This window comes from Hyposmocoma kahamanoa, unplaced genomic scaffold (assembly GCF_003589595.1).
Source record: "Hyposmocoma kahamanoa isolate Upper Pololo Valley unplaced genomic scaffold, ASM358959v1 232, whole genome shotgun sequence".
Lineage (NCBI taxonomy): Eukaryota > Metazoa > Arthropoda > Insecta > Lepidoptera > Cosmopterigidae > Hyposmocoma > Hyposmocoma kahamanoa.
This window is the reverse complement of record NW_020653750.1, coordinates 361,257-433,345: the sequence shown is the minus strand read 5'-3', so window position 1 is coordinate 433,345 and position 72,089 is coordinate 361,257. Positions and strand designations below refer to the sequence as shown.

The following is a 72,089-nucleotide window of genomic DNA, read 5'->3' as shown; positions in this document are numbered from 1 at the left end:
CTAACACATGAAGTTTGGTCCAGTGTTCAAGGGAAAAGTCCTGGACCCTGCCAGCAATGATACTCATGTTGCCGTTTTCGGAAAGGACGCACATGAAGGATTGTATATACATACATGATTTTTTAAGCGTTGTTGGTGATCTATTAATGCTGTAAGTGAGAGAAGTAAAGGATCTTAAGTGCATATAATGGAATTCAGATGTTTTTACAAACAATGTTTTCGGATGCTAAAAATCATTTAATGTCTTTTACCGTTGTGTGTAAAAGACATTAAATCCTATCGTCGTTTGTGTTTCTATTTAACGTACTATATTTCACCTTATGATGATTTTAAATGCCTAATTGAGAGCTTATATATATATATAATTATCTTTAAAACGCTCTGTACCAAAAATTACTATTTGGCACTTATGGTTCTTTACATCTCAACTACAGAATGGACAATAAATGAGTGTTGGTTATATTATTTTTATTAAATAGTTCTAAAGCAAAAACCGCCCTTTTTCAACTTGAGCAGTGTTGTTTATGTTTGGGATTTCAAAATAGAATTGTGGCGTTCAAAATGTATAAAATAAGTAGTATAGTTTCCCGAACTGGTAAACGTAGTGAATAAGAATATGAGTCACAAAATTCTCAACATTGAACCTTAAATATATTTGTTGTAACCGCCATAAATCGGACGATTTAGTCGTAAGAACTATGGAAATAATTGATATAAGTAAATATTTGAATGAATAATTCATGTTGTGACGTTGATTTGTGTTTCATTTTTTTCCCATTGGTCTATCGTCTGTTGGTTTCGCATGGATGTTGCAAGTAATTAAGTAATATCTCATTATTTTACGTATCAAAAAATATTCTAAAGGACGCAATCAGTAGGTATATTCAAACTGCTTGAATTCTATAATCAAATTTGTAGTTTATATCAGGTCGTTTATTCATGGTTTTAAATTGATATTTTCTAAAAACAATAATTTGATACGGTATAGGTAAATACGTATACTTATCCACGTAAATACACGGTAATGTGAAACAAAAAGTATTGTGTATAATCATTTATCTTCATGTAAATCGGTGTTGGCTCAACTAAAAGCTATATGATGTCTTTTGGTATATGGTTTATTGAAATTTGTGCTAAACGGAGTTGGTGCTTTTGTGGTGTCCTATTTATAAGATTAAGAAGGTAAGTACTGAATTGACTATTCAATTTAATGTGGATATTATTTTTGCTCTCGTGAAGCGTTCACTTTCTGTAATCGTTATAATATCTTTTGCGCATAATTATGTAGCTAAGTATTTATTTACCTTGGTCGTAGCTACAATTTTTACAGTTGCAGAAAAGTTGTTGTAAAATCGTATTTCTACGAGTACTGTTTCTTATTGTTTAAGTAGTTATTCCTGAGTAGGTATAATTACTTCTTGCGAACTGACGATGTTCGCCCGGACGAAATGACTCTCATCCCTTGGAGTATGGGCCGGGCACTGGTGTGGGACGCCACGTGTGCCGTCACACTTGCTCCATTCCATCTCCAGCGCACCAGCAAGAGGGCTGGCTCCGCAGCTGAGCTGGCGGAAAGAATAAAAAGTAATAAGTATTAGGACCTCGGCACCGACTACATATTTACAGCCTTTGGGACCCCAAACTCTTGGCCCGTGGGGTCCCGCTACCCTTCATCTGCACGAAAATTTTGTCTAAAAAATTAATAGACTGTCTGGAAAACCCAAGTAGCTCAGCGTATTAGCGTAGCCATAGAAATGGGGAACGCTGCCAACATCTTGGGCATCTTGTCGCGGGGACCCAATTTTTGTTCATATAATTTAAGCCTAGTTTTAGTTTCTAGTATTTAAGTTTTTATTGTACCTTACTTGCATATTTCAACTTAATGTCTAATAAAAACTTCTTGTTGCCTCAGTACTGTGGCTGAAAAAGATATATCAAAGAGTACAGGAAACATTTGTTTGATTTAAATAAAAAATTTCAGGTTACATGGCAATTGGTTCTCAAATTGGTTCTCAAATCGGTTCGTCGGCACCAGATGAAGACGTTATGTTCCGGAACCTCAGTAGTCCGGCGGCGACTGATAGCGTCCCGGTATCTCCTCTGATACGATTGTCGGACCGATTAGTCGCCGACGCCATCCGACGTGCCAGTCTAACACATCGGCCTTCCATAGTAAAGTACCCGTCCGGATTCTTCAATACTCACGAAGAACCTTCTTCTTCATCTAGTGAAGACGAAAAACAAAAGAAGAAAAGTAAAAGAAATTCAAAGAAATTTGATTCTTAAACTTTATTGGAAATTCTTTAGTTTTAGTTTTCTTAGCTTTTACTTATCTTTTTATTAGGTGTCTACATAATAACTATAATGCGTAATAATTTTCCCACGAAGAGTAAACGTAACTTACACATTATCGCCATCTAGTATCAAGTAGTTGAACTAATTTGTGCAGTTAGATCACTAGGTATTTATTTACTTCTAGTATAATCATCTTATAATTTTTTATTTAATATCATTTGCTTATCTTCTCTAAATAAAAAAAATGTGATACCTACGGTTATTTTGTACGTTAATAATTTAGAATACAATCGAATATTTGACTATTCCATTTTATTAGTACATATTGCTGTTCGCACAGGGCTGTCGTGTCGCGTGATAGTTATACAAAACGATTACATATCAGTAATAGATATTTTAATAAATATTATTGGGCTAAATTGTGAACAGGCTACTGTGCTAATTGATATAACAATATTAATTTATTGTTATTATATATACTATGTATTAAACTTGGAAGAAATACATTTAATTCCATTTTTAAATAATGTTTCACTTACCCTACTTAAAAGGTTTCTAGTACAGGAAAACAGCTAATGTTTTATCCAATAGTATATTACGTAAATATTACAAGATACTTTATTACAGAGTATTATTACAGGCTGAGAAGCCGGAAGAGTTTCGTCAAATGTGTCTATCCTCTGAGCGTTGAGTCAGCTCAGACGAGGTGCAACCTTTGTCTGGCCATCTGAGAGTCTTCCTCCTGGACACGGATTGTCATGGCCAATCTGGTTGTCTTTAAAAAAGGCTTCAGATTCAGGTGGGACGGAGTAAAGATATTTATTCAGGTGGGGATTTACGGATGATTCTAATCTGGATTGTTTGTGCTGTGCGATTCAAACGATGCACCTGCACGTTTGAGGATAAAATGAAAACTTCTAGTGACGCGGAATTCAAGGCCACAATAGTATAGTCACTATACTATACATCGAATCATGCATGTGGCACGCACTATAGTATAGTGCATGCCATCGATACGATAAGAAGAAGACGTAGCACTTGCCGTTACTAATATTTATGCATCACATATTTTCTTAAACTTACACTCAGATTTACAATGTGTAGTTTTAACCGTTGCTATTATAAGTGATATAGAGTCGAATACTAATAAAAATATTTTTTCTGAACATTCTACATGTATTCCGTCTTGAAATAATAATAACGTTAATTACAACAAGTTAATGCCTTCAAATGTCTAATAGGTTTTTATTTAATTTTAATTTGCAACAATTTTAATTGCAGAGATCTGAGGTGACCCTGAAACATAAGTTAACAAGTCCCTTGTGCCTGTAATTTCACCAGCACCCTTACCCTTCAAAACCGAAACGCAGTAATGGTCACATTACTGCTTGACGGCAGAAGTAGGTAAGGTGGCAGTATTTCCTTGGACGAACTCTTTCACAAGTAGCTCTACTGCTACTAAAATCTTATGATTGCACTAAAAATCTAATACGGCATTTATATACAAACACATTACTTGTTGTCAAAAACGTATTCTCCAAGAATGTGACCTTCGTTTCAAAATGATCGAGAGCATCAAATTAGGAGCTGAAGAATAACATTAGCGGGCAATTCGCGGCCGTTCAAATTAGCCTTCTGTTCGGTGAATCGGGGTGGCCGCCATTATAAATATACTGGCTGTACATAAAACTTTTTTATAATATGGTGGGCTTTCAATTTGTTCTTCGGCCTTATCGTATCTATTCTATGGATACAATAGTATTTGCAAAACAGTTATCACAATTTATTGGAGTTATTTAAATTCAATTTTAAGATTCAATAAAGTGGAAATAGATATTAAAAAAGTGCATTACGGGCATTACAATAACCATATTGTAATGCCCGTAATAAAAAAGTTAAAAAAGATTGGTGTATATTTCTAAAACATGTTTTACGAAACAGCAAAATATTGTGCTTGTATTTTTTTTTTGTGTTCAAACCGAAAAAGTTAACAGTTGCGTTGCTGGCAGTAAAAGTTAATGAATATTAACGACAAGGAACGATAATCAGCCGTGACCATGAGACCTGTACAGGGTCGGAAACTTGCGATTGAGAGCCGAAAAAATAGTTTTATTTACCACGAACTAATTTCAAAAGTATTATAATAGAGATTTATTATAACAGAGACACGTTTCCATGCAACCTGTATGCGAATACTCATAAGCACTAACTAAAATTCATTTTTCGTGGCGAGTTGATTCTCGCGATACAATTATACAATATTTAGTAAGTATTTGTCTCGGGCTGAGCACAGAGAATAGTCGTGATCACACCATTACCGCAAGTGGTGCTTCAGGAGTTTTACGACTCGCAGTGGATGCCGATCAGATGCTCCGCTGAGTAAGCAGCATACGCACGCCGCTGACCACCAGATCTGCACTATGCGCACCGACCCCGAGTCACCCGCCTGCCCAGAGGAAGCCCAGCCCCTTCATGATGACTGGCCTAAAACCAAAATTGTCACCACAAACGACAACCTCTTCACAGACGTGTACCGCCCCACTGTTACGAACAAAGGATACGAGCCCCAAAATCGCGTGTCATCCATCGTCAAATCCAAAGCGTACTGTGTTACTTTTGTTCATAATTTGTCTAACTTTGTTTGTTCCATATTCTAATAGAAAATAATTTACGTACAGCTATTTCTTATGAGTGGTTCACATTAACCACGTTATGAATGTTGACGAACGCAGCATACTGACACTGCACGATTTCAAATCTGTCGGACATGACGCGCTAACTTATTTCGTATACTTCATTGCAGGAATTTCTCAAACCGATATGGCGACACACGAAGAAACACGAGACGAGCTGTTCTTAAAAATGGCGAGTGTAATATTCTACAATCGAAAATACGTCTACATCGACTAAGATTCCTACAGGACATCTTCACAACTCTCGTAGACTGCCAGTGGCGGTGGAACTTATTGATATTCACACTTTCTTTTGCCTTGTCCTGGTTGGGATTTGCTCTTATCTGGTTGCTAATAGCATTTAAACACGGTGATTTTGAAGAAGATCATCTGCCACCCATGCAGGAGAGCTCAGGGTGGAATCCATGCGTCTTGGGTATATACGATTATACATCCTGTTTTTTGTTTAGTATAGAAACACAACATACAATTGGTTATGGTGCACGCACAACCACAGAAGAATGTCCGGAAGCTATCTTTATAATGTGCCTTCAGAGCATAGTTGGTGTATTGATTCAAGGTTTTTTCGGAGGTGTAGTGGTCGCCAAGATAACCCGACCTAGACAAAGGACACAGACTCTGCTCTTTTCGAAACACGCTGTAGTGTGTCAAAGGGACAGTGAACTATGTTTAATGTTCAGAGTTGGTGACATGCAGAAGTCAAATATTATTGGTGCCTCTGTGAGAGCTCTCGTGATCAGATCCAGAACGACCAAGGAAGGAGAATTATTGCCGCATTACCAAACTGAGCTAGAATTAAACGCCGACGGCTGTGACAGCAATCTCTTCTTTATCTGGCCCTTCACGATGGTACATACAATAAATACCGAAAGTCCCTTCTACGGTATGTCTGCTGCTGATATGTTACAAGAAACTTTTGAGATCGTGGTCGTCTTGGATGGAACAGTAGAATCTACTGCACAAACAATACAAGCGCGCTCGAGTTACACTAATAGTGAGGTAATATGGGGATATAGGTTTGTTCCGGTAGTAACATTCAATCGTGAGCGCCGAGGATATGAAGTGGATTACTCGAAGTTTGAAGAGACGAAGAAGGTGGACACACCATTGTGCTCTGCCAAAGAACTAATTAACTACTACAGTGACAAGTGCGATCGTAGGCCTATCGGTAAGTTTTTTTTTTGCTTTAAAGTTGGTGGCGGTTGGTTGTTCTGTAGAATCAAAACTAACAATACTTTCCATTCTATTTTTTCATTAGTAGTGGTCGGATAATCGGACACATAATTACCTACTATTCGGTGTCTCGTTAATATTGAATGTGCTTTTGTACTGAAAATATCCCTCGAAAACGGGATTGACGTAATTATTGAGTAAAATTGAAAGAAAATAAACGTTAATAAAATTTTATTTGTAATTTTATGTATTATTTCAATATTTTTTATTATATGTACATAGAAAATAAAAAATGGAAAGACTTCGGATATTAAGAAAACATTTAGTAATTTTAATATTAATCGAGTTCTTAGGTTTTCGCGATTGTTACACACAGGAAATGAAACTATTTTTCCGAGTTTAAATCGCGGTTTAAATAAAATTTGTTTTTACAAATAAACCAACATTTCGGGTCCTTTACAGATCCCATGGTCACGGTTGACTGAGGTGGTACAGTCATCAACCAGTTATGTCTAATTAATTTTAATATTTTTTTACAGAAATCATCATGCCATTATTGCAGTTTAAATTTTACACTTTTAGTTGTCATATCCCTGGTTATTATCAGATCTTTGAGATTTACAGTGAGTTAAAATGTTATGTACTTATTTCAAATATAAAAATCGTAAAAAATATATTCAAGTAGGTAACCGCTTCCATATTTCGAGAGCAATTCGTGGGAAAAAGTGAAGTTTAGATATAAAAGCATCCGAAAATCTGACCACTAGAGTTATCACAATGATCAGGACGTCACAATAAAATTCTTGGTGACAATTTCATAATATAAAACAACAATAAAGTAACAGTTTATGGTTTATAATATGTTGAGCGATGATAGCCCCGTGGGAAAACGGTTGCTTCTCGTTTGACAAGTCTGTGTCCCTACGTTACGTACATTTCGCTCCCTCGGGAACTAAAGCCATATATGCAAAATGACAACTTTTCAGGAGAGCAGCTTAAAGTTTCTGCGAATGAAATTAGTTGGTAACATTTTTATGCTTTACTAGTAGAGTTATAAAATTCCACATTATACATAATTTGGTTTAATAATGTAGTTTGTAGTATTGTTATGACTTCCAAGTGATAAAACGTTTTATTATAGAATACGATTTGTCGATGTTTGGTAAAAATACATCGCGCTAACAGAACAGCTCTTGGAAACATGTGTAGTCCTGGAGATACTTTGGACTAAACATAATGGGTTGTTGATGAATCTGTACGGAAGTTATTCACAGGCGGAAAGAACTGTGCTACTGTTAATTTTGCTATCGTAGATGCTATAGAGATCAGTAATCAGTGTAAAGCCTGCCTTGCTTGCACACTATACTTATAATATAAAACAATGTAATATGAAATTATAAGTTGTGATAACAACTATTTCACAGATGTCGTAGTAAGTACTCACCTTAATCTTTCGTTTAGCTAGAATTTGTTGGGTGAACGTCCGGTTTTGTAAAAATCTTTAAATAAATATCGATATCAATAACAAACAACGGTTTGTGGCAATGCGATTTGGGGAATGATAATATTGTTATCGAGTTATAGATAATTGTAGGCACAAGGTTTGTGACGGTCAATGTCTATTTTAAATTAAAATATCATGGAAAATGCTCGGCAATATTGTTTTTGTTTATATCCAAGTTTCGTGAAGTAGGTACCGGGTTACAGTCATTTGATAAAAACTGTTTTTATGATTTATGATTTTTTCGACAGTAAATATTTAGCTTTTCGTTTAAACTGCGATATACATAAAGTGGAAATATTAATTATAACTAAGTATATACTTATCATTTCATTGTTCCTAACCAACTCCTTGTTACAATTTTTTTTTATAACATCAAGTGACGGGACGAACAAGTCGTGCGCGTGATGGTAAGCTACACGCCTGTCCATAACAGTTCCAGTGCCACTCAGTGCTTTAAATTGCAAAGATCTAAGGTGCACTACCACTGCGCCCGTTACCCTAAGACATAAGTTGAAAAATCTCTTCTGCCTGTAATTTCACTAGCACCCTTACCCTTCAAAACCAGAACACAGTAATGCTGACATTACTGCTTGGCGGTAGAAATAGGTAAGGTGGCAGTACTACCCTCGACGAACTCTTTCACAAGGAGCACTAATGCTACTAAAAAAAAATTTGTTTCAAATTGTCGTGTATGTTATTTTTACTTGTAATAGAATAAAAATGAGCGTAGCCACTATTAAAATATTGATTCCTTTAGCTGTTTCCTCGTTATGCATTTTATTTTATGTATTGTGACGTATGTGTATCTGTGTTGTAATGTATTGTAGAGAGCGGCGAGCGTCCGCAGACGAAGATTCCGAGTCGTCCTCCTACCTCAGAACCTAAAGTCGATCACAGAAATGGAGACTGCACTGTTACTCTATAGACAGAATATTCTAGAAACTATACTGCTTATGACAAGACACGACCGAAACAATAGAATCAACTTACTTGAAGGAAGATCATCACTATAAAATTTCACTGACAATGTTCATGAAATTGCATAATACAGTCCACTGAATACTTTGTATAGGTAAGAAATAATTTTAAAATGACTTTTTAGAACTTCTTAAATGTCTTGAGAAACATAGACATTGTTAAAGGAAAAACATAGAAGATAAAGATAATCATAGTACTTAGTACGTACTTACATATTTTAGCACTTTTATTTTTACGAACAAGACAAAAGAACAATAAATCTACTTTTTAAAAAGAGTGATTGATAAATCTCGATTTGCTAGTTTCTCAAATTCTAATGTTAATTTAAAAAAAATAACTTAACCGTTATCAATTTAGTAGATTGTCAACAAAAATAGTTACTTGTTATGCAAGGCTGCAAAGATGAAAAAATAGGATCCTGTGCGTAGGAAGGTTTTCACGGCACAAGACGCAAGACAACTACGCTGCCCAGCGAAACACACAACTTTTTACGGCATTAGTGAGGAAAATGGTAGATGAAAGAAAAGCAGTTGAACTATAACAAATCAGTTTTAATCTTAGAGGATGGAAAAGAAAAAGGAATGGAGCTGCCCTAAGTACAGAATGAACATGCATATCTAAACAAAAATGTAACGCTTCAAATCTGCCCTCCTCACTAAGAGTGCAATAACTTAGTCAAACCTGTTTTCGATAAAAACGTGGTTAAAGAAAATAATTTAAAATTTACTCTAGCTTCAAAACTACGCAAGTTACAGCGACATGGCATATATCAATAGAAAGGTAAAAGAATGAAGAATTGTAAGGTGACATATTTATATGTATGTTAAGGTTATGTATGATAATATTTCAAAAATATAATTATGTTTACAAAAATATAATTAGTAACTCTTCTAGTAACACAACTGATCCTCCTAACCATAACGGCAGTAAGTACCCTAGATACTGCACTTATTATTAGTTAAATATCGTACTGCTAATTAATCTAGAAACTACAAATTCAAAAACAAATTGATAATAAAATATATAATAAATAACTGCAGCATCGATTACGTTACTGCAGTTTTTGCGAAAAATACACTTCATATTGATGCTATTTTCTAATGTTTTATACAGTCGAAACTCACAATTTGTTAGTATTTTCCTCTTTTCTCGCTTCCTTCCCTTCTGTAGTGTTAGCAACGACTGAGTAATGCCACTGGTATTACAAGCGTACACGATAGGCTACGGTAAGAGTTCGAGTCCCACTGTTTATTGTATACACAACTGCTTATTCAAGCAATAAATGATTTCTATTTCTATTTCCCAAGTCGAACAAAGTGTCAATTGGATTGGGAATGTAAAGAGATGATAAAATATAGTATTTTATATAGACGTACATTTATAAAATTAGAATGAAACAAAGAAAATTTATGTATTATTTATTTGTTCAAATCGCAGATATATTATTCCCTGATATATATACTCTTAATCACATTTCGATTCACTATAAACAATAGAAATAAAATCAAACCTTGCCTTATATTGAAGTTAGTTAAGGTTCTTCTTCTCGTTCTCCTTATTACAATAACTTAGTCGAGGAACTATAATTTGAGATCACGCTTGTTTATTAATGCTATGACAACTGCTATGACATTCAGTCTTCTCTGATTAATTATTTTACTTGAGATTAACTTTATATGTTAAAAATAACACTTTTTCACAAGTATTTATAAATATTACGCATTACACACAGGAAGCGTACGACGCCCAAATTAATTGCAAAAAATATAATGTTAATGGGATTCGTCGTCATAAGACCCATCGTCATCGTCATTACACCTAAGTTGATGTTGCGTCCGATGCTTCCGGCAACGGAAGTTTCTATGTCTCACTGGAGAAAAAATTACTTTTTTTTCTGTGGCATTAGCATTGTACTGCTCAAAAAAGGATCAGAATTTAACAAAAGTCTGTGTAAAATGTACCTGCGTCACTTTTTTATTTAAAAACTTTATCAAGAATAACTAAGTTTTAACTTACACACAAAATCATAAGTCTAGGCTTCATTGATATACATAACCTTGTGCGAATATAGTGATTACAAAAAAAACCTTATTTTTTATTGTGAAATGTATACGGTAAGAAATATCACTTTATCAAGTGCAATCCGAAAAATATAATTTTAAATTAAAGTGCGTACCTTCCTTTTCTATATTCATTAATAGGTACTACAAAACTTTCACCACACATAAACACATCATTGGGTTGAGAGATTACGTTTAAACAGGAGCGCTGAAATTCCCGTTTAGTGGTGTAACGGTTATTAAGCTTTAACGATACACGTTTTGTAGATGAATTTAACAAAATTTTTGAAATTGACTTCTGATCGATGTTTGCTTAGAAATACACCTCTGTGCTTATGACTGATTGCCACTAGCTTAGAGACATCTTCTCACCAATTATAACTGCAGTATCTATACGAGTTATTACAGTTTTGTTAGAATTGCATCTACAAAATGTTATAGATTTCCTTATAATAACTGCAGTATCTAATAGATACTGCAGTTATTATAAGCTTTAAGATGGTAGATTTTGTAAAACATAAATAAAATTAGTACAGTAACTGTCAGATACTGCAGTTATCATTGGCTCAGGGATGGTAGATTTTTGTAAAACATAAATAAAAAAAGTGCAGCAACTATTAGATACTGCGTTTATTGCTAGAATTCCATCGCCATTGACTCAAATTTGACTCAAAAATCATATAGTAACTAATCTTACTGCACTTTAAATTAGCAAATGTTACATATTGTACTAAGTTACTGCAGTTTCACTTCGTTTATTACAAGGTTCCCATGGGAATTTTGATACGTGAGTAAGAGCCAAATATAGATCTTGTTTTGGTGTTAACGTTTATTTATTTCCTTCAATTTCGTCAAAAATGCTAGTTACTGCACTTTCCATTAGAACGGCAGAAATGGCGGCTTTCTTTAGTGTTGTACCATAGTCTATCGATAAGTCATTATCGACATGCAAATGTATGGCTTGAATGTTGAAACTGTTTTTTTTTTTGTTTCTTTAGTTTACTGTAATCAAAGTATGATTAAAACGTATGAAAAAATCGGAAACCAGTGGATAATTTTGTTTTCAGGAACTGAGAATACCTAGTAAATGAGTCTTGTTGAATCTAAATTAAATATGAAATTATTTACCAATAAACCTAATGATGGAATTGCATTATCATGTAATCTAGTTATATTCAAAGTTCTGTTAAAATTTGACTCTTCAAAATGAAACGAACAAATGAAGACGGTCTTTGGTCCAACGTTTATATTCGGCAGTCCTTTGATTTCCAACCATTCTTTTTTCTTTTTTTATTTGTAGGTCAACTTGAACTAGTAAAAAAAATAAATAATAAAAACCTAGTGAATTGTTTTAATAACAGAATATCGATAATATGTACGCTTACAAGAACAACACTATCACAAAACAAGCATTAACAACAATCATCAAAATATACAAACAAGTAGGCACTTTGAAATAACCAAAGCAAAATTTGGCAAGATTTATGAATAAATTACTTAAATAAGTCTAATTACATGAGATAATTGGGTTATTGTGTGATTTAGAGACACAAAAATAACCATCCCTGTGCAATGTGACATTCGGTTGAATTTCTAATGCCACATCCCTTAATGCTGCAGCGACGCATTTTTATTAATACCTAATTGTTCTCACTGTCAATATTTTTGTCCATTTTATTACTATCCATGCAAATAATTCAATAAAACACTTGGAAAAACATTTGTTTTGATATTTGATGTACTTCCCTTTGACAACCGTATCATGTACCTCATGTACTGCGAAATGAACACAGTTGGCATTTAAGATGACGTTGCGTATTTTCGATTCCAGGGTTTGGCACAGATCAATATAATGCTATTTCTTTTGGCTTACGACGGCACGCAGTAATTAGACAAAGATAATAACATGTTTATGTTTTCAGTGTCGAGATGAATCATATACATATAACGTCTGATTTATATATGTATGTCAACATAAAGGTTTTTACAAACAAAATTAGACATAGTTGTCAATTTAATGTCAACAATAATAAGAATAAAATGTACCAATGGATTTATATTACATAAATAATGTACGACATATCGCGTACCTAGTGTCATTATGTTTTTTTTATATCGAAAGAAAAAGTGAGGCGCACCACAGTCCATCGTCAAGTTCGAATTTCAAAAACCTTTTCCACCCCAGCGTGAAAAAAACGCTTTTGCGCGTAGATTCCCAACGCGCCGGGTTCACGAGTCTTTCACTTGCGTTTCTCGCTTGCTTACATTGGCTGGGTACACGGCGGCGTAGAAATCTGCGTTCCACTTAAAGGCGTTCACGAGTCTTCCGCTTTGCGTTGCGGAGAGACTTGCGCGCATGTGCGGCGCCTTGCCTTTGTTTGGGTTGTCGGCACTCTCGAACCCGCTGCTGCTCTGTGATTGGCCAGTGGTGCTGTCCTCCGCACACGTTCCTTGTTGTAATATGAAACTCACGCAACGCAAAGAAATCCAACGCAAAGCAAGCACAGAACAGTTCTGGCTGCGCGTACGCGACGGATCTTTGCGTATGCGCGAAGTGAGTTACGCAAGCAAGCGAAAAACGTAAGTGAAAGACTCGTGAACCCGGCATAATGAGAAGGAAAGCCTTTCCGAGCTAGTGAGGTGAAAAAAATATTGTCATTCCGAAAGGTTATGGAAAGTACAGTATACATAAATTTTATTATACATTGCAATGACTGGATTATGAAAATACCGAAAAAAGGAATATTTCACCGTTTTTTTTTGCAAATTTTCTCTTCTGGATTCTTTACATTTTTTCTTTTTTCTGTTAATCGTGTCGAACATAACCTATATTTCTCGAAAGACAGTTCCCTAAATATTGTTAATTAGAATCACATCTTTATCGTCAGATATTATTTTTATTGTATAAAGTACTTTTTGCTGACTAACAGTTGTCCAATGGATAAAAATGTGTCATCATGTTACTGCATTACATTACATTACAAATTGTATGAATACAAATCGCTAATTAATTGAGTTTTAAACTATATACGTAGTTATAACCGCCATGAAGTTGGTGATTTACTCGTAAAAACTAAACACAATTAATTTATATATTTGAATGAAAATGTCGTTGTGTCGTTGATTTGTTGTTTCATTTCTCCTATTAGTCAATTGTTAAATTGGATTCACTTTATATTATTTTATATATAGGAAATCAAACTGGATCTAAATTGTCATGGTCACCACTTTAGGAAAGTTCATTTTCTAAATTGGTCCCACCGGGAATCGGACCCGAAATCTTCTCATGCAGTGCCGACCGTGCAAACCGTTGGACCATCGAGGTCATCCTATTTGTACAATTATATATTATAAGCATATAAAATATACAAATTGCTTAAAGACGACCACCCATTTGTAAAGCAGATTTCTCTGAGAAGAAAATAATATTCACTTTATTTAGTAACATGAAGTTCTATCTATACCTATGGCATTGCTATTCCCAAAGTTCGCGCTAAGCAGCCCGATATCGTTCAGCCCATGTCGCCTTTTAAAGAAATATACCTTGTTGTTGAGAAGCCTAATTACACTTTGTATTGCTCGTGCGCGAGCGACCCTCTTCTGCGCTGGCTGATGCAGCGTGACGCAGCGCAGCTTTACGCTTTTGTTTAAAGAAATATTAGGGGTTAAAGTATGAAATTGCCGTTTTATTGCAATAGGTTCTTTGAATTTTCATAGAATCTTCATGGTTTGAGGTTTTCGAATGAAACTTTTTTCAAATGGTTTCTGTGATTTTTTTTTTTTAATTTGAAACATTTGAATATCGACTTTCAATTGTTTTTGTTATTCAATTTAGACAAGAAAGATGGATACTGCGAAAATTCGAGTGATTTTTGAATACGAGTTCCGACGCGGAACTAACGCGGCAGAAACAGCCCGCAATATCAATGCTGCGTTTGGAGAGGGGTCTACTAATGAACGCACCGTGCGATTTTGGTTTAAACGCTTTCGTGATGGAAATTTCGACTTAAAGAACGAGCCACGAGGAAGACCGCCCACACAGGTGAATAACGATGAATTAAGAGAGATAGTGGAAGCCGATCCTAGTCAAACTACCCAGGAATTAGCGGCATGGTTTAACGTTACCTTACCCACAATATTGACTCACTTGCGTCAAATCAATAAAATAAAAAATACGAAAAATGGGTGCCTCATGATTTGACTGATCTGCAGAAAGAAACGCGTGTTGAAACTTGTGTTGCCTTGTTGAACCGGTACAGAAATGAAGGAATATTGGATCGAATTGTAACATGTGATGAAAAGTGGATTCTTTATGATAACCGGAAAAGAAAAATGCAATGGCTGACCCCAGGTCAAATGCCACAACAGTGTCCTAAAGCAAAACTTACCAATAAAAAGGTAATGGTAACTGTTTGGTGGTCTCAGCATGGTGTTATTCACTATAGTTTTCTCCGATCTGGTCAAGCAATAACGGCAGATGTCTATTGTGCCGAACTCCGAACCATGTTGACAAAACTAGCAGTAAAACAGCCCCGACTCATGAATCGATCTTCACCATTATTGCTCCACGACAACGCGAGACCTCACACAGCACGAGAAACCATTTTGACCCTTCAGGAACTGCAGTTAGAAACCATTCGTCATCCTCCGTATTCACCAGACCTTGCTCCAACGGACTACCATTTTTTTCGTGATTTGGACAATTATCTACGTGACAAGAAGTTTTCTTCCCAGGAGGCAGTACAAAATGCTTTCACACAGTTTGTGCAGTCTAGATCGTCGGAGTTCTATCGCAAAGGCATTAATAACCTTCCCATTAGATGGCAGCAATGTATAGATAATAATGGCAACTATTTTGATTAAATAAATTTGTTAAAAATTTAAAAAATAAACAATTTAGATTTTCAGTACAAATCGGAAATTTCATACTTTAACCCCTATTATATACTAAATTTAGTAGAGACTATGTTCTATAGTATATTGCATTTTATAAAGTGCGCATGCCGCGCCAACCGCCTGAACCCGCCGTAGCCCGCCACCGAATACTGCAGCTTCATTTTCGTTTTATGTTCAATGAAATATTGCCTTATCTTTTAGAGAATAAAATTTATGTTGCATTTTCTCGTTTTAACGCAGCCCAATTCAACCCATTCGTGAGAGTTTTAACTTTTATTACTTTTAAAACTATCACATATTATTTAAGTATATCTGCTTGTGCGTATATAATAAATTATAGTATTTTTCAGCAAACGTTATTACCTTGTAGAATTTATGTTTACTTATCTTTGTGTTAAGTGTAAATTTGCGACGAAGGGCGTGAGGATATTTTTAAAAACGCACCATCGCCATCTAGCATCGCGTAGCTGAACTAACAAATGAATGAAAGCTATTTATTTGTTAAGTGTAAGTAATAGTTAACGTATAGTTTATTTTTATATTATTATTATTATAATATGTAATATGCTATTATTTAGTCATACTAACGGCCCAAACTCCTTAAAAAAGTATCCACAAAAACAAGTGTGAGTGAAAATATTGACCCTTAACTGTCATTATATTCAAAAAGGAGTGTTGTCCGTTTTCACCCTCTCTCTGTGTAAATAGAAACTAGATTTGTGAATTTTATTGTAATTGAGAATAAAAAAAGATTACGATGGATATCAGAGGCCTCATTTATTCCGACAGGTAATAGCTAACAGAACCGCTATAGCAAAGTAATAGAGGGGAGCGCAAGAGATGTGCCAGTGACGTAGCAAGTGGAGGTCCACTGTGCCTACCCCAATGGTATACAGGCGTGATAATATAGCGTGCATGTCTATTGCAAATTGTTCTTTGTTATTTTTACTGTAAACAGAAGTGTATTTAAGGACAATGTACTAAAGGTTAAATGAAAGTCATATGAAAATTTTATAAATATATTTAATACCTCTATAACTGATATTGCTATCAAGAGTACAGAGTTTTTATTCAATTTGATTGGACTAATTCTTAAGAGGCGCCCGCGCCGCTTTAGGCCCCTGTAATTTAACATACTTATAGTTATTGAAAATATTCAATTTAAATTGCAAACAACGTATGTTATTTATGCAAGTTCTCATAAAATAAAAGATAATTCATTTAACATTTCACTGGAATACGTACAATTAAGTTACATTTCCACTTTTTATTTGTGTCAAAATGTTTTTGTTTGACAAGGCTCATTTGCACAATACAGTAACAGAATTACTTTCCTAATGCATTAAGTAAGAAGCGGTAAACTTTCCAAGTACGTTACAAGTATATCACATTTTTTCTTGTTGTACGTACGTAACAATTTTCCATTAATATTTTACAATTTTTTCTAAGTAAGATAATTCATCATAGATTTACTATTATAAAATATCTATACATAATTTCATTTCTATTTTAAATTTTGAGTTTTAAAATTTGGCATTAATAGAAACATTTACTTATAAAGTAAGCAATAGGCACTTTATAAAGCTACTTGAACATCACAACGAACTTACGTAGCTTGATTGCAGACTTTTAATAACAGTTTTTTTTCACTTAGCAATAAACAATTTTACGATTCACTAATGAACAACTTTGGGTTTCAGACAAAATAAGCGCAAACATTTATAGCCAATAATTTTTTGTTATACCTAGTTAATTATAAATTGAAACTTCGATCTCATAATATTCAATTATTTAAAAAATCGATTTATTTAACTGTATTTAATAACAGGGGCCGGTTTGTAAAAGAAACGTTTATGTAATCTTACGTCAAAAAATCTTTGATTCTAATTCTATCGTTAGTTTGACTGCCGACAGAAAAATTGTTTAAATTTACTAATCGCCTTACACATGACAGCGCAGAAACACTAAATACTACAATAGGATTTAAAGCTTCATAATCAAAAGTTAATTTATATTAAGCTGGGGTCTCCAAGTCTAACTTGACACTAAATACAACCCTGTGTGGTACATCGATGTTCCTAGTAGACAAAAGTAGAAAAAACATTTTTTTCCATAGGTTTCTTTGAGATGTATTATAATAAAGTATTCACTTATTAAGGACACAATTGTAAGATCTTAAGAAACTGTAATTTTTGCAACTCTACATTAGTAAATTGAGTAAATTTTCGAAAATTATTGTACACAACTTACGTATTCAGATGTTGATTGTATCCTAAAAGTTTTAGTTATCTTTTATGTAACACAAAAATACAATATTAAATACAAGTGTTTATAGACATGTGCAACCTTAAGCATATACATTATGTATGTCTGTATAGAATACGCTTAATAAGTTTTTTTTTATATATTGTATAAAATATTTGTTAAGGAATATATGTATAAAACTACTTACTTAAGTAGATTAATTCAGTATAGCCGTTTCGAAAATGTAACAAATTAATTATCTATATAAAATAGTAGGAATTACTAAAATCTTTTATAATTTTCTACTTAGTACTACTACTTATGCCAATTGCTTTCCATCGTATTATCCCTATCATAAATAAACGTAAATTACAATTTTAACGGAAGATGTAATAATTTTTTTTAAACACTTGACTTGCTCTTGACCATTATATAGCCGTGGAAGAAAGATAGGGTCTACGATGGAACGAACTCGCCCAGAAGAGTTACTTGCGGAAGGGTTCGTCCAAGGAAGTGCTCCCACCTAACCTATTTTTACCGCCAAGAGGTAATGTGAGCATTGTTCAAGGGTAAGAGAGCTAGTGAAATTACAGGCACAGGGAACTTGGCAACTTATATCTCTGGGTGACGGGCGCAGTGGCAGTGCTCCTCCTATCTTTTCGATATGAAGCTCTGAGTGGCACTGAAACTATTATGGACCGGTGTGTCGCTTATCACCAGGCGCACGACTTGTTCGTACCGTCATTTGGTATCATAAAAAAGATGCCTATTCAGTCGCAAATTAAAGATACTCGGGTTGTAACTATAACGCGACTATGTGAAAAAATATATTTTTTTGAGATATCATAAAAAACCGTAACCCAGTAGATTATTGAAATTGTTCAATGACATTTTAGCTCTGGACCAATAGGGTAAGTTCCTATACGTCGGACACCTTAATTAAATTTAATTAGAGAATTTTGAGCTTTGTTTTATGCTAGTTAAAACGGATATTTAACCACTTGTCACATAGCTGCGTTTTAATTAGTGGGCGGTAGACAATAAAAGATGACGAAAAGCGCATAATACGCTTGAAGGAAATATCGGCCAAGTACGAATGATTATCCTGCTGGACATCTGGAAATCCAATGGTTATTATCATAGTTCAAGTCAGAATTTCTTGTTCTATGTTGTGATATAAATAAATTAGTCCTTGTTAAAATTGCTTGGTACGTCTACTAGTAAGTGGGACAATGTATCAAATAAATTCTTCTAACTAGTTCTGATTGACAAAACTTAGGAGAATGCTTTCTTCGAAGATAATAGCAAAGTAATTTGTACACTATCATAACTCAAAATTATGGAATTGAGATAATACGATTTGAAAATTAAAAAAATTACTAAATGAAACCAATAAATATATCGTCGGTGTTTTGTAGAAAGGGCGAAAGCGCCATTTCGAAAAATTTTTCAGGGGTTCATGGTTTTAACGGTTGTAGAAATGGCGAAAAGATTTTCAGGGAAGCATATTTTAGTTTTTCACGACTGTTTTAAAATATTTACGTTACGTTTTAAAATTCAATTATGGTTTTAATTAAGTTGTATAGTTTTAATTAAAACTGAATTTAAAACAGGACGTACATATTTTAAAATAGTCGTGAAAAACTAAAATATGCTCCCCAGAAAATCTTTTCGCCGTTTCTATAAAACACCGACGACATATTCTCGTTTATGTATTGATAACTAAATATTATGTATATATAAAAATTATCCATTCAGTACTTTTTTATGTTTTTTAAATTTATAACATAACGCTATTCCAAAATAGCCATTCAGGCTTCACAAACATCTAGTAACACGCTGTAGTCGTCAAATTAATTTCACAACTTAACAACTAGTTCAACTAAATGAATCAGTCAGACATAATTGCGGAATCCCTTAAATACTATAACTATAAATCGTACTCTTGATTATAATAACGCCACATCATACGTGAATAGTAAGTTCGTCACATGAAAGTCATAAAAATAATACGAACTACGTAAAACAAATCAATACCTCCAATGAACGCTTATTTTTGGTCTATTTCTGTAAAGAAATGCCATATTTGTCTATTAATAATAACATTTCCCCGCATTTCATGAAAAAAATATAAAGAAAAAGAACAAAATCGGAAAAAAAACATAAAACTAATTTTATGAAAAAAAAAAATAATAAAGAAACAAAAAACTAAATTAGTAGGCGTAATGTTCATTGGAGGTATCGAAACCATGTATATGTGAAATTTTATGTCTATACTTAAGAATAAAAAGTTAACGACTAATTTCGTTCGTACAAACTTTTAAAACTCTCTCTCTTGAAAAGTTGTTATTTTGCAGATGTGGCCTTATTACACATAGCGTGCGAAATTTGGCCAATTATCCATTTTGGAAGACTTGTGTCACACCATCATTTACACTATACATTCAAGAACTTCGGAGGTCTAATAAGACCGGCTTAGCAGAAAAATTCTCCAAAGTTTATGCCACAGACTACGAAATACGGAGTCTCAGAAAACAACAATTTTGTTCATCTAACGCTGCAAAGACACACTATCATTTAGTACACTGCTTGTATTACCTAATCTACAAATCGAAAGTGAACATGGGCTCCCTTTGAGTTTTTGGAACTCACGTACCAGCAACAGGTTATAGCATCGCAAAAGGCGTCAGGCGGGCTCGGGATCGGCAGACGTCACCAGGATGGGGATCACTGGCGACTTCTCCTCGATGAACGTTTCGCTTGGAGATCTGAAAGTATTTCATAGAAACTTCTTCAATAAAGATTCTGATACTTATGTATCTTGGTATTGTTCGTTTTTTCTCAAAACTAATTATACTCAAGTATAGCGCAATTCTAGTTTTATGTAGAAACATTTGACATTTTTGACACAGCAACAGTCGTTATATGTCCTCTCGACCTTTCGTCTTGCTTGCTTGCTATTCAAGAGAAACAGTTTTTTTAAGATAAGGAAATAACGCAAAGAAGGAAAATTCATTTGCACTAACGAGAAGCCAAGGCTTAAATCATCTTAGTACGTGAGCACCTGTTTATGACAACAAATTGGCCTTGAATAAATTGTGTTACCCACTGCAGTTCTTTGAAAGTTCAGTTTCCTCAAGGGGAAGTTTTATCAGAGAATTATTTCAATTGTGTGTCAGTGACCTTAAAGAACCCTAAGGAAAATAATATTTGTTATTTTATAATGATTTATGTCGACGCCGCAAAGTACAAAATAGGTACCTACTTACTTTTTAATTTTACTATGTTCATAATCATGGTGGTGACCATTCACGATGTGACCAACTCCGTTGGGGATCAATCCATGCGCTTTCTTCATATTCGCGTGACTATTGCTTCTGTGCATGTGATGTCCTTCTTTCCCGTGATGATCCTTTCCATGATGGCCGTGATAAGCCTGATGACTTTCTTTTGTTTCTAAACTCTTTTCAATATGATTCTTAGGAAGTAGTTCTTGTGCGTTTTCTACCGTCAAATGTGTGTGGCTTGCGTTTCTAGATTTTTCATTAATGTGTTGTACAAAGTTGTTTTGTGCCAATTGCCTGTTTTCCCTTGCTCTAGCTTCAGGGATCTTGATTTCGATGTGCTCATCTAAGGACATGGAGTCCACGGAACTTAGGTCTAATGTATCATTAGAGAATGTTTTCGGAAGGCCTAACATGCGATCTGGAAAAGAATAATTACAAAATTCATGTAAAAAAATTTAGTGCATGATTTTCTTAGCTGAACATTTCAACTTTAGAAGTAAATTTGAAATCCTTGAATATGTTAGAACTTACCAAGTTTCTGGGAAGTAGAAACAGTAGCTCGTAGCTCATCAAGTTGCTTAGCAGAGCAAAGAGGAGTATCGACCTCATAAGTGTTGTTGAATCGCGTGTAGTCGACCTGAAATGATAAGACGATTTCTCTATAAATAATAAGCTCTTGCTTATTTAATTTAAAAGTTACTTGATGCGATGTCCCTCGTTTATTTATGGTGTAAGTAAATGAGAAGGAAAAACCCAACTTCAATATATCTTTCTATGTCTCATACTTATTTATTTTGCCATCAATGGCGTAATTATTTGCTGAAAATGTAAGTGTACATATCTTGTTGAGATTATGGCTAATAAAACTAAATAGTCCTTTTCTTCAATATCTGTTCATCAGCCAGGGGGTGGAGACCTGGTTACCTGGGAAACAGGTTTTCCTGGTTTAGGGACCAGCCTCCACGACCTGATAATATATTTCGATATTATGTAGTGTTTATTTTTACATGTAGGCAATGCTTGAGGAGACAATACATTTTTATTTATATATTGTTAGGAGAGAGTTATAAGAGATTTTAATGTATATTTTTAGTGTTGAATATTCTTCTACGTTATCCAGGGATGTTATTGTCATAATTATAGGTACTGTCATCGATATTTTTACCGTCTTTACAAACGAATGATTAATAGCAAAGATTCGAAAAACATGCTATATGTCAATGTTGAAATATGATAAACAGTTCGCGGTGGACTAATTGGTTTGTAGTGCTAATGGATTTTCCTTATTTTACTGCATTACAGTCTCTGAGCGAAACTGAACAATTTCGACTGTAATACTCGTAAATATTTTACGTTTTTATTTTTATTTTATTTTATTAATTGTTAATATACTTTGATGGTTATATGTATATGGAAAAAATGAGACGCCATTGGCAATTTTGTAAATCTGTTATTATTCTCTTAGTTCCACTTTTGTTCTAACAAAGTTCCTTCTGTAGGTATGTACGTAACTTTTAATCATCTTATTGCAACATACATATACAGGGTGTAACAGCAAGGTGTAGTCATATTTGAAGGTCGGATTCAGTTAATGGTATGAAACTATTTAGCAAAGTTGTTTTAGTACAAACTACGTTATTTATGGAAATTTCGCCATGAACAGTTTCGATCAGCTGATGTCATTTAACGAAAATAAATAGTCACATCACATCTCTATTGAGTATCATAATACAACCAAATTACGTAACTTGAAAAAATTGTGAAATTCAGGCATGTTGTTGTAAATGATAAAGTACTTAATGCCATATTCTTATTACTATGTTATAATTTACTAAATTTATTATTATTTTATTCATGTAATATGCGTGTGAACATTTAATGAAAAATAAATATTATCGATTACTTTGCCAAAATACACTAGTTCATAATAAAACTATTATTTAAAACTTAGTACATAATAACGTAATATGGTTTCGTTAACTTCATATCTTCAAACATACAAAATACACAAATTTCCATTTAATATCCATTAATAAAACTAATGTCCTCTAAAAAACACATATTTAAAGTTATCTCGGTTTCTTTTTACCATACGCATTCATCTATTGTATTTTAATGAATGAAATTTGTCTCTTTCTATCCGTCGGTACTGTTCTAACGCATGGCGGCGTCGGTATGTTTCTTCTAACGCATGACGCAATATGACGCAATTATCCGACTAATACTTCGCACCCTTACAGTGAAAGCGACCCAAATCAAAAAATTAAAAAATGAGTTTATACCGTAAAACCATCTTAAAAAAATATTTTGTTACATTAGTCACACTGTGGTGAAGATGAAATTGTGCAATTAAAGCTCGAATAGCACTGATTCATAAAGGTCCCTTTCATTTTGTTCTTTCAGTTTAAAAATTCTACTCCCGCGTCGAAATATTAACGCCGCATTTATTGTTGAATCTGCATTTGCAAAGACAACACGCTGCCACTGACGGATTAGCATTTGAGCCATTTTCGTTCCGAAAATCATATTCAAAAATCACTAGTAGCAGTAGAGCTCCTTGTGAGTTCGTCCAGGGTAGTACTGCCACATTACCGTGTTACAGTTTTGAAGGGTAAGGGTGCTGGTGAAATTACAGGCACATGGGACTTGTCAACTATGTCTCAGAGAGATGGACGCCGTAGCAGTAGCCTTCGAGCGGCAGTGCTATGTTATGGACAGGCGTGACGCTTTCCACCGGGTACACGACTTGTTCGACCCGTCGCTTAATATTTTAAAAAAAAAAATTTTTTAGTAACTTACTTTTTAAAGGGACTTACTTTTTTGTTTCGTGGACTTTCTTCTTTTTTAATTGTGAAACAGGGACCACAAAACAATATCAAGGGTTATGACATCTTGCTTAGCTGATGAACATTAAAAAGACTTAATTCTTAATACGTTAAATGATAACAAAAAATCGTTAAAAAAAAGACCTATTGGCGACTAGTTTTTGTAAATTATGTTTTTAAATTGTTGAACATTAAAATGATCAGAAACAATTTTCAGTTGTAAAGTTCCATTTTTCCTCATTATTTTCAAAGACTAATAAGGCCATCACCTTTAGTACTTCAAGAGTAGGTAATAAATAAAATAATATGAAAATATGAAAAAACTTGAAATCTTATTTTCTTTTGAATTCCCAAAAAGTTGAAATTTTGTATTGGGACACTTTCATCGTAAAGGTGCAACCTGAAGGTCGGTAAACGTCAAGAAATTAGTTTTGATCGTTGACCACGAATTAATTATTGTAATTTTAATTTAATTTAATTTTTTTTTTATGATTGATTTAGTGTCTGTTTAAGTATATCTAAATGTTTTAAAATGAATGTTGAGCACAGTAATAATTGGGCACAGATATGCCTGTTGTATTAATTTTTAACTGTTTTTATTTTCCTCACTTTCTGTATCTGATGTCTGTACATTGTGCCATAAATAAAAAATAAAAAATAAAAATAAAATAAATTTTCATCACTTGCTTGGAAATGAAAATATCGTGAGAAAACTTGGATTTCGGAGATAATTGCCGAAATCTTCAAAGATGCGAGAATGTCAAGTTTCCAACCAGTACTTACTATGCAAGTGCAGTGGACTAAACCTTGTGCAAAAAATAGTACTTTACTAACTTACATACGTCTATTGCTGAGCGCACGTTTCTAACAACAGGCTTACGCTTAATTTGACTTATCTACACACGACAACTTTCTGGGTATGGGTTTATTACATGGTGAAATTGAAATAATTAATATCCGTTGAACCTATTAAGGTTCTTACTTCCTAATAATATCTACTCATCTAAAGAAATATTTTAGAATAGTTTAAATTAGCAATAGTGTAAAACCATAAAAAATCTTACCTAAATAAACAAAGTATCAAGATTAGTCGCCTTGCGTACGCGATACGTAATCGTAGCGAAGTCGCAAGCCTTTGGCGGCAACTTTGGCGGCAAAAATATCACCTTTGATTTTCGCCGCCAGCATTTGATTTTATACATGGTGATGTGGATTAGTGGTTAATGTTAGACTCGTTTCGGAGGTCGTGGATTCGATTCTCATAGTTGACTGGCTCTATGGGGTAGTTGTTAGAGTGTTAGGTTTTCTTTGCGGATGTCGTAGATTTGATTCCCATAGTCGACTGCCTCCATAGTCTAGTGGTTAGAGCGTTAGGCTTTCTTTTCGGAAGTCGTGGATTTGATTCCCATAGTCGACTGCCTCTATGGTGTAGTGGTTAGAGTGTTAGGCTTTCGTTTCGGCGGTTGTGGATTTGATTCCCATAGTCGACTGCCTCCATGGTGTAGTGGTTAGTGTTAGGCTTTGTTTTCGGAGGTCGTGGATTTGATTCCTATAGTCGACTGCCTCCATGGTGTAGTGGTTAGAGTGTTAGGCTTTCGTTTCGGAGGTCGTGGATTTGATTCCTATAGTCGACTGCCTCCATGGTGTAGTGGTTAGTGTGTTAGGCTTTCGTTTCGGACGTCGTGAGTTTCCGATGGGTGACTGCCTCCTTAGTGCAGTATATCCGTAATCACTCAGTCAGTTCTTGCATTATGTGGAAGTGGTACGGGTGATGGTCAGAGCTTGTTTACAAACAAAGGCGTATGCAGTGCAACGTTGAAGGTCGTAGACGTAGGATATAGGTATTCGTTTAATGTGTATGTAATGATGTAATTTGTATCAGGAGAAGGGTCTTATTTCAAAAGGATGGTAATAATTTTAATTTCACCCTGTAGGTACATTATGAAAACGTTACCCTATATTCCAAAATTTGCGTTTCAGTCGGCGTCCTTTGATGTGCCGCCGCTGAGGCAGAGGTGCTATTTTTTTATTTTTTGTAACAGTCTGTAATTGCCGTTTGCGTTGTGAGGACTAAATAGGTGTCATCGTTTTGTTTGTGTCTTGTTTTTGTGTTTATTTAAACTATGTCACGCTTAAGCAATAGTGATTACTAAGAGATGATGTTGTGCGTAGGCGCAGCCGATGGGAGCTTGCGCCAGCCTCGCCAAATTTATTGGGCAAAGTTTATTGATGGCGTCCCAGAAAATCGACGTCGACCATTTCCTGCTGTGGAATGCTTCAGGAAGATGGTTATGAGACTTCATAATAGTGGATCGTTCCGTGGTTCCAGTTCTGAAGGCCGGCCGAGTTCACGAGACCCAGAATTCGAGGCAGATGTTTTGGAACATTTTCTCGGCAATCCAAAGACAAGTACTCGTCGTGCTGCGGCAGCCTTTGGTGGTGTGAACCATATGAGTGTGTGGCGTGTGCTACGGGATGATGGCCAGCACCCATACCATTTTCAAAGAACGCAGGAGCTGTTACAAGCGGACTATGATCCACGTTCCGTTACGTTTACGACCGCGACCAGATTGGGAGGTCTCCCGACTTCGCTTCGTCGGTACTGTGGACAGACGAGGCGTCATTTACGCGTGCGGGCATTATCAATATGCATAATGAACATTTTTGGACTCATTTGAATCCCCGCGTATCAAGGGAATCAAATTTTCAACACCAGTGGCGGATTAACGTGTGGGCTGGTATAATAGGTTGTGCCGTCATCGGTCCAGTGTTTTTGCCGGCAAGTCTGAATGGGGCCAATTATTTAAGATTCCTAACAGAAGACTTGGGTGACGTTCTGATGGCCCTGCCAGTGACACAATACGTGAGACTCGTGATGGAACATGGGATGACTTTCTAGCACGATGGAGCACCCGCACATTTTGCTCGAAATGTACGTTCCCATCTGAACGACCGTCTCCCGCAGTGGATTGGGCGGGGAGGTCCTGTACCCTGGCCAGCGTGGTCCCCAGACTTGACACCGCTCGATTTTTTTTGTGGGGTCATATAAAAATATTGTTTATGCGGAGTCCTGTGAAAGCGCAGAAGAAATGAGGCAGCGGATCGAAATGGCGTTTAGTCAAATCACTCGGCAGATGCTTCAAAGAGTAGAGCAGTCTCTGTACCGACGCACGGAAATATGCATATTGTATGGAGGTCGGCATTTTGAACCTTACCTGTAAATGTGTGAAATGTGCCAGCAGTGCGTGTAGTGATTGTACTTATTATTCAAAATTATCGTAAACAAGTCAATATTTCGTACATTGTACAACAGTGAATTACAATTCGTAGGAAATTCATTAAAACGTGTATGAATTGCACAGTAGGTAAGTACCAATTAAAAAAGTATCCACTATTGTAAAATTGTCGTAAATAAATGTATTAATACAAAATTATGTAGAATGTGTATACGATGAAGGCGTGCGTAACTACGGGCTTAATAAGTAAATAAATATCCTTTAAATTGTATGTAAATAAGTACGTACCTAGGTATGGTATAAAATAATATTGTTAGAAATAATTCGATTTTTCTAGGTATTTAAAGATTTTGTTACTTAATATTAACGTGTTATCAACATATTCAAATCATGTTTTTACAGTGGCATTTCAATTGTAGTCAGCTGTTCTTTCGCCGCTCCGCCCAGGTTTCATGAATGAATTTGTGAAGTCGTAGTAACGTAACTAGCAATAGAGTTGTGACGCAGTGGTTGTTTCGGACAATCACTATTTATACAAACATAATTAAAGTTATATCAACATTAAAAGTCATTTATTTTTATTTGATATTTTGCACAGAGGGTCTAGATCAAGTATAGGTTTGGCTCCTTTAATATGACTACACCTTGCGGTTACACCCTGTATAGAGGTACCATGGCCCATAACAGTTACCGGCAGTTATATAAATACTTATGCTAATTACAATGTCAGAGTCAATAGACTGTAAGGCTTAATGGATAGCTGTTGAACATTCGCAAGATGATAATTTTGTTTTCCTTATTTATCTCGTCAAATTCACGTCAATGGAAAATTTATTCCATGTAAATACGAAACGCCTGTATTTATTTCATTATGTAAAGTGTATAATATATTATACAATCTACCTCTTGTTGATAATTCTTCGTGACGTACTTTGTGATTTATGTGTATGACGTACCAATACTAAATTACGGCTAAAAGGTATAAGGCGCAATTCAAGTTACTGCGGAACGGAATGGAAGCGAATTTTTGTAACCATAGCAAAATTAATTTTATGTCAATTGTGTAACGTACAAACTAGATATGAGTAAAAAAACAGGTCGCGCGTTTACCGGAGAATTCTTGAACAATTTCAGAAATTCTCGTAGCTACCGTATCGAATCTATGTGCATTACATAATTGACATAAACTATGGTTACCAAAATTAGCTTTCATTCTGCTCCACAGTAACGTGAATTGAGCCTAAATCAATACAATAGTCTAAAGAACATGATTATTATAGGTACATATTCTTTATTATTTTTATCACACAAGTTAATAAATTCTTCTACAAACATTTCACATATTCACATTGTTTTAGAAAAAATTATCAATGTGGAAAATCATATTATCACATATTCCTTTAAAGTTATAGAGTTTCTACAGTTACAAACCTCATATTCGCCAGTATCCTTTCTGAAGGTCACCATGGTCTCAAAGCGGTGTCCCCATAGCACCTCAGATGGCAAGAAGCTACTGCGAGCTTGCGTCGTCATCCCCGTCGACTCGATTACTCCTTCTGCAATTTACAAAGAAAAACCAAAATTATTTTTTGTTCGTTACGATCATTATTATCCTGCGTAGAGCGTCACTGGAAACAATTTTGCCTTTCCCAAAGTACCTATTGCAGTATTCAGCCTTTCGAAGTTCCTGTGCAAGTCACTTCCAGCCACACTTCTCAAGCCTCTAGTCTCTAATTAGCACTAACAGATAAAGGGCCTTTAAATCAAATAATAAATTTAACTCATTACCTATATATTAAGCATCATAAAAGGTGAATTTGATTACCTTGACTTATTGGGAGATATTTCGTTTAATATGACAGCGCATTCTATGACACTCTAAAGTCCTGTCGCAGTTCCTCTAGCGGCGACTAAGTATTGAAAAAACGGTTTTCTTTGTAGAATCAGAAGAGTTGTGGGGTTCTGGATGAGAATTTGGATGTTCAATAGTAATGTGCAAAGCTAAAGCGTAAACTTATAGACATATTTTTATTTAATTATATTGAATAATTAATTAACTCTAGTGACGTAGGTAATACGTATTGAATTGTTTTCATAAAGAAAACAATTCAATACTAGTGCTTTGTTGCACGTGTTTATTGTTTGCCTGTTGTTTGATTTTTCTAGAACTTGTTGACTGTATGGTTTTATCGATATTTTTAAATTGTTTCAAGGGTTTTTATTTTTTATTAATAGATATCTAACTTCATCACTGTAAACATTAAATTTAATTGATGAAAATATTTGATTCGTACATTACTTTAATGTGCTGCGAACTGTTGGGAAGTAGAAAACAGCAAAGTCACAAGCGAAACCATGTAAAGAGTAATAAAGTTATAAATACAACAAGAGCCATTAACGCAGAGTTCAGGGCAAACTAATAACTATAATAACGCACACATTCAACATAGCCCCGCACTAGGGAAAGCCTGTGCCGCGGGTGCCATGGACACACACAAAGACAACCACAAATTACACCCAAACTCACTAGAGAAATAAATGTAGGCCATATAAATATTTCTCTCGGCCCGGGAATCGAACCCGGGACCTCTGCGTGGCAGTCCGGCATGGTAACCGTTCGGCCACAGAGGCAGTTTATACCAACATTATGTAACTTTGCACTTGCATTTTATGATTTAGATCAGAGGTTCCTTGACTTTTTTTCTCATAGACCACTTTCAAAATTTAGCTAGTTCCGGTGGACCCCCTGCGGCTACATTTGTACCATATTCCATACCCATATTATTTTATGTCACGCCAATGTAGACCCTCGTCGAGTCTCCCGTGGGCCCCTGGGGGTCCACCTGGACCACTTTGGGAACTGAGGATTTAGATATATAATGAGTAAGTTGCAAAACATACTCGAATGAAGTTTGATTCCTATATGTAGAACCTGTATACGGAAGATTTCGTGATGGATTCAGGTTTTGATTTTTTTATGATACCAAGTGACGGGACGAACTAGTCGCGCGTCTGGTGTTAAGCGACACGTCTGTCTATAGGCAATTGCAGCCACTCAGAACTTTAAATCGCAAAGATTGAGGGTTACTGTCTGTCTGCCTGTTCCCCTAAGGGAAAAGTTGACAAATCCCATGTGCCTGTAATTTCACCGGCACCCTTGCCCTTCAAAACCGGAACGTAGTATTGCTCACATTACTGTCTAGCGGCAGAAACAGGTAACGTGGCAGTCCCTGGATGAATTCTTTCACAAGGAGCGCTATTGCTGCTTTTACCTACCTACTACTTTTTACTACCTTTTATTGTATATGATATATTGCTTATTCATTGCAATTTAATCAGAATTTCACAACTTGTCTGTGACTTGTCTAAGATAAAGTTGCCTTTCCTGATAATAACAAGGTACCTAATCATAAATGTGTCACTTGGAATCTCCTGAACCAGTCACAATGTGTAAATATTGTTTACACGTTCATGTATGGCTCATAACCTTTTATGTTTGTATAATATATTACGAGCGTGAAATTCGTGAAAATTGTAAATTGTTATCAACTATTTAAATCTTCGTAAAAAATATCGAAATTGTCTTCAGAATTAGTCTGAATTTTATGTAAGTTAGAAGCCTTCAAATACTACGCTAATCTAACCTAAAACAACTAAAACTATTCTAACCACGAAACCACGAAACTGTTACAATACTTCAATTGTTACAATTTTAACTTGTCTATTTATTAATACATTCGGAGCTAAATGACGCAACTGTGTTAGTTTACGATGTTTTCAATCACTCCTAAACCCATTTATTGTTGAACTTTATGGATATTGAGAAATGTGCGCCATAGTTCCATAGTTCTGCTACACATACATATAGTCAGGATGCATATTTAACCTTAATACTAGAAAGTCACTACATCGACAAAATTGAACGCCTCGCGTTGCGTAATTATCAGAAAATATCTTTCATTTCCTTGTAAAGTAAATGACAGAAATTTTTTGATAAATATATAAATGTGAAATAAGAAACTAGAGTTCCAGGTCAGTCATATAATTTTTTTATGATACTAAGTGATGGGACGAACGAGTCGTACGCCTGATGGTAAACGACACGCCTGTCCATAGCAATTGCAGTGCCACCCCGAGCTTTAAATCGCAAAGATCTGAGGTGCATTGCCTCTGCGCTCATAACCCTGAGACATAAGTTGAAAAGTCTCATGTGCCTGTAATTTCACCACCACCCTTACCCTTCAAAATCGGAACGCAGTGATGCTCACATTACTGCTTGGCGGCAGAAATAGGTAAGGTGGCAGTACTTCCCTGAACGAACTCTTTCACAAGGAGCTCTACTGCTACTACAACTAAATAATTAGTAAGTCATATTATTACTAGATAATAATTAAAACAAAAACTTACCTAGCATAACAACTATTTCAAATCTTTCCTTCAACATATCTGAAGCGGATAACCCGTATAGCGGTGACTTCTCATTAATCTTATGCACTATTGTCATGGGCCAGATGAACATCAACCTATCTTCCTCTCCATCAGCTCCCACCTTTAGCTCCTGTTGATAGAACGGCAGCACTTCGCCTTCCCTGGTTATCTAGATTAACCAAACAATCTTACTTAGCTTCTTTTGACTTGAGATTAAAGCATCTCTTCACACTTTAGTTTTTCAATTCTGAATTCCGATAGTCTGATAGATGTGTTGTAATACCAAATTGTCTGTAAATTATACACCTAAATGAATGATTTTTGTCCGGTTCCAGTATTTTAGAATAACAAATCCAGATTTAAAAAACTGAAGTGAGGACACAATGGTTACCCATGTTTGTTAGTTATTTATAGTTTATTCATTTGCATGTTATGCTTTTATTTCTTAAGACAGCTGATATGAACTGAATGAAAAACTACTATACTAATGACATTTTGTAAGCACTCAGTTTGTTAAGATTTAATTGTCAAATGATATCGATAACAAATTCTTATTCATAATATCAACAAGCATGAACGGTGCTAAAAGAATCTTTGGTTTATTTTCATGCGTTAACGTAACAAGGGTGTGAAATTTTACTTTGAAACGTTCCAGCGAATATTAGGACTAAGTTATGGATATTGTTTTAATTTTTATTGAAACGTACATAAGAATCATAACAGGATTACCTACCAATCTACATCCAGCATTTGAATTGAATACACTATTTACGTACATGAGTCAGCAATCGAATACATTTGATTCGTTCCAGAACTCTGACACAAACAACGCAAAAAGGTTAAATTTAGTTTTTGTTATTAAAATTCCATTATCTCAATTTCCGATGACACACCACGAAAAATATGTCTTGCCTGTATTTTAACTACAAAAAGATGTGGGGTAATGCATTATCAAACAAATAGCGAACACGAAACAATGCAAAGGTGAATGTTAAAATAAGAGAAGTAAGCAAAATCAAGCATGGAAGTCGAATGATAAAAGTCCAGAGTTGGGTCTAAAATGAACAAAACTGATAGTTAAATACTTTTAGGTCTTAAATAGTTTGAGAGGTACCTTTTTACGAATAATTTGAGCGCGTATGTGGGCTTCGAGAATATGCGACTTGCGTATGTCTCCAACTCGGAATAGTAGACAAAATTCCCCGTCTCTCAAACAGATCACCGCATTCCTCGAAAACAGGAGGGTGGTGTTACGCTTTTTGGCCCGCGCCAGCTTTGCAAATATTAGACCCACCTAGGGACAAGAGAAAAAAAAATTGTAATGCAGTATCAATACTGTGGGTCTCGAAATCTGAAAATCTTTCAGTTGTTCCTAGTTATAGAGTTGGTCTTCAGAATTCGAAACCCATTAAGTTAGGGAGTGGAGTCAGTAGTTAGACGTATAGGCGTGCTGACTGAAATCCCCAATCACTAACCAGTCTCCGGTTTGTTGAAATAATATACCTTGCGGCGGATAATCTGTGCTCTTATATGGGCTTCGACAATATGCGATTTTCTCATATCGCCGACTCGGAACATCAGACACAGTTGGCCATCCCGCAAGCATATCACGGCGTTCCGCGAGTATAGCAGGGTCTGCGCTCGTTTTTTTGGTCTAGAGAGCTTTGCGAACACAATTCCCACCTAAAATTAGAATAACCTTGCACTCACTGTCATGACAATCTGGTTTAAAAGTATCTGTTGTTCCATTTGCTCATCCAAAATACCCGTATAGCATACATAAATGGGTTATTAAACCCTTATATAAAAATCAATAAATCGTTAAAGTAGGTATCTTAAATATGTAATAATTTTTAAAGAGTATCTGGATGGATCGTAGAGTTGGTTACGTTTATACGTTTGGCTGGAAGCCAAGTTTATTTTAATAAGTGTGATATTATCATATTCCTCGCATCGAAGCAAGAACATTTTTTTTCATACGTGAGTGATAAAGAAACTACTTAACACTTAATGTTGTGGTCAGTATAAATTATAGTGTATTGGTGCTGTTTTTTCATTCAATACGTAAGGATTTCTAGTGGAAACGAATGAATAATTCTTACCATAAATGCTTGGATGAAAACACCGACAATACTTTGCACGCACATAACAAAGATCGCTTCAGGACACTCCTCATTAGTGGTTCTTGAGCCATAACCAATTGTGTGTTGGGTCTCGATGGAGAAGAGGAAACAGCCAGTAAAGGTGTTGACGTTATTGAGGCACGGAATTGGAGCGGTGGTGTTTGGCGGCGGGGGGTTGAGATCGCCATGGGTGAAGATGATGAGCCACCAGATGAGAGCGAAGAGTAACCAGGAGAGAATGAAGGAGAGGGAGAATATGAGCAGCGTCCAGCGCCACTGTGCGTCCACAAGGGTAGTGAAGATGTCCTGCAAGTATCGGCGCCTGCGTTTGGCCACGTTCCATTGAACGACGTTACATTCTCCGTGCTTGAAAATTACTCGCTTACGCACGCGTCGAGCTGCGTAACGGGCTTGGCGATATCTGAAAAAAAAAAGACGTTAATACTCTGATTAAACAATGGATATGCTTTGATAACTATACTTTATTTTTTGATAATTTTCGTTCAAATTCTCACACGCTAAGAAAGTTGTTTCTTTCTTTGTCATATGAAATTATTTAAAAATTCACCATCTAAAAGTTTATAGGTAATGAAATTCGGTTGAAATACTGAAGCACTTAGAAATCGGAGTATTGTTCGGAAAATTGTGTAAACTACATGTGTCAATAAGGAATGGAAAAGTATCAGTAAGAATTAATTTTGTATTGCTAAATATTATTTAGTTTCTTTATGGGTGCTATATATATATATAGTCGAAATTTCATAGCCTCGAAAGTAATTTTGACAGGAAAATGTCGTTCCTTCTAAATCTAACTTAGCCTAACCTAACCGAACCTAATCGTGTCTTTGCGATAAACATTCAACATATCCTGAAAGAACAACCGTTTCGTTATTAATGCGGTTTTCGGAGTAATGAAAATTCAAAGAAACGTTATTTCGGACAAAAAAAATTTCGACTTTGTGATAACGGAATATTGGATGTATAATGTTTATTTATAAGTTTGATGTCCGATGTTTTATGAACAGACACAATAAGAAAACAAATTCTAAAATAAATAAGTTAATCAATTTAAAATACCGATCTGATCGCCAGATCGGTTCAATCGTTGATAAACGCGTAATATTTAATTAATTTAATCTATCTGGTTTAAAACTACCAACTTAATAGATATATGATATTTACTCCATGTAAAGAGTATAAAAACCACCGAGTTTAGTAAAGTAGGTAATAGGTACAACAACCCATTAATTTAATGTGGTCCGTGCAAACACTCTGACTTATCTCACTCGAGTGGGAGTCCATAAAGTGCCACTTATTTGTCAGAAAGCTTTTATATTGAAACATTTTTATCTTTTTCATATAAAGGTTTAACATTGTATAAAAAAATGTTGTGAAGTTTTTCATTGTATAAAAAAATAAGTTTATCTATTACGACATCTAATAAAATGGTATTTTGTATCAAAATATAAAATTATGGTACTGAAATAATGTTTCTTGCATCAATAAATGTAATCTTTGTTACCGGCAACGACGTTCGATATGACGTACAATAATGTATTGTGCTACCGCCAGACTGGAACTACTAACAATGTGTTCACAAAACATGTTTATTGCTAAAAAAATTAAAACAAACTATTGGTCACATTCATCCCAATTACTGAATCGTTCTGAATAAATATGATGAATCACAATGGTCTACAAAATAAGGATTATTTTTTGAGTAGAAGAGTTTTTACAACAGTAATGTTATTAATTGTAGCTTAAAATGAATAGCATCTATTTAAACGGCTTAGCTTTTAAATTGGCAAACCCGAGCTTAAATCAATGATGAAAATACCCTTCATCGTTCTAGCTAGTTTAAATCTCCATATGGAGAGGATTTATTTCTAAATATATATAGCTAGCATAGCAGTAAAAACTTTTAAATAGTTGGACTTGGGCTGCATTGAATGGATGAAATTGGGCCCCCGTGACAGGGTGTCCAAAATTCTGGCATCGTTCCCTCTTTGTTTGGCTATGCTAATACGTGGCCAAGGTAGCTGCCAGCAGTTTTCATGTTCAAAACTTATGGACTGCTTTGTTAGAAATGAACGTTAAATATGAACGTTATGTATTCTACATAACGTTCATATTGCATCCTTTTGACTTTTAATACTTCACCAAGTATATCGTGTCGTACCTTGTATAAGTACCGCGTTTACTACTTTGCATTGATACTGTAATTAGCGTGTTTTAATTGTATTTAAGTGCATCGAGAAGCGACAGAGCAATAAATTAACGACCTTGCTAAACAGGGGTAACACACTACATAAATGCTCGATATAAATGGAAGAAACCGTTTATTGCAAACAGTTTACAGTTCATTGAAACTCATATAATCGATTCCGGGCTGCATCACTGAGTTTTCCGGAATACATGTACGAAATTTAATTTGAAATTGACTAATTTTATTACTTCTTGGCGAAGAAAAACATGGCGGACTATGGCCTAAATCCTAGCCTGAAAGGAGACCCGTGCTCAGCGGTGGGACGTATAAATGGGTTGATGATGAATGATTGAATGAAAGTTATATGAATAAGCTATCAATTTATTAATTCAGCATGCATATTTCATAAATGATATCAGCATGTGCAAGTTGTGACAAAAGGCATTTTAATAAAGACTATTTTCTATACTTAGTTGGTTTACATTCTATTGCCACGAAGCCTTGCTCATCAATGGTCTAATTAAATTTTTAAACGACTTTAGGCTAACCATAAAAACAGTTTTATGTTTCCTCCATATGTTTTATGTGTGTGTTTGTGGGCAAGTCCTCGATTTTCGCAATAACAATGGAAGTGATTGATTTAATTTATATATAGGGTTATTTGTAAAAAAAACCATCAACCTCGCAGGACTGTATTACTAAAATCATAAACGACAACTTTTATTTGATTTTTTACAAACATAATTAAATTACCAAAAATAAACTTTTAAGTTTTTGTTGTAAGTTGTTTATCTTTTACTTTTTGTTGCACTAATTGACATTTTTGTATTTGGTTGTACGCAGAGATGAGCAAGCGTCCGGTTTTCTACCCGGCACTTTGTTAACGTTAGGTTTAAATTGGGTTAAAACCCATTAATGTCCGAAATTTAGAGCAAAAACTGTTTACAACTAAATGCGAGTATTTTTGTTGTAAATCGATTTTGTTCAAATTTAATGATATTATTACAAAATGCTTATTGTTTTCTGATCTAAAGATTTGATTTGCCTTTCTATGAATCGATACAAAAAAAATCGAATCATAACATGCATACTTAGTGGCGGTAATCAACATATTTGTAACCTTACAAGCGTGAAAATTTGTTTATAATAATGAATTGTTTTTCTTCGTTAATAATTCGATGAAATTGTTATTCATTCCTTATGAATATACGATAAACCTCAAAACGCGCATGATTATCAAAAAAAAAGTATCGATCGAAAGTCAACGTATTACGTAAGTGTCGTGATTAATTACTAGAAAAAAGGTTTAAAGAAATATATGTCCAAATTGGCATTGATCAAACATAGGCACGAGTCAGGACATGCATTCAAAAAGTATGAAATTTTTAAGCCCAGTCTTAAATAAAAAATCGTTGTGAACATATCACGATATCACGATGAAAGTTAAAAAATACATTTAATATAAAATCAAACATCTACGTACATTTTACTCTAATACGCTATAACGATAACATTACTTCGTAATATACGGCACCTTTAATTCGTAATGTAATGAAACTGAACGCTAAAAACCGCTAAACGTGAGTTTCACGTACCAATTGCACTTTAATTGACAATTTCGAAATGAGATCTCTTGTAGAAAACCGCTAAGATCATACGCCCCGGCGCCGCTGCGGCGTTTCAAATATATTTAATTATTTTGTATCCAGGACGAGAACATTAATGTAGTAATTTCCAATGACTTTTGCATTTTCGTATTTAATTATTACGAAACTGAGTTTCAAGAAATATTATATGACATAGTGCGACATATTCCAACTAGGTTAATTTCGTTTTAATTATATTTATCACAAAAAATAAAACGCAATAACTGAGTCGTGGTTCTAGTCACAGTGTATTGCTGATTTTTCTATAAAGCGTATGCATCAATGCGGCGATGTGCACCAATTAACTATTCAAAGTTATGTTGATGCAAAATCGTTCATTGTTGAACTCTTCTCACTTGGCAATGACAATCTTAATCATTCTTTGAAATCCCCGAGAAACACATTTAGTGTTCAGTTCACACAAACTTACCTTTTGTTGGCTTGCTTCGATTATGACGCAGCTCTACTAAATATACAGTGGCATAATCCTCTACAACTTACTTTGATAACTCTTCCCTCCAAGCAGAATCCGTTGAGTTAATCGGTTTGCCCGTCATAAGCATCGAAACTTGACTGATGCATCTTTTCAGTCCGGACATAGTACTATCCAGATGGAAATCCATTTTGAATGTTTTATTATACTTTTCGCGAAATACTAATTGGCGGTAATTGCCGTGAACTGTTAATTTCTGGTCGCAGTCTTTTAATTGAACAAATTTATAGATGTTATGGCGAGATCAGCGCCTTCCTACGTATTAATGGAACCTTAGACTAAAAATATCACACAATAAATACTCTCGTTTTAAGCAAATAACAAGGAAAGCCGAACAACTCTAATAGTTATAGGATTATCTCCACTCTGTCTTTCAGCAAGACGTTGATAAGCGATTCACTAAACACTTCCTTAATATCGAATAATAGCACCACAAATCTACGCAACATCGTCCCAAAAATCATAGTTAAAGAAATATCTCGTCGTGGGGATAAAAAGAAATGGCGTAGTAGAAAAATTGCGATTATCGTCGAGTACGTGCGACAAATTTCACGCTCACACCGATTATGAGAAGGATTGCTCCAACACTGAAACGGGCGGATGTTTAATGAAACAGATGTGAAGACGTCCACAAAACAAATACTACATAAGCGTCCCGTGCCAACGTAGCCAGTGGCGCCGCCGCGCCGCGACCGTCGCCCGGTCTATTTTTTGAAGAAAAACCCTACTCTGTGACCTATGCGTGACGTAACGTTTGTGTATACATATTAGTATTAGAACCTATACATATATCCAACTACGCAGGCAATGCAAAAAGATTCATGAGTTATCTTTTGCGTTCACATAAATATTTGGACTGCGCTATTTCAGTGTGGTACAACACTTCAATTAGGTTGCGAAAGAAAAAAATATTATGTTTACCGCAAACTTCCACAATTAATGTCAAGTACTTAGACAGAGAATTGTAGTTTGAGATTTTATGGACCTAGTTTTATGGCATATACAATCGAGCTATATTAACTCCATTAATTTTTTCACAAATAGGTTATCTATATAGTTCAATATTCGGTGTTCGTTCACTGTCTACTAACATATTGAAAAAGCTGGTTAAGAATATAATTTTATGTATATTCTATAAACAAGAGATATTAAATATTAGTAAGACTCGAGTGACTACTTAATTAGACACATAGATAAGTAATCTGAACCATCGTGTATCTTACTGACTATTAAACATTCATTATAGTTTATCTTTCAAGGAATCTCATGCAATTTAACCGCAAAGGAAACTCACGTGATAGTCAAATAGAAAACTGTTCCAGTCAGTCACGTTATAAAGAAACGTGTCGTTTCATTGCGGTCGATGTGATATAAATCTGTGGCATGTGGCAGAAGGCAACAGAGTGTGTTTACAATAACGACCTGTGTAAACTGATCCACGTTTTACTGCAACTCAAAGCAGTATGTGAACGAGGGATCACACGTGCTCCATTCCACTCGCATCACTACAGTACAGTGGTCCTGGTGGCAAATTAGAGGATGAATCCGGTTTCGCGCACTTTCCGGTAACTGATGTCAATAAAATTTGGCAATTAAATGCAATTCAACTCTTGAGGTCGGTTTTTCAAAATAAAAAGTTACAATTATTAGTTTCAGTTTGTATGTAAATATAAGTAGTTTCAAGTCGGTTCCTTTTTTTTAATGAAAATTATTATTTATTAAATACGATTCGGTACACCCCATTATAATTCTTTATTACAGACTAATAAGAGTTAAAACACTCCTTCTTAAATAAAATGATTACATTCGTTTTTTAACCGGCGTGCTTCCCTACAAACGAAATGAATTCAGGTCACGCGAATTAACGACATGTTTTTCATTTGATAGCAACTAATTTTAGCAATTTATTTTAATCACACCGTAGAAATATGTTATAATTACGAAATGAGCTATAAGCCAAAAACATGACGAGATAATAGATCTAAAAAAACTTTGGGCGTTGAAAGGAGTTGGCCATAACTTGGTTAATCTTGACGATGGGATTCTGCCAATGTTTAAGGCGTGTTTCCCTCTATAATGCCATAGGTATACTAAAGTGTAGATGCAATGCAAAACATGTATATGAGTATATATTTAATGCCAAAATGTCACCTGAAGTGAAAAAATGACCAACGTCATCTATCGGCCACGGCGTCACGGACTTTGAAAAGAAACAGGTGTCCTTTTGCACTCGCTTATACCGTGTTATTTTTGCCAATGATGGATAATCGTCTAAAGAAAATGTTTATTTGTATATTTTATAAGTTCGCACGATATGCAAGGTCGTTGTACTTACATATATATCAACGTGTGCAATGTTTATAAGACGGAATTTCGCAGATGTAGAAGAGGTTTACGGAACTTTAAAATTTTAGGGTCGGCATTCGCACGTGATGTGGATTAAAATGTACCCTTATACATATACCCTCTATAATAAGACGGTCCAGTTTCGAAGGTCTTACGTGCTGTTGCGTAACTAAGATTTTAGTTGCACTAAATCATAGCGCCGCACTAGGAAATCTCTGTATCGCGAGTGGCATGGACACACACAATTACACCCAAACCCACAAATGAATGTAGGCCATACAAATATTTCTCCCAGTCCTGGAAACGAACCCCGAAACTCTGCGTGGCAGACCAGCATGATAACCGTTCTGCCACGGAGGCAGTTAAGGCGGGTTAGTGTTTGGAGGCAGTTGATTGGACGTATATTTTGAATTTCTCCTGGCCATGTATCCAAATTTTATTACCAATAATATGGGTATATAGCAAGTCTTAAACATTTTAGGAAATTTCTATAAAACTATACAAACGGTGGACACTAAACACCGATTTTAAGAAACAGAATTTGGTTTTCTGTTAACGCAAGAAATTAGGCTGCGTACGTTACACATTTTCCGGTTGGGGGTGTGTTCACTATTTGGTTACACACATTTGCCCGGTGGGATATTTCAAACACATACTTTAAATGTATACTTTCGTTTACTGCTTCCTTCGTCAAGTTTTTAAAATTGCCTAGATTCTGCAAATACATATTTTAAAAGTAGATACCAATATTCCGCGATGGTGAAGTAAGTGATTTTTGGAAATTGTCCGTAGTTATCACATTCGTAGGTGCGTAAATAGAAATTTAAGTGGGATTGTTTATTAGTTAGGTTCTGGATCACTTAGTGCGTGCAACTTGAACTTAGTAAATCTAATTGGACTGTTGGAACGATAAATTTCTTGTTACATTAACACGCATTAAATACATAATTAATTTATTAATATTAATTCCCAGTAGATGGACGGATGACCTGGTATGGGGGCGGGTAACCGATGGATGCACGTCGCATCCGCTCGGCAGGTCTGGAAATCTTTAGAGGAGGCCTATGTTCAGCAGTGGACGTTTTCCAGCTGATATGATGATAATGAATAAGGAACATAATGGTAATATTAAACACCGACGTAAACTATGACGTCTGATTACATTTCTGAGCAACAACGGCGATATGAAAATAATAACGTCAGAGAATGTTTCAATTCACTATATCTACATCATTAACGTTGAAACGGGAATACTCACGCGTAGTAATCGTAAGGAAAACTCATATATAATGTGGTTTATTTTAGCATGAAATATTTTAAATTAGCTAATGACGGCTGCTTGTTCTAAGGTTAAATCGGGCTGAACTTCATTCTCAATGAGACGTCGTTTGTTGCCAACTCGGCCTGTTCGAGTGACACGTGAGTTGGAAATAGCTGTTTGGGCACGGTCGTCTTTCAAGTGGACCTTTCTCCACTTCGTCGGTTTAGGGATAAAATTAGTTCCGCTACTCCACGATAGATGGCACTACAATTTTAGACCTTGCTTGGTTTTGCAATGGCATTGTGAAATAGAGACTAAACATTAAAGTTAAATACAGACTGAACACAGTCGTTACGATTACAAATATTAATTACTGAATAGAAGTTTGTCCTAGTAAGGTGTACAAAACGACAATTTCACAATTTGTGGTCGTTAACATTACAGTTCAAATAGGTCAACGGCTTCGTGAACGGGCTTAGGAAATGACTCACGCAGTATAATAAGTAGGTATACTGAGTCGAATTCGGAATTATTATATTCGCGAGCATAAAAAACTTATAAAAAACTTTTAACAGAAAAGGGAGGAGGATATTATTTACCTCTGACATTCTCGAATTCTAAATCGATTCGAGGAAAACGTCAATGTGGAATGTTTTTAGCGAATATTGCGTCTGGGTTTCAATCAGTACATTGTCCTCTACAAATAAATATTCATTGTATAGAGGCCATCAGTAATTTCACAAATTGTTTAACCAAAATCATTTGAGTGTATTTACATATTCGTTAAAAAAAAATCTTAATTATATTTTTTTATCCAATTAAGAATGCTCGTTTTCGATGTAATTAAGAAGGACTGTTTGCTTCCTCCTTTAGGAGACAAACGAGCAGACGAGCCACTTGATGAAAGGTGGTCATAGTCGCCAATGGACATCTGCAACATCAAAGCCTATGAGTTGTCAGACTTTTAGAGCCGTGGTGACTCACTTTTTGAAGAACCCCATGTCATAGTGCAAAGAAAATACTCCAGGAGGGAGACCATTCCACACCTTGCAGGTTCGATGAGGAACGAACGTAATGCCCGCGTGATTTTAGAATTATATTTGCTTGAGTGCCAAAATTTTCTAGTGTTGAACGTATATTTATAAAAACTTTATCATGATCATTGACATACATTGATAAAATAAGTATCTACCATGGCAGACTGTCGTTTTTTATGTCCTGCTAATCGGGTATGACATCATTTTATTGATAAACTTGGGGACTTTATAATAAAATTCACGTGAAGTTCCGTTGTATTCATTGCGCCATACGTTAAATCACAGCGATTGATTTTAATTGGTCTCCAAACTAGGTGCTGTATTTTTATTTATTGACGATTGACATTGGCAGACATGGTATTTAAATTAATAGACACTAACTACCATAGGAAATTTACAGATCTACATACGAGGAGATTCTGTACTATTGAATGTTAATAAACACTAGACTGAAAGAAAATAAACACTAGTTGTTATAACAACTAGTCAGGAATTTCAAGAAAAGTGGTATACCACATTTTGAAAATTATACATTTTGAAGTGTTATACATCGACATCAGGATTACATAGAACAATGACACGAAATGTATACAACGTTGGTTGCAGAACGTGAGTCAGGCCTTACATAAAACCTCTTACACGTAATAATGATTCCACCCTATTAACTTTAGTTGCCATACGTACTGAGAAACACGTCATAGTTAGAAACAATGCAAAAGTGTACAGAACGAATGATACATAAAACAAGACTCTGTAGTCTATACTATATTTAAATGTACGTCAAAGAGCATCAAAAAAATTCTATTAGCAACTTTGTCCATGAGCTCAAGTATAAAGGCAAAAAAGAATAATTAAAAGTGAGGTGTTTATCCAATAACCATATATAACTTCTACCTTTAAAAAAATGTACCAAAAAAATAAAAAGAACAACCGTGAGTCAAAAATTTATGGTTGGCTTTATAATAATTATCTATTATTGTTACCCAAATGTCAAAAGTGCAACAAATTATTGAGACAGCTCTAAAAATTATCTACAAAAATATAACTGAAAATCGTAATTAATGAAGAAAGTCACTCTTTCACATATTTAATGATTTATATATTGGTCATCAGTAGTCAAACAAAGATGATTCACCAGGGTTTATAATTATACTACGAAATCAGAAAGACACACTGGTCTCATCTCGTGATTCATAACAACCATGTGGTATAATTTTAACATTATGTTTACATAAAATCATATAGAGACCACATCTCGTAGTAATAGATGGGTCCAATAATACGATTCTGATTTTCATGTCCGCGGAAGAACCAATATACTCATTTATATTCAACCGATATGTAAAACTACATGAAGCAAATGTGATTGAAAGATCTTCGTTACCTCTGTTCTTTCTCGTCTTTTTCTAAATTATTTGTGGTTGTCTATGTGTGTGTCCATGGCACCCACGACACAGGGTTTCCCTAGTGCGGGGCTATGTTGAGTGTGTGCGTTATTATTATTATTAATAAATTTATTTTAAAATAATTAAGTTTGTTGATTACTGCACTAGTTTATTATAATTGTTAATATTTATTTTAAGATGTGATGAAAAAGGTAATTTGTTTTACAGTGGTTCTTTCCTATATTATTGTGTATAGCATAAACACCTCAGAAGTTACAATACGGCATGCATTCTTCTTAACAAACCTGTTTAAAATTTAAAAATGTTTAATAATTCTTGTACGTGGATGAATACTAATTTTACTATAGTATTTTTTGTGAACTTGTCATGAAATAACTTTTTTTATAATATCAAGTGACGATACAGACAAGTCGTGTGCCTGGTGGTAAATTACACGCCTGTACATAACAGTTGCAATGCCACTGCGAGTGACAATATTGAGACATAAATTTACAAGTCCCATGTGCTTGTAATTTCATCTGAACCCTTACCCTTCAAAACCGGAACGCGTTACTGCGTTCCTCACATTACTGCTTGGCGGCAGAAATAGGTACGGTGGCAGCACTTCCCTGGATGAACTCTTTCACAAGGAGCTCTACTGCTAGTAACTCACTTAGTAGTAACCATTGTGATAAATACCGACAAAAACAAATATAGTTTACAGTAGTATTTTTTACTTGTTATAAAATCACTAATTAGTAACCATTGTGGTAAATACTTTTGTAGTTTACCAATCTGGTAAATACCTACAAAATATATATACTAATATACATAGTTTTATATAGTATTTTTTGTAAAGTTGCCATGAAATCACTTATATAGCAACCATTGTGATAAATACGTCAATTATTAGGAAATGTTTACGACATCGAAATACCGATTGTATCAATATATCATTAAGTACTTGTTTTCGAATTAATAGAAATTCTATGTAATATACTATAAATTGAATTTTTTTGTCACTAAGAGGAATTTTATTGATGAAATGGATTGTTTATACAGATGACACTTTCTTAAACGAAACCAGCATACGTCAGAGTTTGTAATGGATACGCGTCATCGTCATTTAAGTACTTACATGTTAAAGTTTTAATAAGACTTTAGTGACCTTAAAAGAGTAGATGTATCATTCAGAGAAAGTTGAAGATATTTACGGAATACAATAATAAGGAATGGAAAATTTGCAAGAAAATATTTTATACATATTGCCTATTCATGTGTCTTTCAAAGCTTAAAATTGCAAAGATCCGAAGCGTACTACGGGGTTAAGGAGTACTGCGCCAGAACGCAGAAATGCTCTTTTCACTGCTTGGTGGCAGAAATGGGTATGATGGCAGCACTTCCCTGGACGAATTCTTACACAAGGGGTTGTATTGCTATTAGCCGAAAGTTTTCCACACGGGCATAGTTGCTGTGGTTAATATGGAAGACCCTTAACCGTTTCAGGACACAAGTTGGGCGTTCTATAGCTTTCACACTTGCTTTCGTTCCTATAGTGACTGCAACAAGTTGCACCCGGGAATACCTGCTAAAGGCAAACAGATACGGGCATCAGTGGCTGCTTACTGGGCCAAACAATTTTTACATCGGTTCGTTATTTTATTGGTTTTTGTTATTGACTCGACAAGAAGAAGAAGACTAAAATTGGTGATCTAAGTTAGTTCGTGAGCATAGAGCGGGTTCAGAAATATCGGGAAAATAAAAAGAAGTCCACGAAAATGTTAAAATCTGTAATGTTGAAATTGGTTATCTAAAAATCATGCGCAGTAAATTTATACTCATTACACTTTTATTTCACATGGCATAGGTACTTACTATCGCACAGTGTACAGTAAAGAAATCGTGGCCAGTATCGGCTCCTTGTGGAACTTCGCGATAAGGCATGCCCGTTTCCTTAATTGATTGCAAATATTGCCTGTACCTACGGTACCGTAGATTCAAACGTCATATAACCATAATTTAATGAATGTACTGTCATTGCTAACCAAAATTTTTAATCTAGAATTGTCAAGTCACAGCTAACATGCGTGATAATACCATTACAGTAGTCATAATAACCTTAACTATAATCCATATACGGCAACGCTGTGATGATTTTACTCAAGGTATCTGATACTCGGCAATTACTTACCTATTTTTGTCATATTCATAAATATGGGATTTCTTATTGTCAAACCAGTATTCAGAACTTGAAGTCAGTAGATATGAGTGATTGAATAGAAAATCACGTACAAATCACGGGAAGCGATTGGGCTCGCGATGTTCTTGATACATTCGTGCCGGGAATCTTCATAGCGTTTGACAGTAGTTCATGTTAATAATATAATAAGATAGGGGTTTCTAATACCTATCTTATTATATAATTTATGTTAGGTATAGAATTTTACGTTAAGCGATCCTTAATTTTAGAGAAAGACTATATATAAAGTCTATTTATTTGTTTGATATATGTACATATCGCACTGTTGATACAATAGTGTATTAACTCTAAAAGTGTATTTTCCCAGAATCAAATTTTAAAATTACAATTTTAAAATATTACTTCAAAGGTTGTAACATAATCGTCATTAATATGAACGATAATTGTGTCAAATTTCAATGAAGTCCAATAAAAAGACTAAAATTTCAATTTCTTTAAAAGAAATACTTCTACACTGTGTCTGTACCATTATCCAATAAAATTATTTTCAAATGGGTATAAAGCATTGTCATTTGTGCTACTTTCAGATTTGTGGGAAGTTTAATAGTACCCCCATATTATATTTTACTCAGTTTTAAGTAAACAGATAGACAAAAATTTTATTCACTTCCATCACAGCTTATTTACATTGAATCCACTAAAACTAACACTATAATCATTATTACTATCACTTAAAAATAACAAATTTTTATAACAAAAGCAACGTACAACTACGCATATAACTAATTAAAGTAAATAATTTTGGAAATATAGGCAGTGAAAAGGCGCTGGCTCAGCATAAATGACGCAATGTCCCACGACATTTGGTATTCTTCCAGAAATGTGTTAAAAGAGACGCCACTCAACATCTCAGACAGTCCTCTAGCGTTATCGTTTAAGTAGTATTGAGGATCGATGAACTCGCGGGTTTCTCGTTGCGAATTCGGTACAGTGCGCAGTGGGAAACGGATGTATCTCCCGCGTTTCGCAATGCAATACTATGATTCGCAATGCAAGAAATAATAAAGTATTTTTTGACTTGGAAGAGGTATTGCGTCTATGTAGGTAACCAATATTTATCAAAATAACATTTTTTAAAAGCTTACTTGATTTGCAAATATTAGATAAGTAAGTGATGTAATTATGTAACCCACGGCAAGTTAGTCTACGTAGTCAAAGCGTCGCCTTAATCGACCTGTGTTGATATTATTTAGGGATACATATTAGTTTGGAACTTATGTACTTGCAAAGATAAATTGGCTAACCGACCACAGCTCGGGTGAGCCACATTTTAACCACACTTTTAAGTATCGTTGTAAACATTCATCTATATATCCACAAGTATGTCTCATGGTTTTGGAAATTATTACAAACGTTATAAATTAAGAAAACTTGTAAGTCACTGCCTTTATAAATTACAGGTACGGCGAAGTGAAGAAAAAGGAAAATGCTTGCTCCTATAAACAACAACCGGCAAATAAAATGAAAGTCAGTTCTCAGAATAGTCTAGAGGATGTGTTAATGCGCTGTCATTGAGGAAAAAGACATCTATTTACTTTTGACAGATGTAGATTTACCTTGAAGTTTAGATTTCATTTATTAATGAACACCATTTTCTAATTGATTCACGGCTTGAAAAATATAAAATCAGCAAAATAAATTAGACTCTCATTGTTGAAGGAGACAATACCTTCATAATTCGGCAAAACATACTAATTACACAGAACTCGATAAAGTATACAAAGATATCATCTAGAGGCAGCTGTTACAATTCTTATATTACACGTAATAGTTTAATGGACTGTTTTAAAAGAAATTAAAGATCATAATTTGCGAACGTTAAAACTTTGACAAAGAAATACGCAAGAAATTACACTGCAGTGAAATTAATTAGTGCTTATTTTGACTAACTTAATGTGTTTCATAATACTGGCATACTGATTAGTATAATAATAATAAGTGTCAGTTCGTAATATTTGTTTCTGTTAGATTGTCATAACCGCAAAAGGAATGTAGCGAGTTTATCTCCATTTTTTATTTATTGCTCACGCTTTTGGATTTCCATTGGGGTGGATAGAGACTATCGATAGCCACTTAGCACGATCCTGACCTCTCTTGCTTCATTTATATTTATCAATTTTTTCATACGGACCCTCTTATTCGTCTCACTACGCACCTCAGCCCTTTCAAGAACACTCTCAATTTGATCTGAGAATGTTCTTCGTGGCCGTCCTGTTCTAATGATGCCTTACACATGAACTCTATATATTTCCTTCGTTAATACACATTTATTTATCCGCTCCAAGTACCCAAATCACCTCAACATACCCTTTTCCATTTTTGTCACTACGTCTTTCAAACCATATTCTTCACAGTATTTTTCACTCTGTGACATAATCCCACTTGCATACCTTTCTGGGGGATCTCATTTCTATTAAATTCACTGTACGTACTCTCATCCTTCTTCTGCCATACCCAACACTCATTCCCATACATTAGCGTCGGAACCAACACATCATTATATACCTCCACTCGTGCCTACTCAGATACAGACTGGTTACACATCACTCCCTTTGTAGCCCTTTTCACCGCATTTCCCTGTTTTATCCTTCTTTCAAATGCCTTTTACACATTTACAATTTGTCTTCCTTCCGCATTAGCTCGCTTTTGTTCTACTGTAATAACACTTCGTTATTGTAAGTATTATCTTTCGTTATAAACTGAACTGTTTCAAGGGATATTTCTGATTGTCAATCGCGTATTGTTCCCACTAGTCTGGCGTTGAGATTCTTGTTGGTATAGTTCAACTTTCCAGGACGTCCGTTTCCTTTGTGCAAAATTTTGCATACGCCCGTGAAGTCGCTACGACATTTTTGTATCGAAAAATGTTGACGTCTTCTTTTTAGCTCGATTATATAACTTTAAAAAATTTTTATGTGAAATTGTACTAGCAAATTACGAAGTTTGTATGCAATGTCATATTCTATATCGGCAGTGATTGGCTTCAATAACTGTTTATAATCATTGCCTTTGCGTGATCACAGCGTCATAGTTTTATTATGTCCTGATAAAATAGAACTTAATAGTAAAGCATATTTGAGCCAACCCATTAGCAATTAATTGCACAAGGTTTAAGTCTTATTATTATGACCCAGTGTGAAACACAGCATGTTTAAGATTGCAATTAAACTCGAAGGCTTCGTGGCAATTATGAACATGTGATGGGATGTAATAAACGGTGACCGCAAACGAAGTTATGTGGGCGCCGCTGTACTCGTGTTATCAGCCCATAGAATTCAAATATAAGAAATAAAACTAGAAAAAAGAACATGATCTGCTTAGATACTAGGTGACTATGCTGTCATGTCTGGCAACAAAATGCTTGAAAAATGTTTAACAATGCTCGCCATTTCTAACAAACTTCGCGTTTGTATAAAAATAGTCTGTTGTTCGTTTTCTACCAGTATTTTTTGGTTTTACATATTTCATAGATAAATAAATGAAACTCACCTAAGAAGAAGGTTAAGGGAGCTATCATTCCTCGTGGTCGGAACGTCTTTCACGCTAGATGGTTCGCTGCGTACACCTCGGAGAGACAGCCTCAGCTGCCGCGGGATAGAGCTCAGAAGACCGTTGCTGCTGTTTCTCCGCTGGTTCAGGCTCTTGGACCTTGTCAGCTTATTTGCCTCCAAGTCCAAAACTTGGGGGTGCCCCGACACCTCTTCGATGGTAGTACTCGACGCGTTGGTCTTCACAATAGAAGGAACAGCATGCTTTACATCTCCTAACAGCTTCTCCCACGGCGAGGCGAGGTCTTCTTCCGAGATAGTCTCGAAGCTCCTCGGGCCCACCGACGACGACGTTTTATCAGACATTTTCTATTAAAAGAGCACGGAACGTAGCACTAACAGACTACCTACAGGGCACTTCGTCACTTTGGGTTTTTAGTTTCTTGGCAACACTTCACTCTTATCATAATATCCATTTGTAAATCATAATGTTTGGGGTAGAAATGTTGACACTGAAACAATAGAAAGAATAAAATTACTTAATTGGCTCTCTTGTTCAATCTCTGTTATCGATAAATGAAAATCGGAACGTCACATGGTAATTGTAAATATATAATGAAACTAAAAAGCCTCGACAAAGAGGCCATTATGTCGTAATTTTGAAATCACAACCTGAGACCGTGATCGAATGTAATTTACTTTCATTAGAACTTTCAACTTTTACTTTGGCTGAAATTTTGTATATGAAATTGTGTGTTCTTACGTCGAATGGGTGAAAATTTACGCTCTGTTTGATTTGACTGTATTCACAATAGAGATTGCGAAATGACTTGCTATATAAATTACTAACGTAATCTAATGACAGGATGGCAGAGACACGTCTAGATAAAAGTTAGGTTAGGTTAACTTGGTGTTCAATGAATACAGTGACATGAAATCTAATTTAATAATTAAGTACTAAAGGTATTAAGAAATTAAGGAATACTTCATTATTTAACTAGCTACGCATTCAAGAGTGACACGTGTGCGGCCTCGTTTAGAATAGATATATATATATATATATATTACGGTACGACTTATTATCAAATTGATACATATCCAACGCTGTCACGGTTATCAATCGACACCCTAACGCATATACCTATCTACTTATTCTGAGACTACGTACTTAAAAGCTTTTTTAATACTCAACAAGACGAACTTTCCTAACGATCTCTACTTCACAACAACCGTACGTGTGCTATTATTTGAAGAGAAAGGAGATATTACGCGTAAAGCCAAGCACTGGAAATTAAACATACTCATTAAACAGAGAAGACTGTTGGTATGCCTAACTATCAATTACACCGAAATAACACACCTTATTTGCATTTAGAAACTTACATTAAAAATACTCATTCGCAATCTCCTAATTACCTATACTTAAAATTATTTTTTTATGATTCTTAATGGCAAGTTTGCCTATAATAAAGAAATAATTATTGTGAAAGTAGGTCTGTGTGTCCTTCATAATCTAAATAAGTAAAGTATACATAGATAATTAAACAAAAAGAAAATCGAAAAATTACAACGAATTACGTAATATTTAATATGAATAATCGATTAAATTAAAGTGAATTAAAGTTTATACCCTCCAGGCAATACGAGAATGTAGTCAGAATACTGTCTTAACTATTCTTTAATTGCTCAAGTACCGATCACGGTGATTTTCGCGAAAGTTAAACGTGTTCCTAATGCGAGCCTTACAGAAAATCATTGCAAGGAAATGGGTTGGTGAAAGTTTGAGGTAATTTCGCGGTCAAAAGCTGCGTTTTTTAGCAATTCGGTTCGGTTGTACCGGACCACACCACGAAGTAATTCAAGCATAAATTTGTCAAAAAAATGTTCTTAGAAACGACGATGACGTTTCTGTCTAAATTATCTTCGCTTCCGTGAAAGTTAATCTCTGAACTGAAGCCAAAATGAGCTTCTAACTGTCCGTCTTCACTCAGGTTCTTATATCATAATTTGATCGCATTCTGTTTACAATTCGCAAGCTTTGTTTGCAAAAGAAAGTGTCCTTAGAAACATAATACAGAATTGTATGTATAAACTACATAGAAAAGTTTCCAGAACACTTTTATGGACCCATTTGTACCTTATGCACCGCACTAAAAGGTTCACTTTATTTTAAAATCAGTGTCGTCTCACACGAATATGAATGAGTCGAGGCAACTTACAATCAAAGCAGATATTATTGGAAGTTACAAAAATTACATTTGAAAGAAAATTTCAAAAGAGAAATTATTCCCAGCGGAAAAATTTTTGCAGTGTGTAAGTGCTGGAAACGTTGACTAATCATTTTATTAATTAGTATTTAAATATTCACATGGTACTACATGGACAAGCCTCATTCATTACATCGTCTATTATCACATGTTCAAAGGCCTTGCAATTGAAATTTAAATCGATAGCGAGCATTAATTTTATTATATCTGCTCATAGAGTTATATGTTGTAGTGCAGGTGATGAAAAGTGTGTAAACTTAGAAGAATTTAATAAAATAAATCAATTTCGAGTTCTTAGGTATTCGCAATTGTTCCACATTGGAAATGAAACTATTTATTCGGATAGATCGCGTTTATTTGTTTTCTTTTCAAATGAAAAGTAAACCGATGAATATCGACATAATTTGCCAGGACTGGTAGCTGTAAAGGTACTAACTGGGTGATAAAACTTTCATAGATTTCTCATAGATGGCGCTACGACTAAAAAGTCGTTGAAAAACCAAATACACGACGCAAGCACATAGAAAAATTCGTGAGGTCCGCTGGTTCGTTCCGTGGCTTAGTTGGTATAGCGTCTGGCACGGTAAGCCAGAAGACGTCGGCGTCGCACAATGGAAAATGGTAGAACAACAGCAGCCCATAAATGGTTTTCACCAAAGTCTGAATTAATATGCAAAATTAATTTTATTTCATAGTTTAGATATCATACTTCAATATAATGTAGGTTTTTATAGGTTAGATAAATAGGTTCATTTTAAAAAACACTTCAAATATGTCCTTTCAAATATTCGCGTTACTGCGCCGTAAAATATTGCAACTTTCGACATCACAATTCTTATTGATTTTGTTAGATAAGACATATGCTATTATATATTTTTACAAAGGGAGTTTTATGTAGATTTCAAAAAAGTTTGCAATTTTAAAATTTATTGTGCAATGTATTTTTTTTATTTTATTTAAGAAATTGGAGATTAATGCCGGTTTTTATCAAATTCATCGAGAGTTTTGACTGTTAGCCAAGCTTGCCCAAGCTTCGAATTTTGTATTATTTCATAGAATAGGTATTCGTTATCACTTTTTCATAGAAATCAGCTGCGGTTTTTTGCGGTTTCCAAAGATACGACAAAAATTAGAACATGTGTCCTACCACAGAAAAATATCCTTATCGCGCTACGATAATGAAGATGTGGTTGCATTTATCATATTTATCATTATTTTTCACACTACACTATGGCTATATAATGCTCTGTCAATCATTTCATTTTTAAACATTTGCCATATTTACATACAGTAAATATACAAGCAGTCGTTTGTCGCTGAATATATTTTTCAACTTATTTGAAAATGAGTGCTTTTAAATGTTCGAGACGAGAACTAATACTTCCCTATATTGAAGGTGGAAGAAATGATACGGCTCTCGAAACATTTTTACGAGATTGCTTTAATGTTTCGGAGGACAATTTACGTTTAATAATTAGTGATTTTAAAAAACATTTGCTAACACAATTTAACAGTCGATGGAGCAAAGCATCACGAAAGAAAGAAGCCTTTTTGAGGGTTAACAGTGATTGGTTGGATCAAGAGTTTTCTGTTTCTTTGCCTACGATAACCGATTCCACTCCATCTACTTCAACTGGTAAACGAGGAAGACCATGTCTGTCTTATGAAAATTCTTCAGAATCTAGTAAGAAGCGCAAAAATACAACACTCCTTAGTGAATATGGATTCGAACATATCTTTGGTGCATATATTCAAGGGCTGCGAGCAAAGGAAGAAAGCAATGAAGCTAAAATTGTGGAAGCATTAAGATCTGCAGATGCAGAGAAAAAGAATTCAGTGCTAAAATTAATGGACAACTCTTACAACATTCAAAAACTGAGCGATCAAGAAGCATTAAGTGTATTTATTGAATTGGATTTGACCAAGGCGCAATATTTATACTTGAGGAATATAATGGACGAACGAAACTGTCCCATACTGCCATCTTATTACAAAGTACAAAAAAGTAAACAGAACTGTTACCCACCTGCAACAGCTATTGAAATTACAAACACACATGCAAAAATGCTATCTCTGCAGGATTTATTAGACCACACAACAGCGAGGATATTGATGATAGACTCCGTGTACAAAAACGGTTTGAAACAGTTGATTTTATACAGTAAATGGGGATGTGATGGCTCGTCTGGCCAAAGTGAGTATAAACAAAGACTTCCAGAGGAGTCTGAACTTGTGTCAGACTCACACTTATTCGTCACATCTGTTGTGCCCATCAGATTAATTGATGAAACAACTGGTTTTGTTGTTTGGCAAAATCCTGTGCCTTCATCCGTCAGATTCTGTCGTCCTATATTAATAGAGTTTTCGAAAGAAACTCCCGAGAAAACAAAAGCTGTTGTTAGCGATATTCAGACTCAAATTAATGCTTTGAGTCCATCATTGATTGTCAAGGAAGGCAATGGCGTTCAAGTTAAACATGAACTTTTTTTGACAATGATAGATGGCAAAGTGGCCCAGGTATTAACCGATACTCCTTCTAGTTCCACATGTACTATTTGTGGTGCTACTCCACGTCTAATGAATAATTTAGAAAATGTAACTGCTAGGCCCGAAAATGAAAATGCTTTTCGTTATGGATTATCAACACTACACGCCTGGATTCGCTGTATGGAGATGATTTTGCATATTTCTTACAATCTTTCGTTTCAAAAGTGGTCAGCTACGAGTGACGAAAATAAACGAATGAAACAAGAAAAGAAATCAATGGTACAAAGACGCTTTCGAGAAGAGCTTGGATTAATCATTGACAAACCACGACAAGGAGGCGGAAATAGCAATGACGGTAACACTGCGAGAAGGTTTTTTTATAACACTGCCTGCTCTGCTGAAATTACAGGAGTCGATGAAATTTTGATTAAGCGACTCTACGTAATCCTTCAAGCGTTATTATCTGGCATAATGATAGATTCCCAAAAATTTGGGGAATATGCTTTGGAAACCGCAAGAATATACGTCAGTAAATATGTTTGGTATTATATGCCATCTTCGGTTCAAAAAATATTGATTCACGGAGAAGGCATAATTAATCATTTTGCAGTGTTACCTATCGGACAGCTTTCGGAAGACGCTCAAGAATCTCGTAATAAAGATTACAAAAAATTTAGACTACACCATTCAAGAAAGTGCTCAAGATCTGCTACGAATGAAGACGTATTTCACACGTTGCTTTGTACTTCTGATCCATTTATTACTAGTATCCGGAAGCCTTATGTTAAAAATCGAAAAGAGTTTGACGAGGAGACACTACATCTTTTGAAAATGGATCTACTCATCACTGATTCTGAAATAGATATAATTTAGCAATGATAAAAGAGATTGGCAAGAGTCGAAAACAGATCCGAAATAATAACAAGTCTGTTTTAATATTTTTTTCTTTTCCCCTTTAAAAAAAATCTTTTGTTGTTTGAAGAAAACTTTTTTAATCACATTTGTCTTACTTTACAAATAAAGAAAAATCGTAACAATGCACATATAATTTTTTTCGGGTCGTTTCGAGTTTTAAAAATCGGGTAGTACCTATTTACCATTTTGCACATTTTTTTTTGTCAAAACTGCGGGTAGTTAAAAAAAATTGATATGTATTTAAAAAATTACATCAATCCCACTGTGTATATAAAAAAAATCAAAGCTATATCTCAAAAAACTCAAAAGTTACAGATTTTTGGTCCGAAACAGGCCTAAATTTTCCATAGTGCGTCGGTTTGAATCCGGCCGGATCGAAAGAATTTTTTCTCAGTGTTCGATCTTTGTATTAATAATTATAACAAACTAGTGGCGTAATTTCATAAAAAAAATTGAATATCAATTCAAAAAAAATTTAAAAATAAATCAAGTTATAAAATTTTAAAACACAAATTCCTGAACCAAAAAATTTTATGGAATACAGGAAGCTGATTAAATTTAGAGTAACGTTACACCACCAGGCGGGTGCGGGCAACAGTCACTGTATTTTAGAACGATGCGTCTGCCAAACATCTGCCAAATGTGCCGCTGAGCAAAATCTGGGTCAATGCCCCAGAGACCGCCGTTGCTGCTGCAATACATAACCCGCATGCTGGGAGAGCCAAGACTATCAAAAAGATCTTGATTGGGTGAGACTCGCTAAATTTTCAGGGTTGTTTAGGATTATTGTTCATTGCATTCGGTATGTGATTCCACCATGTATTCATTATTTTTATATATCTATGTATATTTAATTTTAAATGCAATAAAGAATACTTAATGAATATCGAGTTTTTAGGCTCAACTCACACTGGCGCAGAGTCGAAGGGTCGAAATCGAAGATTTTCAACTACAACGCCTAGAGACGCGCGTAGACGCGCGTCGGCGCGCGACGACAATCGCATTAGTACGCCCGGATCACAGTGTGGTCGGCGTCTGACGCCTCACTGCACTCAAGTAACGCGAAGCTGCTCGACTGCAACCAAGCGTCGACGCTTGACTCCATATTTGCATAACACAAATTTGTACCTTAATGATGGGAAAATAGAGATGAATATGCTACAGGCGAAAAACATGACGCGTTGCGTCGCTTCGACTCTGCGCCAGTGTGAGTTGAGCCTTAGGCTTTCGCGATTGGAAATAAAACTATTTTCTTAGTCAGACGTGACCACGGGACCTGTAAAGGACCTGTAGCGTTGGTTTGTTTAGAAAACAAATATACGAGATTTAGATTTTTTTTTAAATAAATTTCATGAGAAATATAGTTTTCTTACAACAAAATCCAACTTGCCTGGGTGCGTATCTGAATCAAAACTAGTACAGGATTCATATACACATCAATCAAATTAATCGATACAATCTAAATTTGGCAGTGTTTGACGTATACCCGGCCTCTTTGTATAGTTTGAATAGTATAGCTTCGTCACTGTTGTAGGATGAATTTCCGTTGCAAAATAGTTCTTTGTTCATGCGACACTTGCCATAGCGAATGAAATAATAGAAAAGTTCTAAAAATACTTTTTGTGTCGCACAAAATCAATTTAACAAACCTATTAAATTCGACTTCTTTTGTCGACAACAGTCTTATAACCTTTTACAATCGTCAACTTCCCGAGTACTTTATTTACAATTAAAAAAAAATAGGTCTTCTTTTTACAAAGCTATTTAATCTCATTCTGATTACGAGAAACAAAAGCTTTTTAATAAAGATGGTATAGATACTCCTTTGTGAGAATCGCTGAACAATGGTCACGTATTTGCAATTATTCACAAGTGATTTCATCTTAAATCCTGATTCATGTTTAAGATACACGTGTAGGTTTTTATACGTAATTGCTGGTTGAGGAAAACATCGAGCTTTTAAAGTAGCAGGTTCGTATCTACTGACCTATTCTACCTTTGTCATAGGTAACGCATTTGCATTTTGGTAGCTTTTGAGATATTGGTACCTTAAGTTTTTTTTTTCTTTAAAAAATTAAATTTACACTGATTTTGCTTAAAAATAAAACTGAAACTAATTGTGAAATAAAAAAAAACCGCTTATATGGGGTTGTAGATCTCGATTTGCTGATTCCAGATTTATGTCTATAACTCGATTTCGCTAATATGACGACTAAGTTAATTCAATTTATTGATTTTCATAAATATACTGGTAAAGTACAATAAAAGCTTAAATACCAGAAAGTATAACTACGATTAAATTATATTAATGAAATTGGGTCCCCGCGGCAAGGGTCTCAAGATGCTGGCAGCGTTCCCCCTTTGTATGACTATGCTAATGCGATGGGCAAAGTAGCCCTTGGGTTTCCCAAACAGTCAGTTAATTTTTTGGATAAAATTTTGTACAGATGAAGAGCACCGGGATCCCACGAGCCAAGGGTTTCGACTCCAAAGGTTGTAAATAGGTAGTTACATTAATTATGATAAGGAAGGCAGTGTTTGCACTATTTGAATATTTAATGAGTTTAAAAGTCCTTTGATTCGGCCCAAACAATTAATCGTACGCAGTATTACTAATATTCAACGTTTGCCTAATTATTTAATTCCTGTTGGAATTCGTACTTTTGGTGTAAAAAATCCACATGTTATCATACGTCAAAAGTACTTTTTTCACGTGAAAGTTCGAAAAATATTACGAACTACATGAAACACATTATAGGTATATGCGATATTTTATAACTCTACAATTTTGGCTCAAAAAAACTATCGACTAATTTCGTTCGTAGTGTCTTTAAACGTCTCTCCTGGAAAGTTGTCATTTTCAGATGTGGCCTTGTTGTTGAGATATGTCACTAAACGGTAAAAACCACAACAGGATTAAGTAGCAATTTGTTCAACACTTTGGACAACACTTGGCTCTTAATTATAACTCTAGGTCCAGAAGGCAGCACATCTAGCTACACATTGATCTTGTTCCGTTGCACTGGAGGCGATATTCGAACTAATTTCTGATGATTGCTGCATGGTGTGTTATTGATTGTTTTTATACATAGTGCCTAGATGACAACTTGATTCTAGAATGTACAGGTAATGTGTCTAACATTGGATATGGAGAGTGAATAAAAAATATGCCAGTGTTGTAGGAAGTGGGGATTCATAGCTCATATATTTCAATGAGAAATAACCGTAATTTAGATCTATAGTAAATATATTATTATATTACAAAACTAGTTCCTTTAAGCACAAGCAAGTCATGTGAGTAATGAATGATCCCTAATCAATTCAAAAGCGACGGACTTAGTCTAATGGAATACAGTTGCAATTCACTGTCGGTATTTGACAAACAGCTGCGAAACCCGAGGCCAACCTCTCCAACGCCGATACAGAGGTTTGTTTTGCAAAATCAATATTTATTGGCTAAACTCTGTGTTTATTTATCAGTATGTAATCTTTACATCAGTCGTTATGGACATATTTTGGTCATCGACCAGAAAATCGTTTTCTTACGATCATTAGATCGACGATATTGAATTTTAATAGGTAGGTATTTCAATTTGAATTCTTTGAGACTCACTTTTTCAGCTCTTTAAGATCATAAAGTTTTGTTATATTTAGATTTGGAAAAGCCCAATAAATCCAGAAAAATAGGAATTTTGCCTTTTTACGTCCGAAATGCAATTAAATTGTTTACAAAAGTACAAACTTTTCCTGTTATCATACGTCTGTAGGATAACATGTATGTTCAAGCTAAGTTTACAAAACTTCGGAGATATGTGAAATCCGGTTTAGTGAACTGTGACCCAAAAGCTTCTAAAAGGAGACCCGTGTGGTCCTGTAGCATTTTAAATGATTATATACAGAGATAACCTAGATTTTATATACATAATTAAGTTCCTGGTAAATGTACTGCAATCTCTTAAGTATAGTATGTGTAGTATTGTGTATATATAAATGTTTAAAAACATAGCTCCTCACGTGGGTACACAAGAGTGTACAGAGGTGATAAAAGTAAAAAAAGAATGTTTACAGAAAAAAAGAAAAACACGATAAACAAAACAAGTCGTCAAGTTAATGGTGTGCGCCAGAGCAAACTTGTTTATATTTACAGAAGGATTATCAGCGAGACATGATGATGTATTTATTGCAAAATAATAATGTTATCAGCGTAGTTGATATTTAATCATACGATTTTTATTTGAATTATCTTGTAACGGGATTTGTGTGAACTATACTCATATCAGTCCATTGACACCACATTATTCTAAAAGTTTCAATTTCCGGACATTTGCCTCTCTCAAAAATAAGACTAACAAGCTATAAATATCCAATAGTGACGCCCTATGACATCTACCGTAGGATTTCGTTTATATACCTTATAGCATAACAATCTACACGAAGATGTTATTACCCTTGATGTAATACCAGATTTTTTGCGTTTTTGTTAGACTTTCACACGTCCAAAATGTTTAGATACAAAGATACAAAACAAAGTCTACACACAAAACACTGTCGACATTATCGTATTTTTACACATAACAATTAAAATGTTTGTCATTCTGTAACCTTTATGTTTAATTTTAGATAATTATGTACAAAATACAAGGAAAAATTCCATATTGTTTGATACTGTTGTGTTATTTGGAACGTAATATTATGGGTGTCACAGGTGAAAAAGTAATACGTACGTACGTCATCGTACTGGCTTCTTTGTAAATAGTTACTACTAGGTTATTCGATATACACAATATTGAACTATTGCGTTTCAATATATTGTCGAGAGGAAAACGTGCCTTATTTTCTCATGAACAAACTAACAAAGTTTGATGACGCATGACGACAATATACATAATATGATGTTGTATTTATGCAGAATAGAATGGCCATATATCATATTGTAGCATGGCAACACCATTATAAGTCTTATAAATTTCAAAATCTGTCCAAAGTCTCCTTTCAAAACGGTTTTTTGAATAACGACCTAACGGACTGACTACGTGACTCTATTTTCAACTTTAAAATGTTTTGATTGTATAGTTTTTATACGCGAATAAAAATTTTATAGCAATTTCTTGACACAAATCGATTGCTGTAAAATAGTTTTTAACCATCCATGAAGTTTGCAATTAATTTGAAACTGATGCTTTTATATACGTCGCTTTACGAAAGAGGAATTATAAGGATAGGTAGATTTGTGGCTCTTATATTAATCATAAAATATTTTTACAGGGTTACAAAAACAAACGATTGTGCTGCCGTTTATCAGTATTTTTAGTGTTTTTAATAATATTATAGTTATACAACTGCAATCACGTACTAATGCACGTGATCACGTTAATGAAAACAATAACAAATAACATGAGACAATTTGATAATTGATAATAATAAAATGTTATGAGTTTGTATGTAATGATGTTCTGTAGAAGGTAAAAGTTTTAAATTTCTCTTCATATTGCAGCTTCGTATTTGCAACCGTCTATGTATCTAGAAAACGTTAATCACGTCAAGATTTGGTGCAAGAAACAGGGATTCGAAGTTGACCGCAGCTGAAAAGATCATTTTATCATCTGTGACGTTGACACCCGAATTAAGGTTATTTCCGCGCATTCGGACTTATTTCGCAAAAACGGAACGTTCGTTGGCCTGAGGCCCATCCGCCTCCCGCGCCTTTGCCGCCACTCTCACCCGTCGTACGTTCGCCGAGATCCAAATATTCTGAGATCAAACAATGACACTACCATTCCATTCATGTCCTAAATTTTTGTCAATAACTTTATCGCGACATTATTTCCGCCCACATATGTTTTCATTTCTTACGCTTAAAATTCCTAGGAGAGCACTGAACTAGATGACATCTAGATATTTTTCAAATAAACAATTTGCTGTAGGCACTAACAGTGGTACAGTAATGATTTCCACTTACAATTACAAATATTTTTAAAGAAATTGAAAATTTTTTATTGTTTTATTATTTACCTACTAACACGACAGCAATTCATTATATACATATTCTTGTTTACGAAATATGGATCAAAAATACCATGAACATTGTTCTTCAGGAAAACAGCACGTGTATTAGTGCATTTGTCCCCGTATGATAGATGAACTTTGAACATAACGAAATTGCTTATTGTGACACAAAAAAGGTGTCTGCGTCTATTTTAAAGTTGCTTATGTGTCCTGAGTTTTTCTTTTGCTTACACCATCTTGATTTTGCACCGTAAGTAGGTACCTACATTTGGATACTAAAAGTAAAGTTAATTGATGTGAATATATAATTATACATATTTACAGTTTAACTTAATCCTACAATTTGTTCCTTATAACATACCCGTCAACAACACGATTCGCAAAATAGAAATGTAAGTCGCCATATGCATAACATTGTATAATATCTATAGTTGTATCAATTTGTCTCACAACACTCGATAAGGTATATTGGATCGATGATTTCTATTGGCGTAAACAAATTGACAATTCGGACTTACGTGGGGCTCCCAAACTGAAGTGCCGAGTGGGTGTTTCGATTTAACAGCACCATAAAATTAATTAATGTCCACTATCTGTACCGTCAGAGTGGAACAATGGGATGCACGATAATAACCGACCTTGTACTTGCAGTCACTGCGCATGTATTTGCTAACACATCTCTTATACTGGAAACTGAACAAATATAGTAGTAAAATAATCAAGATTGGAAAAAACATTTACGGTACTTTATGTATTTACAAATACATTCCTAAGTGGTGGAACGTATAAACACTAGCATAGTAAATTTGATTTAAAATATTATTTATTCTACTTCTATGAATAGAAAAAATAGAGTGAATTAATTCAATACAATGCGCTGCCAGTGCGCCTGTCACCTTGAGACATAAGTTGACAAATCCCATGTGCCTGTAATTTCACCAACAACCTTAACCCTTCAAAACCAGAACGTAGTGTTGTTCACATTACTGCTTGGCGGCAGAAAAACGAATAGATAAGGTGGTAGTACTTCCCTGGAAATCTTTCACAAAAAGCTCTACTGCTGCTATATATCCACCCGTCGTACAAAACATACCGGGTATATTCTGGAGCACAGGTTTCTACCTCGTGCCGGAGTCTGTGTGTATGTTTGTGATGACATCTGTGTCAAGCGTGTCAAGAACTATGAGGCACCAAGTTTTTCTGCTTTGTGGCTTCTGATAGACACGGGAGTTACACAAATAGTATACTGCTGTGTCTACCCATCGCGCAGTGATGATCAGGAGATGACCAAGCTGTTCCAATATCTGAGCGAGACGTCTGATGAGATTCAGCATAGGTACCCATTTAGCAAAGGTAGGTAGGTGCAACTAGTCATTCTGAGGAACTTTAATGCACACCATCAAAAATGGTTGTTCCCATACCAGATGACCGATCATTCTGGGAGAGAGACGCGTAAACTTGCGTTAACACTAAGCCTATCCTAGATTGTCAGTGGTGCTACTAGGATCCAAAATGTTGAATCTCATAAGGCTATTTGTTTCGACCTTCTGCTGACAACTGATCCGGACCAATACTCTGTGGTTGTGCATGACTCACTGGGCCATGGACCATTGTCTGGTGAAAATTGTATCCGTACACTCCCCACCCGATCAGGGCTTTAGTGGTATGAGATGGGTGTGGCGATACATATTAGCAGATTGTAATGAAATGTGCCATTTCTTTGCATCATATCCTTGGCAGGTTTGCTCTAGTTCAGGAGACTCGTTGAGTCGTGGTCTGATGTTGTAGTCGAGGTCCTGCGTTTGGGTATGGAGTATCACATTCCATACTCCGATGTAACCAATGGACCAAGCTCGTCTATAGGTTAACGCTGACTGCAGTCGTATTGTAGCACAAAAGCAGTCCGCGTACCAAGCATGGGCAGATGTTCGACTGCGCAAAGCTCCGAGTACTTGGAAACTGAAGAAATCTTTTAATATAGCCCCCAAGAAGTGCAAAAGCGTGTTACGTAGGCCCGGGTTCGACCATCCAGCAGGTAGCAAATCCTTTTGGGCGCCAAAGCGGTCCAAAATAACTTTTGTCGCCCATCTTTGCCACGTCTGCTGAACGTGCAACCTGTACCCAAAAAAGGAAGCAGAGCTGACCCTGTCAACTATAGACCTATCTCAGTCACTTTCGTACTCTTCCAGACTATGGAACGTGTACTCAACAACCGTCTACTGCCGTACCTTGAAGACAACGACCTCCTCAGTGATCGCCAGTACGGATTCCGACGAAGGCGATCTACTGGGGATCTTCTTGTATATTCTTGTATATTCCTGTCACACATGGAGCGAGACTAGAAAAGCTAGGCGAAGCACTTGCAGTGTCTTTGGACATTTCTAAAGCCTTTGACAGGGACTGGTACGCAAGCCTTTTAAGTAAGCTTCCATGTTATGGGCTTCCCACTGACCTTTGCAATTGGATCTCGGATTTCTTCTCCACAAAACGGAGTCTTGAGCTGACTCCGACTTCTTGTAATATATACATACCGATAGCCGACCGTCTCCAGCTACCTGTAATGGACCTGTAGTCCAACCTGAACTTCGGCAGATACATTGAATCCATGGCCAAAAATGCAGCCAGGAAGCTTGGCATCCTTTCCAGGGTAAGGCGTTATTTCACACCAGACAGTTGCTTTAGCAGTATCAAGCACAAGTCCGGTCGTGTATGGAGTACTGCTGCCAACTTTGGGATGGCTTTGCTACATACCAACTAACTACCTTGGATTCAATTGACAAGCGTGCCAAGAGGCTTATAGGTGACTCGGAGTTAGTAGAGGTGAAGCTACAGAGCCTTGAACACATCCATAAAGTTGCCTGCTTATCGGTATTTTATAGGGTATATCACGGAAAGTGTGCGATGGAATTAGACGATTCAATTCAGCCTTCCCCTTTCCATCATCGCGGAACTAGGCGTAGGCTTGGATTCCACCCCTATGTTCTGGATATTCCAAAGATTCGCACGAAGCGTTACGTTTCCACATTTATATGGCGAACAGCCATGGAGTGGAATTCCCTACCAGCAGACTTGTTCTCTGAACGTTATAACTTGGACCTTTTCAAGAGTGAATAGGCTTTCTTTGGGTTTGCATGCACCATTCTCGACCCCATCGTCTTTTTCCATCAGGTGAGATGGAGGTCAAATGCACACTTACATTTGAATAAGAAAAAGATGTCTTAATATTGCAGCTAAAATAAGTTTGATAATATTGCTTAAAAACTGTAATTTAACCAAAAAAATTTGGTCTATGTAAAATCATGTCAAGTAAAAATTACAAAAAAAATGTAGTAGGTATAACTTTAAATGTACTGTCAAAAGCACGTCAAGCTTGACACTTTGTAGTTTGGACCGTTCTTACCGTAAGCGGCATAGAGTTGGATTTAAATCTTAAGTGTCAAGTTTGAAGTGCTCTTGACCCTGTAACAGTAAAAGGCTAGAACAGAGCATGTTTAATTATGACACGGTTCGTTATGTATGACAAATACACGCTTTTGACTTTTATGTTTTATTTTTATTTCTTAAACAATGGCATTCACGTCAACTTTAAAACTGGCTATTTTTCTTTTGCAACGTGACTATATGAAGAATGGAACAAATTAAACAAAAATCTCGGAAGTATTAAATAACCTTTCTTCTTTGTGACGCTAATACGTTTTAAATAAACAAAGCAGTCAGAATATAATTGGATCCGACTCGTCAAAAATTTGAGTAGGTGATTTGCTGGTACCATACGTAGACTGAGTTCAGAATGAACAGTGGCTCATTTTGGATTTTACTCGGAAAAAGTGACATAATACAGCTAGGAATGTATGATAAATGTTTTCGCGTGTCATACATGTTTCATTTACTAGTTACCTACCGTGAGTTTACAAAGATATCGTTAGCAGCTGCATAAAATTATTACAAAATGTTATTACTGCTTGTGACCGCTAGAGGCGCTGTAAAATTCGCCATACAAAATTGCGAATTATTTTTACGCGGTCGCAAGCGACAACGGGCAACTCTTGGTGAGCATTGAGATAATGGCACTAGAAGCCTGCACGTAGAGTGTTTAATATAGGTGGGTATATTATGAAAATTATGTTCTTTTTACTAAGTATTGTAGTTATTGTATTCATCATTATGTTATGTAAACGTATAAAGGAACAGCGCGATGGTGATAATTTTTAAATGGTCGTGACGTAAGTTGATATAATAATTTTATATCAGTGTGATTGATTTAGGTACTTGTATCATTTTGTTGGCGCCCGTCGTATGCCTTTATTAGACAAACGTAACGGATGCAGACTCTACAAAGCATTACAAATATATCGCACCATCGGTTCGGCTGGCAGTCGTAATATTAGTACTTAAATGAACAAACAACTTTAGAAAAAAAACTAATTTTACCATGGCGGAAATAGTGTTTGATTTCTCAAATGGCCCAGTCGAGCGAAATTTGTTTAGAAAAACTGTGTTAGTTACCATTAGTACCATCACTAGCTAAAATATGGTCACAGCTTGTTGGTTCATCACATACTACTAAGTAGTCATCTACATACATACACTGTAACGGGACGAATAAGCCATACGCCTGGTGGTAAGTCCAAAACAGTTGCAGTGCCACTCAGAGCTTTAAATCGCAAAGATCTAAGGGACACTGCCACTACCTCCATCGCCCTGATAAGTTGACAAGTCCTATGAGCCTGAAATTTCACCAGCACCCACCCTTCAAAACTGGAACGCAGTAATTGCTCACAATACTGCTTGGCGGCAGAAATAGGCAAGATGGCAGTACTTCCTTAGACGAAACCTTTCACAAGGAGCTCTTCTAGGAGAGCTCGTTATTATTATCATCTATATCATGTACCTGTAATAACGAATGAATAAATGAATTTGAATTTGAATCGTAGACCCTATCTGTGCTCCTTTAGATAATGGTCAAGAGCAAACAAAACAAGTGAAACAATTGACGACACCCGTCAATTGTTTCGAATTCGGGCTGGCCAGTCGGAGCGCATTTGTCACAGTAATGATTTGGCAGAATCGTTTAAAAACAAATTAAATGACATTTCGTCTCTATTTTTGGTTATGTACTCGATGATTTAACATAAAAATAGATAAACTATTGTAAGTGTGATTAATATCAAAGGGTCAAATTATTCAATTAAGCTTTGTTGTATAGCCTACAACGTACTAACAGGAAAATATAAAATGAAAAGAGTTCACGTACCAGTACCTAAAAATGTTCAACGTGAAACCTTTAATTACTAGTAAATATCGTTTTCTATTGGTCCTATGATTGTGATTATTATGCTCTCAAGAATCAATCAAATATCATTGTAGCAGTATCCGACTGGGGCTCCAGGGGCCATTGGTGCCAAATCAACCATTGGACTGTTGAATTACGCTTTGACTCGACGAATTGTACGGGATTCTATACAATAACTTCAAAATATGTTGGGTACACAAAATTTTTATAATTAACATGTGTTAATTTACATTTTGTGATTTATACATAAAGTTTTAAGTTGCACTTTAATAAATTAGGATGAATGCCAAAGAATCCGCATAGTATTATCACTTTCACGGTATTTCTATTAGGATTTTAAAGAAATCTTTAGTAGATGGTAAGCCAGTTGTATTTTTGTGAAAAAGTCGTATCGTATGTTGACATACATTGACACTTTTCAACGAAAATCTGAACAGGAACCGGTGTCTCTAGCTTGTGTTAAGATATACGTAGAAATATAACTATTATAAAATCGCTGTAGTGCCCGTTAAAATAAAAATAAACGAATTTTAATAAAAGAAAGGAAAAACGATATGTGAAACTTATCATTGTCGTTTCATTCAAACTAAAAGTCGGTCAAAGTTATTTGGAAATGTTGGCAATGGTCCGAGGTTGAAGGTGTTATATTCTAAAAGAAAGAGGATACAAATTCGTCTTTCGATTAGCAATTCGATATTGCAGTTATATATAATCAATGATCAACCTTTTTAAACGTCCTACTGCTGGGCACGGCTCTCGTCTCACGAGAGAGTTTAGGCCATAGTCCTCCACACTGGCGCAATGCGGGTTGGGAACTTCACACGTTTTCCGAGGGTTATGAACCTTATTCGACGTGCAGGTTTCATCACGATGTTTTTCTTCGCCGAAAAGCTCACGGACAATTTCAAATTAAATTTCGCAAATATTTATTTGCGAAAATTCTCGTTTCTCGGAATTTTCCGAGAAACTCAGAGTGTCGAGCCCGGATTCTAACCCACTATATCTGCTTGAGAGGTGATACGTCAAACCATCAGGCTACCTCGTCTTTATGCACAAACAAGCAATTTGTTCATTCTGTATCTTGTTTGCTATGCTACGTGTTTCATCTTAATAATTTCGCTTTAATGAATGTTTATGAGAAACATAGAAAAGAAACTATTAATTTTGTTTCAACATTTTAAGATGTCTAATATGTCTAATATGGGTTTAGAAATGGGTGGACCATGGGCAATATTTTTGTTCCGTAGCTCACCTACATCCACCTAGGTCTACTACGAACACACATTGCGATTAGCAGCATCAATTGTAGACAGCAAAAAATGGTCACTCCAATATACGTGTTTAAATGAGCGTTAAGCGCGACCATGGAATACCATCATTATATCAGATAACCACACGGCTTTTATATTGGTATTACTAAATTACGAGAGCTATGATTATGTCACGAACGATAACTAGTGGTCGATGAGAAGCATAATTGGATTTTTTATCCATTTAATTAAGCATTCTAAGAGGTCACGGGCTAAGACAATGGGCGTTTAAAATAACCTTCGATTACAGTTCAAAGAATGGCTTTTGCGGGCATGTGACAAAAATACAGTACGTAAAATTAACTATCATTATAGACCAATTTTCCTTAAAGTCTGTGGACCTACTTAAGCTGATTTAAAATTGCAAGTTATTTTGATTTATATTGACTAATTTCCTACTGTTTTTACATTCTACAAAACCGGAAACATTCTTTTTTGCTACAAAGTGAACAAAGTACCTAAGACTCAATAACTTAATAAGTAAACAAAGTTTTATGAAGGTTATTGTTGAATATAGTATTGCTCTTCATCTAGAAAAATCAAAAAGAATATACAACTGGCACACAGTGTACCTAATTCGTGTGTACGCGCTTTGAGTTAGTACAAAAATATAGGGATCGACTATACTAATCACATTATGGGTTGCCATCTTAGTGGTGGGTGTATAAGGAAATATTATAATTTATGATCCTGTATCTAGAGACACAGAAGGAGGATGCTCAGCATACCGTGGACCGCTATGAAAACCATCAGTTGTATCCTTTTTTTTGTCCCCGGGGAATCTGTTTACAGATGTCCCGGTCTTGCCGGAGACAAGGTCAGAATTTTATGGGATTGGGCTGAACCCTCATGGGGAACCTCCCTTTTTTCACTTTCCGTCATAGCGTGACAGGCCGTGACATCACTATAGCGTTGTATGGCCCGTCGGCGGTCGTCCATCTTCGGACCCTCAGACGTTCTGAAGGAGAATCATGGTAAACTGATGTGTCCTGCAGCAACTTAGGGTCAAGCCAACTGTATGCCTCTCGGTTACTTTGGTCATATTATCCGTCGGCAACCCGGCAATCTTGACAGATTGTGATGGGCTAGGTAGAGGGAAAGATCTCGCGGCAGATATCGTCTTTGGTGCGGTCAAATAACTGTCACTGGTCTTCCTGTTACAACCGCCCTGAGAAAAATTGAAAACCGAATGAAGCGGAAACAGTTCGTACGTAATACCAACAGGGACACAACCTTCAACAATGAAGAACACGACTAAAAAGAAAAGATCAAGTGAGATATTGTCAGGAAAAACAAATGACGATTCATAATTTTATGTTTGATGTACAGTATAATATGAATAAATATCACTACTTATTCCGAGATGCAGCTTGTTACGAGGAGGCCAAGGTTATTACTGTACAAAAGGACAGATATATTTACAAGTGGCACATCCTTTCTTTCATGGTTAATACTACAATACGTCTAATTGTCGTCCTAATAAGTTAACGCTTTTGAGTGTGAAAATATATGGTAGACAAACTTAACCGTTACTAAAGTTAGTCAATGATGTTACTATGAGTCATAAAATCTTGAAAAACTCGCTGCTACATCTTTAATCGTACGCATGGACGTAGAGGTAAGTCTGTGTGCGTCGCAGTTATGACGAACAATCAAGTAGAGGACCAGTTCATTTATTTGTATTTCATCTCGATATCGTCAGAATTCATTATATTTTTTTATTTTTTATGAATAAAACACGTCACGCCATTCAATAATGGGTAAATAGAAAATGACGTCATTTTATTGAATAGTTGACGTTTGCTTTTCTTATGGGTATTGCCAGATTATTAGTATCATTGAATTTAGAGTTTTCAAGACAATTTCGGACATATTTTCTGTGAACTCTAAAAACTAAACTAAACTAAAATTACTAAATATTTCTACTTTTTTATTTGTTGAATATCTTGAATCATGACGTTTTAGTACTATGATTTATTATTGATACAAAGATCGAAAATAAAGAAAAATTCCTTCCGAGACCGAGTCAGCAATCTTACGAATTAATTAGGTGTTTAAACGGCTTTTCTCGCCGTCAGCGTATCTGTGAGCAACTTATGAAGTTACTAGTAGAGCTCCTTGGGAAAGTGTTTATCCAGGGAAGTACTGCCACCTTACCTATTTCTGCCGCCAAGCAGCATTACTGCGTTCCGATTTTGAAGTGTAAGGGTGCTGATGCAATTACAGGCTCATGGGACTTGTCAACTTATATCTCAGGGTGACGGGTGCAGTGGGAGTCCGATCTTTTGACTTCGACTTATGCATCCCGTCACTTGATATTATAAAAAAACTCATATTACTACTTTATCAGTACTTCTTAATCTCAGTGTAGTAAAAGTTAAATTACACATTTGACACCGAAATATGCAAATACTACATAAGTCATGACTCCATCATGAGTTTTCAAACTCTTACTTCGCAATATACATATGTATCCATAAAACGTATGTTATCGTAACCGATATGGGCACGTGAACTCTACATCTGTTTTTTTACATTATGAAGTCGTTTTGCATGTATATTTAATAATAATAATTAATCTAAGTATGTACAAATACTATATATATCTTACAAATAGGTCGGCATAATACTGTACATATAGATAATATGACTAGGAGCAAAAATAAAAATAAACGAACGCTCTTCAGCAAAAAAAAATTGACCCTATGCTTTGCAAATAGAGTATAAGTTTAATTGAATGAAAAAGTCAACAATAATCAGCAAAGTGACTAGGCTGACTGAAGCTAATTCTACTAAAATTAAAACATCCTTTATCAAACTTGTACTACTAGTTATTACATTCAATTTGAAAATCTATTTGTGAACACAGTAAAATAAGAAAGTTTTTTTAAATAGCTCCAACGATAGACTTGTTACTAAGTTTAGTCAATGATTTCACTTTTTTTTTAAATTTCTATGCGTTAACTAGATATCGTTGGCTGTCTGTGTAGAAGATAACGCGCAAATTGGGTTAATTATGTTGAAAATAAAATAGATTACTCACCTTCATATATGGACCTATCATAGAGAGTTTTTATATAAGGTCACTCGAAATAAAATCTCCAAATATTAAACAAAAACCAACAAAAAAATTTTACACTGGTTTTATTCGAAAGCACAGCAAAATATTATCACAGAATTTTTATATGCGACAACGGACAAGCGTGCAACCCGCAATGTCATTAGCACGATTTCACAATTTAGCACATGTTCCAGTAAAATATGAAACAAAATACTATCGGAAAATTAATTTATTTCTTTTTAGGCATTATTATTTTATCAGTAACAGCAATGGCCGAAAGGAACTCTAGTTTCAATTTAAAACGTGCGTTTTTAAAATGCGGCGGGAAAACTAAGAGCTCGCGCGCGCGCGCGAATGTCGTCCGTGTGTTGTCCAAACGGTGACTGGCTGAACCGCGCTAAATCCTACTCTTGTATATTCGCACGCGTTTAAAAAATAAATACCTACTTGGTATGATGATGGAAGGCTTGCGAAGCGTTTCCGAAGAACTGTTATCTAACTTGCGTACCCGATACAAGTCTGGCGGTCTGGCGCCGTGGTTCCCTTTCACGACAGTTCCTTTACAAGACGTGCAAAAAATTGTAACGGAGTACCTATGCTATTTATTATCTGTTCAACATGGATGTTGGTTGACCTAGCACTTCTTATTTTTGTAGTATCATAAAATATACTATTTACTCGTCGTATATGTTTGACGACTCAAAAACAATTTATATCATCAATCTGGACAGCTTGTTAACAAGCGTGTAGCAAATCTATCAAACGGATTTCATTTGGTATCCGAATGAGTGACGGATGCGTACATCCTGTTTGAGAAAAAGTTTTAATCGTTGATACGTCGTTCTATTCCATACTTTTAATTTTTACTTATTTTTATTTTTCTTGT

At 35.2% G+C, this 72,089-nt stretch overlaps 2 protein-coding genes and 1 pseudogene across 8 annotated transcripts in view; 2 read left to right on the top strand and 1 right to left on the bottom strand.

Moving 5' to 3' along the window:
* The window catches only part of LOC113228402 (G protein-activated inward rectifier potassium channel 3-like), a 12,225-nt gene extending 9,650 nt beyond the window's left edge, over positions 1-2,575 (top strand). For 2 of the 4 annotated variants that reach the window (XM_026461685.1, XM_026461686.1), the window contains one exon: positions 1,982-2,575. In XM_026461685.1, the coding sequence (XP_026317470.1) occupies positions 1,982-2,286 (305 nt within the window). In that variant the 3' untranslated portion in view covers positions 2,287-2,575. Of the gene's footprint in view, positions 739-1,981 lie in introns of those variants that run through there. The other 2 variants (XM_026461687.1, XM_026461688.1) reach the window with 2 other exon arrangements.
* A 2,140-nt stretch (positions 2,576-4,715) lies between these two features.
* On the top strand, positions 4,716-8,590 carry LOC113228595 (annotated as a pseudogene).
* An 11,504-nt stretch (positions 8,591-20,094) lies between these two features.
* Positions 20,095-71,516, bottom strand: LOC113228672 (G protein-activated inward rectifier potassium channel 3-like). Of its 4 annotated transcripts, none has more exons than XM_026462029.1 (9): positions 71,186-71,513; positions 49,866-50,376; positions 33,722-34,163; positions 32,734-32,913; positions 31,599-31,788; positions 28,623-28,747; positions 21,662-21,767; positions 21,113-21,548; positions 20,095-20,611 (listed from the first exon to the last, which is right to left on the bottom strand). In XM_026462029.1, exons 2-9 carry the CDS (start codon positions 50,228-50,230, stop codon positions 20,530-20,532), a joined length of 1,926 nt encoding a protein of 641 aa, XP_026317814.1. In that variant the 5' UTR covers positions 50,231-50,376; positions 71,186-71,513; the 3' UTR covers positions 20,095-20,529. The 4 variants fall into 4 exon arrangements, with proteins under 4 accessions (XP_026317814.1, XP_026317812.1, XP_026317811.1 ...); XM_026462027.1 differs by lacking the exon at positions 32,734-32,913 and adding an exon at positions 33,123-33,302 and having other exon boundaries at positions 20,477-20,611; positions 71,186-71,516; XM_026462026.1 differs by lacking the exon at positions 71,186-71,513 and adding an exon at positions 62,058-62,174 and having other exon boundaries at positions 20,477-20,611.
* Positions 71,517-72,089: the final 573 nt, after the last annotated feature.

Excerpts from the sequence above, each read along its gene's own strand:
- LOC113228672 (XM_026462027.1), bottom strand. The coding sequence starts at position 50,230 with ATGTCTGATAAAACGTCGTCGTCGGTGGGCCCGAGGAGCTTCGAGACT. Across the intron at positions 31,789-33,122 it reads CACAGATTATCCGCCGCAAG|ATAACCAGGGAAGGCGAAGT; the intron begins GTATATTATTTC and ends TGGTTAATCTAG. Across the intron at positions 20,612-21,112 it reads GAACATAGTAAAATTAAAAA|ATCTCCAAGCGAAACGTTCA; the intron begins GTAAGTAGGTAC and ends AAATACTTTCAG.